Source organism: Triticum urartu, chromosome 7A (assembly GCF_056163025.1).
Source record: "Triticum urartu cultivar PI428250 chromosome 7A, HENAU_Tu73, whole genome shotgun sequence".
Classification (NCBI taxonomy): domain Eukaryota; kingdom Viridiplantae; phylum Streptophyta; class Magnoliopsida; order Poales; family Poaceae; genus Triticum; species Triticum urartu.
Genome location: NC_141879.1, coordinates 188,776,642 through 188,848,730, shown reverse-complemented (window position 1 = coordinate 188,848,730; position 72,089 = coordinate 188,776,642). Strand labels below are relative to the sequence as shown.

General features: G+C 49.6%; 2 protein-coding genes and 2 pseudogenes across 2 annotated transcripts; all 4 read left to right on the top strand.

Annotated features, from left to right (window-relative positions):
- The first annotated feature begins 33,058 nt into the window (after positions 1 to 33,058).
- On the top strand, positions 33,059 to 33,802 carry LOC147958920 (uncharacterized; annotated as a pseudogene).
- A 5,863-nt stretch (positions 33,803 to 39,665) lies between these two features.
- Positions 39,666 to 40,421, top strand: LOC147958919 (uncharacterized). Its single transcript, XM_087537801.1, has one exon. The coding sequence runs from the start codon at positions 39,721 to 39,723 to the stop codon at positions 40,381 to 40,383; it is 663 nt and encodes a 220-aa protein (XP_087393927.1). The 5' UTR covers positions 39,666 to 39,720; the 3' UTR covers positions 40,384 to 40,421.
- Positions 40,422 to 44,502: 4,081 nt separating this feature from the next.
- Positions 44,503 to 45,305, top strand: LOC125525024 (uncharacterized). Its single transcript, XM_048690050.2, has one exon. The coding sequence runs from the start codon at positions 44,597 to 44,599 to the stop codon at positions 45,122 to 45,124; it is 528 nt and encodes a 175-aa protein (XP_048546007.2). The 5' UTR covers positions 44,503 to 44,596; the 3' UTR covers positions 45,125 to 45,305.
- Positions 45,306 to 45,829: 524 nt separating this feature from the next.
- LOC147958918 (tyrosine-sulfated glycopeptide receptor 1-like) lies at positions 45,830 to 48,002 on the top strand (annotated as a pseudogene).
- Positions 48,003 to 72,089: the final 24,087 nt, after the last annotated feature.

Genomic DNA, 72,089 nt, shown 5'->3' with positions numbered 1-72,089 from the left:
CTATGATCTATGCACCTGCATCATCACATGAGTCGATGATATGCAACATATATAGTTGAGTAACAGAAAGAGACAGACTTGGCAAAAATAAAAACAACATATCATAAGCATAAATAACAAAGTTCATCGTACCCCAAAATGCCCTAACTAGAGTGATTTTTGCTAGTCGAGGAGGATGGTTTAATTACATCACAAATAAAGTTTCACCGTGCATAACTCAAAGTTTTTTCATACAGAAAGTATGAACTAAACGAACACATTGTCATATATCGACAATCACTCCAACATGTCGTTCCATCCATCCAAGTCAGGGAGATAGTCCCCGAGCGTAGTGAAAGGCTTCAGGTCAAGACGCTGAGAGGCTATCCATGTTCGGACGTCTTCCCGCGACATTTGTCCTTCTCCGTAGAACATCCCTGTTTTTCCGACGACCTCCTTCATGATGATTTGGGCAAGTTCGCGCTAGATGTTATAGAACTCAGCTCGAAGTCGATGATCCTCGATATCTCCTATGTCCTTTGCCCATTGCAGAATATGGGCATCGCCGGAAGAAGGTGCCATGCGAAGGTTCTGGTGATCCCGTCTGTACTCCAGCATGTGGTGTAGGAAATAGAATCCATCTGTCGGATTTCGGGTTCCGGCAGACCCTTGAGGTTCGAACACTGGGGTGCGCACGGAGATTTCGCCTCCTACCTTCCTGCACCCCTCCGCCACGCTAGGATCAAAGCTATGAAAAGAACAACATAAGGGACACAGGGTTTATACTGGTTCGGGCCACCGTTGTGGTGTAATACCCTACTCCAGTGTGTGGTGTGGTGGATTGCCTCTTGGGCTGATGATGATGGATAGTACAAGGAAGAACAGCCTCGCGAGGGTCTGTTCTTGGCTGGGGCGATGAACTGCTGGGGGAGTTCAGCCACCTTTCTCTCTCTCTCTCTACTTACCACCTCTCTACTTGTCAAGCCCTTGGAGGAGACTGAGGCGAACCCCTTGCTACGTGGGTGGCCGGTCCTATTTATAGTGGCCCTGGTCCTCTCCCCAAATATTGAGCGGGAAGGGAGCCAACAATGGCGGGCTAATTTGGAAGGGGACAGCAAGTATCAACTATCCTAACAAAAGTAGTCTTTGCCTGCGCAAAGCTCTGGTGATGACGCTGTCTTGGGCTCCACGGTGACCTCGTCTCGTAGTCCTCCTGGTCTTGGTCTCGTTGCACCGAAATGGCAACCTTTGCCTGATGCCTCGGTACTCCGCGGCTGCGCTTGCCCCCTTAGCACCAAAGAGGAAAGGAGGACGTTGCACGGGCTGGCACCCGCCTGGCACCCTGAGTCGTCATGGCTTGCGTCACGGGCACCTCACGAGGTACCCCGCCTTGATCTCTCCGCCTCCTCGTGAGCCAGCCGGATGAGGCCGTGCCTGAGGAAGCTCTCTGTCATCCGCCCCGCGAGGCTTGGCCCCTCGCGAGGGTCTTGAGTTTGTGTTTGTGAAGATGGGCCGTGCTAGGCCCCCCTTTGAGCCACGCCGTAGGCCGCAGGTAGGCAAGTCTGGGGACCCCCATTCCCAGAACGCCGACAGTAGCCCCCGGGACCAAGGAGCGCCCGGACTTGGCCGTGCAGGGAGGCGGAAGGGCAAGAGCGAAGCGCCGCGGGCCCTAACAGCTTGCGGCCTTGGGCGCCGCGTGGCGGTTGACTGGACGTGGGCGCCTTAGCAGCCGCGCGAGTTGATAAGGGAGTGGCATCCGCCTTGGCCCTTCTTCTTGCTTCCTCCAGTTGCTGTTCAGATCCCCTTTCCTGCGCTTCTCCTCCCTTCCTCCGAAATCTCCAGATCTGCTCTGACCGTGCGACCCAGGAAGCCATGGCGCCTCGCCAGCCCCTGGCCGCAGCTTGGTACTCGTCTGCCCTGGACCCGCCGAATGTGTCGGAGGCGGGCCTTGCCCGGTTGCGCCGGATAGCGACGGGGCGAGGCATCGACGGGGCGAAGGTGTTCAAGGCCGGCTCCGCCACCCCTGAGGGTCAGAGGAGCACCTTCTATCCACTCTTCGTAAGTGCCATTGTTGCTGGCCTGGTGCCTCCCTTCTTCGAGTTCTTCTTCTCTGTCCTCCGCCATTACAAGCTGCAGGCTCTGCATCTCCATCCCAACTCCGTCCTTCTCCTCGCAATCTTTTCTTATTATTGCGAGGCCCACGTTGGGGTGCAGCTCTCAGTGGCCTTGCTGTGCCACTACTTCTCCCTCCGGACCTCTCGTGGTCCTGCTTCCGCGTGCGCGAGCTTCGTTGCGTACGGTGGCGCCATTGCCATCTCGAACTCTGGGAAGAGGATTGAGGGCTTCAGGAGCAAGTGGGTCTTGGTGGACGCTGAGCGCATCCACCCTCGGCTGATCTTGCCCACCGAGCAGCCCACGAGCTCCAGCAACTGGGGTCGAGCGGAGCTCACGGATCCCCGCGTGAAGATGGTGTTGGAGAAGATGGACGCGGATCTGAGGCCGGCCGACATGGCGGTGGTGAAGCTGACCGGCGCCTCATTGCTGAGGGAGTTCCTGGAGCACCAGCTGGCTCCGCTTCGGCAGTACTCGCTTCCAATGTGGAGATCCCGTCCGAGCCCCGCGGCCTGGGCCGACGGAGACTTGGCTGCGGTTCTCCAATCTCTGGTCGGGGGCAATGTGGCGAGGTTGGAGGGCGCTCCTACGCCCTTGTTCCTCCGCGACGACTGGGAGCGGGTAGTGAAGTCCATGGCCGTCTTCAACGGGGAAGGGACCGTGCCCCTGGAGGCTCCCGAGGGACCAGTGGACGTGCCCTCCGGCGACTCCAGCGAAGAGGGAGAAGGAGGGGAGCGCGGAAAAGGGCCTCACTCCAAGGCGACTGACGGAGAGACGAGGGCTCCCCTCCCCTGGCGCAGGTCCTGCGTTCTCCGCCTCTCTCCGAACGATGACGACGAGGATGACGACGAAGACGACGACGAGCAGGACGGCGGGAGCTCGCCCCCGATCCCTAAGAAGGACAGGACCGGGCTGATCTCCCGCGGGTCTCCCCCGGCCCCGGGGCGAACCGCAGACGCACCTTCTGCCTCCAAGCTTCCCGAGGTTGACCCTTCCAGCCGGCTTTCAGTCTTTAAATTTGGCCGGAGGCCGCTTGAGCTCACTGGCAACGACCCGTAAGCGTTCGATTCTTGTCTTTATCTCTTGCTCTGCTTCTGAGGCTTGACGTCCGCGTCTTGGGATAGGTTGGCGCCCACAGCAAAGAAGTCAAAGGGGGCTCCTGAGGTTCCGTTCGTGACAGCGCCCCTGAAGGAAGGTGACCGCGACGCACAAGCTTCTTCTGCCCGGTCATCCTCGCGGGGCTTGACTGAGCCAGCTGGGGCGAGCTCATCCCCCACGGCCCAAGTGGCTCCCGAGGTGCTCCCGTCTGCCGCCACTGCTACAGGTGTCGGGGCGCGGCAGACTCCGCCTCAGGATGCTACGGCCGTGCCGCCGCCTTCTCCTCCTACTCCACCGGCTGCTATCTCCCCGACTCCTTCCGCCGTTCTGGACCGCGCTGTTGCTGAGCTAGACCGGCTGCGGCAGGATCTTCTTGGCGCCGACCCTCGCCTGGTGGCCGGGCGCTTGGAGCTGGTTTCTGGATGGGTTCGCTCCGACGCTTTGATTTGGGCGACGCTGGCCCAGGCCTCGACGGCATGCGACGAGGAGAAGCAGGCCGTCCTTGAGGCGAAGGCTGCTCGCGATGCAGCCCTGGGAGAGGTGGTCGACGTCCGTGGTCGCTGCAAGGTGCTGGAGGACGAGCTGCAGGGCCTGCGGGATCAGCTCGCGAAAGAGGTTCGCCTTCGCCAAGAGCAGGAAGAGGGCGTGAAGGCTCGCGAGGCGGTCGTCGAGGGCCTGGAGGCCAAGCTCAAGAAACGCCGCGACCGCCTAGGCGCGCTGGAGCAGGAATTGGGGGCGAGGAAGGCCGAGCTGGACGGCAAGGCCCTAGTCCTCGCCGAAGACCGCGCGGCCTTCACGGAGCTGGAGGCGAAGGCTCGCTGACGGTGTCCTGGACTAGGGGGTATTCAACACGTCATCTCCCGATCTGATAGATTGGGCCGAGGACCCCCATGGCCGTATACTCATGGGCCAGTTCGGACAGCTGCCGCATACAAGGAAGATTCCACAAGACTTCGCGATCAAGACAAGGACTTCTCCCCACCGGCATATTCGGCTAGGACTCTTGTTAACCTAGGCCTCTGGTGCATTATATAAACCAGGGCCAGGCTAGTCGATAGACAATATATACAACAACCATACCATAGGCTAGCTTCTAGGGTTTAGCCTCCTTGATCTCGTGGTAGATCTACTCTTGTACTACCCATATCATCAATATTAACCAAGCAGGACGTAGGGTTTTACCTCCATCAAGAGGGCCCGAACCTGGGTAAAACATCGTGTCCCCTGCCTCCTGTTACCATCCATCTTAGACGCACAGTTCGGGACCCCCTATCCGAGATCCGCCGGTTTTGACACCGACATTGGTGCTTTCATTGAGGGTTCCGCTGCGTGATCGACAAAAGGATCGATGGCTCGCCTGCAGATCAACTGCGACTTCGGCATCTTCGTCACCAGCTCGACTAGTCACCTTGGTTCGACCAAGAATTGCGCCCCGTGTTCGGATCACCATGTCCGGACGAGGGCCTTCATCAAACATCAACTCCGATCTCTATCAAGATCACGGAGGAATCATCTATGGAGCTGGGGGCTCAACGTCAACATTGCCCTCAAGCGACCGTGCTGTTTTTCTGGACAGCGAACTCGTATCTGCCACCACCACCTCCTCGAGTATCGCTTTGATGATCGCTTTGGTGGAATTGTGCGGAATTGAGTCTACAACAACCCTGGAAAATTTCTCGAGTTCCGATGGAGGAATCTCTGGCAATCCACGATATACCGGAGCCCTGTCAAATCTGGATGGGAATTTGGATGAGTTTAGGGCGTGGTGTCCAGCTTCTAGCTCGGACGTCCTTTGGAAGATCCAACCGTTGATCAGCTGAGGAATTCCTATATCTACCACCTCTCAAAATTTCGGCTCGATCCGACCGTCCAAACTCCGGGAACCTTCCGATTAGTGCATCACTTTTCGGATCTGTTTTCTGCGTGAAAACGAATCCGACCCGAGTTCATCTTTTTTATGAACAGGGTTTCGGACATCCCTTTTGAAGGAAGTTTTGTATGGGGTATTGTGTTTTGTTCCCGAATACATCCCACTAACTGTAAGATCTTTTGAACATGATCTTCAACATAATGCTGGTGTCAAACTAGTCCGGTAATATTACTCCACGGCTGCCGACCTGCGCTAGACACGGCGTCACTTTGTTGAGCCGAGCTCAACTTCTTCGGATCATCATCTCGGCAAGCCGAACAAGAGCCCGGCATCGCGAAGGATAAATCATCACCAACATCACCGCCCCACGGATTACACGGAGCGAGCATACCGGCATCACCGCACGGTCGCTTCATCAAGTCGGCGTCGACCACGTCACGACCTGCATCGACAGGGCCGCACTATTTCTTCTTCAAGCTGGTGTCCATCACGTCGACCTACTTCGACTCATCGGCTGACATCGAGGCTTCGACATCTCGGCTGGACCGGGGGCTTCGCCATCTCTTCATCAACCTACTCCGGACACTTCGGCGTCACTAGCCGACCAGCTCCGTCATGTTAGTTGGGCCGAGGGCTTTGCCTTGGCGAGTCAACCTTTACCAGCATTGCCATGCCGTCGTTTTATCGCCCATCAGGCAATGGGTGTGCGGAGCGGGTCCCAATTTTAGGAATCACCTTCCTTCGGATTGCTACAACAAATAAACCATGTGCTATTAATCCCAGTATTTTTTGCTTGTTTGGGTTCATTTTTCCCAAGGAATTATTACTCTGGTTTGTCCGTCATATGTACACAGGTCTATCAAATGGTGGCTGCATTAACGACAGTCGCATGGTGGTTCGGTCAGTTTCCGTACATAGTCCGGCGAACGCCGCACTCGGAGCTCGGACCGACCTGCGAATTCAGGCTTTGCCACGCCTTTACAGCATCACGCCGACGCCCTGCACCGACTTGACTTTGGTGCCAGGCCATATTTCTTTTATTACTCACTTTGCATAAATTATTTATTATGCAACGATTTTTTTTATTATCATTATTACTATTATCTCCGGTTTGCACTATTTTTTGTGCACGGGAAAATGATCCGGGGACTTCGGCGTCACTCTGCCGGTCTGCATTGACCGTGCTATGTCACCACTTCGGTGTGTTGAGCTCTCTGCTCCGCCACCTCAGGACCAGCTTGGGGGATGGAACCTTGCCCCGCATCAAGCTCGGACCGCGTCATCAATACCGAACACATTAACCAGCTAAGTCGCTTTCATGCTCAAAGCTTTAATTTCTAACTTGTGTTCGGTTCGACCAAGCATTATACTTTTTTGGAAAAAAGTTGCTTGTAAAAAATTTCCTTGTCCAAACTTTGTTTGGGACACACAAATTTAAGGACCCAATTCACTTGGGGGCTTCATTTATGAAGCTTTTCCTCTTGCATATGATTATACTTGTACGGCTTCGTTCCTTGTTCGTGTATTATGCCACAATATGCACCATATTGACTTAAGCGATTTGCAAGCTAGGTTGCCTCGCTCCTGTGTTTACCCCTACGTTCCCGATTGTTCGGCTAGGGAGTAAAGGGAGCACCTTTGCGATTGTCACGATCAGGTCAACCGAGCTGGACCTCAGACTGGGTGAAGCCGAAAGCTAGCGCTCTTATAGTTTTCAATGATGGTCGGCACACAATGGAACTCATGAGTACAAAAAATCTATTGCACAAGTCTCATAATAACAATGAGCACCGAAGAAAGGTATCGGTGGGGGTACTATTTTCTTCGAAGATGCTTCTTACACTTCACGGTAATATAGCATAAGTTCCCTGAGCGCGCTTTGTCTGTTACAGCCTTATGGCCTGATTGCCTGGTTATTGGAAACACCGTCGATATTCTCGACCGATGGAGTACATAACACTTTTCGGTCCTTGACCGAAGAGGGAGAAGCTGACGGTCGGTTAAGACGCGTTTAAAGTTCGGTTGAACAAAGATATGATATAAGTACTTCGGTACATGCAATCATTCTTCTACCCAAGTCACTTGGGGGCTCTTAAGTTTATTTGAGCCGTTTTATAATAAGTGTTCTTCTTCTTAGTCGTTGCAAAGTTTTATTATTATTTATCACTCCTTTTTCGACACGAGTGTGCGGTCACTAGCCGGGGAGCCTAATTTCTCTCTCAAAGCCGCTAGAGTTTAGTTTGCTAAACTGGCCTGATGAGAAGTTCTCCGCCCTCGAGATAGGAGGTTGAAGCCGTAGGCTGACCCGCTCGAAGTCTTGAGATAGGATGTATCATGTTAAAGCACGACAGAAGCACTTCTTTTTTCTCAGACCAACTTTCGGATTGGCACCGAACACTTGATATTGTTCGGACGTCATGTTTTTACTGGCGTTTCTTGGTTTTCCAAGCTTTTTGGCACTTTTAAAACTATTTGTGCTTCTCTAGCATTAGTCTCGCAGTGCAACGCCGGACACCTTTAGGGATTCGGCAAAAACATTCTCAGATATTGCTATATATGCATCGGTTTCGAATTGTGTCTTCGGTCAATAGTTGGGTTGCCCGGCTCCTGCACTTGCTTCCTACGTTCCGTTTTGTTCGGCTAGGCGTGCAAAGGGAGAACCACTGCGATTGTGCTTCCAGCTCACATGGTTAAGCACCTCAGTGGAGAAAGCCGAAAACTGACTTTCACAATAAGCGTAAACTGGTCAGTGATCCGATGACTATGTTAAATGATGGGCCGTTCATAACATTGGCCGAAGTGTTTACGACTTGACCCCGACTGTCGCCGAACACTACCGGGGGCTATTAACTGGCCTCCCAAACTAAATCCTCAATATTTTGCTCTTACATTAGAGCTGAGGTTTAATGATCATGCTTAGCATGACAACCCAAAGAAAGGAACCGATAGCGGGACTATTTTCTTTGGAAGACATTTCTTCTGTTAAACAGTGATATAACTCTCTGCGTACCTTTGTTTATAAAACCGTATGGCCAGATTGCCTTGTTTGTTGTAAATCTTTACCCTCATAAAGGCTTTATAAAGTAGGACAAACACTCCTCGGCTACTGGCCGAGGAGGTGGAAGCCGATGGTCGGTCAAACAAAGTTTTGTACAATGCGGATCCGAGCATTAATGACGTAAAGTACTTGGATACATAGAGTCATTACACATAATTTGTGATTTTACTATGGATATTGATCCTTAATTCGGCCACCCGTGCCCGCATTAAGGCTCGGGGGCTACTGGGCTTAGGGCTTATTATTTAAAAATATTAAAGGGGCACATCGATCCCCTGATCTGGTGTTGCCACCCGACCAGTGTCTCGGGGGCTACTGCATTGCTTGTCCAATGCAGAAAATTTTATGTGCAATATAGTTTCCGAGGAGATTTTGATCCTCAGGTTGGTCGGCCGCACCCAACCTGAGTCTTGAGGACTGAGCACGCCGCTTTTGTGTCCCGAAGTATTCTGCCGAGCTAGGACTTGATCCTCAGGCCGATTTTGCAAATCAACCTGAGTCTCAGCGGCTACTGGGATCAGCGGTCTTATGTCATCCTTCATGTGCATCTCGGGTTTTAGACCGATACACACCTTGAGGGCTACTGGCTATATATCTCGGCAGAGAATAAATTGCACCAATAAAAAATATTGACAAAAAATCGGCCCACATTCGGGGTGGTGCACCACCTCGGAAGCAGTCCGGCATAAAGCTCGGGCGCTAGTGGCTGGCTCCATAGAGGGCATTTCTGGCATTAAGCTCGGCTAAACTCCTTCAACTTTTTTGAACCAAGGTGATATGACACCTCGGATATAGTCCGGCGTTGGAGCTGGGACACTGTCCGGCGTTGAAGCTTGGACATAGTCCGGCATTGGAGCTCGGATACATTCCGGCGTTGGAGCTCAGAAGCGGTCCGGCATTGGTGCTCGGCCGCAAAAGATACCTCGAATGCAGTCCGGCGTTAGAGCTCGGACGCAAGAGGACACTGCCTCCCGGGAACAACTTCAAACCCGAGGTGTGGCATAAAAATAATAAGGCATTGGTAAAGGCCGGAAACTTAGAGGGGCTCCTCGGATACCCGATGTATAAACTTGTCGAATTCATTTCGGCGATCCTCAAGATCGAAGATGAGAAGATTTGTTGAACCAGTTTTCAAGACCGACGACCGAAGATGAAGAACAGTTCGGAAGAATCGAGGAGCGTCCCTAACTTGAAGACCGGTTCAGGGGGCTACTGATGGTGTCCTGGACTAGGGGGTACTCAACACGTCATCTCCCGATCTGATAGATTGGGCCGAGGACCCCCGTGGCTGTATACTCATGGGCCAGTTCGGACAGCTGCTGCATACAAGGAAGATTCCACAAGACTTGGCGATCAATACAAGGACTTCTCCCCACTGGCATATTCGGCTAGGACTCTTGTTAACCTAGGCCTCTGGTGCATTATATAAACCAGGGCCAGGCTAGTCGATAGACAATATATACAACAATCATACCATAGGCTAGCTTCTAGGGTTTAGCCTCCTTGATCTCGTGGTAGATCTACTCTTGTACTACCCATATCATCAATATTAACCAAGCAGGACGTAGGGTTTTACCTCCATCAAGAGGGCCCGAACCTGGGTAAAACATCGTGTCCCCTGCCTCCTGTTACCATCCACCTTAGACGCATAGTTTGGGACCCCCTACCCGAGATCCGCCGGTTTTGACACCGACACTCGCTCCTCGCTGAGGACGCTTTACGACAGCGGCCTGGAGAGCCCGCTGGCCGACGCCGAGGACGGCCCCGCCAAGCTGCTTCCCTTCTTGGTCCACGCTCTTGAAGATGTCGCCCTTGGCCTCGGCCCCACGGCCGAGGCCGAGGCGCGTGTTCTGTCTTCTGCAGCACTAACGCAGGTTCTCACCCACATCCACCTTCGCGATCCCGGGTTCGACCTTGATAGCCTGCTGGAGCCCGTGAGCGGCAAGCGTGTGGCGGCTGCCGCCGAGGCCGTGAAGGGTCGCGCGGAGGCTCTGCTGGGGAAGTTCCGGGCCTTCAGCACCAAGCCGGAGCAAGGCGCCGTCGACCCCGCTGCTCCGTGAGGCGAACCCACGCCACGCTGCTCCCCCGCCGCCAAGTGACTCCATCGTGGCTCATGTCCTGCTTTTGATTCCTGCACATGTATAATGCCTCGGGGAGGTGTTTAGACTTGCGCCTAATACTGGGATAACAGTGTGGACTGTAATATTTGCTTTTGAATTCCTTTGAAATTTATGCTTTTCCTTCCTACTTGCTTACGTTCTACGCCGGCAGAGCCCGGCCCCGCTCGTACCTCACCCAGCAGTAGCCCCGACCGGAAACGAGGACGGGACCAAGGAGTGAGGGGCTACGTGACAAGTTAGGCTCCTGAGTGGCGATGCTCAGGAGTCCCCCTTGGCGCACGAACAACAAGTAGGGAGGTGTGATGTGGGTGGATCCACCATTCTACGTCTGCAGAGCCCGGCCACACGCGTACCTCACCCAGCAATAGCCCCGACCGGAAACCAGGACGGGACCAAAGGAGTGAGGGGCTACGTGACCAGTTAGGCTCCTGAGTCGCGATGCTCAGGAGTCCCCCTTGACGCTCAAACGGCCTTCATACCTTGGCTCCGCTCGGGGAGAGGCGCGCGACGAACCAGGCCCATGGGGACCTGGCTGGGCGGCTTGCGTCTGGGCGTGACCCTGGCGCAGCCCCCGTGCCCAGCCCCCTCACGCGGCACTCCCGAGGGGAGGCTTTGCGATGAGGCTAGACACTGAGCACTGGGCTCCCTGAGGTTGATGCGGCCCGGAGGCCACCCTCAGTTGTTTATCACCAGCGCGGAGCACAGCGCTTCCGTATGAGTACGGGCATAGCCGCTCCTCGACAGCGTCGTCAGCCAGCGCGGAGCATGGTGCTTCCACTTGTGCGTGGGAGGGGGGCCCCCTCCGGGAGGAGCCCCCGGGGCGTGCACATCCCCGCCCTGACACGTGGCTGGCACGGTAGGGCCTGGTGAGGTGTACCTGGGCACCCGTGAGCCAGTGCGGGACTCACGGGGCCCTACCTCTAGGCGGGTTGCGCCTGGCACTGGGCCTTATCTTGTGTTGTGTCCTTGCAAGTTCGGTTAGATGCCTGCACTCTATGTCCTCGGGTCCCGGCCCTCGAGCTGGTCTCAGCCGTCGCTGGTATGCCAGGTCGTGATGCCGTGGTCAAGGCCAGAGGGTAAGTGCTGGAGAGCCAGTAAGAGCCCTGAGTCGCGATGCTCAGGTACCCCCCCTTTAACGTGCAAGTGGTCAACATGGAGAAGAGGAGGCGCCGCGGACCGGCATCAAATAATCAAGCATGGCAGTTCTAACGCATAACCGGAAATGAACGCAAATGGGGTACATGTCGCTGAGCCTGGCCCGAGCGGCTTGGGGATCATGCAGCCCGAGGGGCGCCCCCAACAAGGTAAGCTAACGACACGGAATAAAAGGGATACACGCCGCAGGGACGGACCCACGCGGCCTGGGAATAATGCAGCCCTGGGGGCGCTCCCAGCTGGAAGTGAAACTTGAAAGATGTCACCTGATGACGCTGAAGACTAAGGGGTGTTGGTGTAGCCGGCTCGGTGGGCTGCGGGAGTCGATCCTCAGGAGCCCCCAGGCCAGGGGCCTCGGGAGGCTCCGAAGGTGCTGGCGGTTCCTCGCGGGCCATCTCCATCTCCATCAGGGCTGCGGAGCACCTGGCCTCTTGCGCCTCCGTGATGCCCCTCATGAGGCGCTGGTACGCGTCAGCCGCGCTCGGCAAGCCGTAAGGCATGCGAACGCAGCTGTGGGGTGGACCTCCGCAGCGCCCCACTCGCGAGGGCCAGAGGCGCCCCAGGGAGGCAACTTGGTTGAGCCCTGGTACGTCGACGCAGACGCGCAGCCCACCATCCTCGCCTGGATGGGGAGCCACTGCTGGTAGGCGGCGGGCGCCTCTCATGACTCTGGACTCCTGTAGCTCCTGAATGGCCTTGCTGATGAACTCCTGTGGGTCTGGATCTCCTTGCCTTGCTCCTTCTTGAGGGAAACGTGCTTCGAAACACGCCTCCACGTGGTGCCCCAGCGCCTCCCTCGCGACCCTTGCTAGGTCGGTGGCCCTCCAGGGGAGAGCCCCCGAGCCCTGCCTGAGGAGGGCGTCGGGCGCGCTTTCCTATGCGATGGAAGGAGGTTCCCCCTGGGCAGGCACGGGCCCAGAGGGTCCTACCTCCTGAGGGGCCAGGCCGGACGATGTCTTCTTCTTCTTGGGGGCGGCCTCGGGAAGCCTCCTGCTTCCGCGATCCGGGTCCTCCAGTGATGCGGCCTGAAAGGCTCGCTCCAGGGAACACACTGCGTCCTTCTCTTCACAGGGCACCGTGATGACTCCGCCGCTTCCTGGCATCTTGAGGACGTTGTAGCCGTGGTGAGTCACGGCCATGAACTTGGCCAGCACCGGGTACCCGAGGATGGCGTTGTACGGCAGGCAGATGTGAGCGACGTCGAAGTCGATGAGCTCGGTGCAGTAGTTGTCGCGTGCCTCGAAGGTGACGGGGAGGCGGACCTGCCTGATCGGGATCGTGGAGCCGTCGGTGATACCGGAGAAGGGCTTGGTTGGCTGAAGCTGGCTGTAGGGCACTTGGAGGTTGTTGAACGTCTCTACGGACAGGACGTTGAGCCCTGCCCCGCCATTGATGAGGGTCTTGGTGACCACCACGTTGCTGATGATTGGGGAACAAAGCATCGGGAGGACTCCGGCTGTAGCCGCACACTTGAGTTGATCTACTGAGCTGAAGGTGATGGCACATGCCGACCACCTGAGAGGGCGCGTGGCTTCGAGCCTGGGGAGGGCTGCATTCACTTCGCGGGAGAACTGCTTGAAGATGCGCTGAGAGGCTGGGGCCTGAGCTCCACCCAGGATGCAGGTGATCGCGCAAGGCTCCTGGAAGCCCCCAGCCTCCTCGTCCTGGCGACGGTCCTCGTTCCTCCTTGGCTGCGGCGGCAGTGATGGGAGACCTGCGTTGCCTTGCGGGCAATCCTCGTGAGGCTGATCCCTCTAGCCTCCCTCGCGAGGTGGGTCTTGCCAGCGATCCTCGCGAGGTTGGTCGCGCCACCCCTGGCGCGGGCCACAGTCTTCCTAGCACCCTGCGTTCCTTCCTCCTCCTCGGCCGTATCCCCGGTCACCACGGTCAGGGCGACGGCCGATCCTTCCTTCACGCACGGCTCGGAGTTCTTGGCATTCGCTGGTGTTGTGGGTGTGGAGGTCGTGGTACACGTAGTACCGGCTGCCCTTGGGAGGTTCGGGTTGATCTCTGCCCCGCTTGGTGTCTGGTTCTGCCGCGAGCACGGCAGCCCCCTTGCGCTTCACTTCCTTGGCCTTGAGCTTCTTCTCTTCTGGGTCTGTGGCAGGCAGCTCAAGGAGGGAGAGACGCCCTTCCTCAGCCCTGGCGCACTTGTTCGCCAAGTTGAATAGCTCCAAAGAAGTGCACAGGTCTTCATGCATCGCCAGCTCCTCCTTCATCTTGACGCCGCGCACGCCGTCGGAGAAGGCTGAGATGATGGCCTCTTTAGTCACCTTGGGAATCTTGAGGCATGCGTTGTTGAAGCGTTGGATGTACTTCTGCAGGGTCTCCCCGGGTTGTTGCTTGATGCGGCGCATGTCGCTCACAGCGGGTGGCCGGTCGCGAGTACCTTGGAAGTTGGCGATGAAGCGGGTGCGCATCTCTTCCCAGGAGGAGATTGTGCCTGGAGCCAGGTTCAGGAGCCAGGTGCGGGCTCCATCCTTGAGCATCATGGGAAACCAGTTCGCCATGACCTTCTCGTCTCCGTTGGCAGCTTTGATGCCCAGCTCGTAGAGCTGGAGGAACTTCGCAGGGTCGGCCGTGCCGTCGTAGCGAGGAGGCAGGTCCGGCTTGAACTTGCCCGGCCACGCGACGCTGCGCAGTTCGGTGGTGTAGGCGCGGCAGCCTGCTGTGGCCACGGGAGGCCTTGAGTGATGTAGAGCCTGGTCCTGCATGTCCCCGCGCGCCGGAGCAGGAGGATGGTCGCGACGTGCTGGAGCAGGGAGTGCCCGGGCAGCTTCTGGCGGGCGAGGGACTTCTTGGCAGCTCTGCTCTTGCCGCGCTGGCACCTGACGGAGCGGGTTCTGCCCAGGGGCCACGCGTCTTGGAGCCATGGCGTCTTCTTGAGGGGGAGGCGGCCGGGGTGCCGCCGGAGCCTCGTCGCCCGCGCGGGGCCAGGTGCGATGCAGTGGAGCGGACGGCGCGGAGGAGCCCCCTGCGGCGCGGACGAGTTCGGCGACGCGGTCGAGCCATTGTTCGTAGACGTCGTCGAAGGGGCGGTAGCGCAGGAGCTCGTTTGCCGCAATGAGCGCAGCCCGAGCCTCCATGGGCGCGCGAAGCGCGCGGGACGAAGATCCAGCCGGGGCGAGTGAGGGAGTCACGGTGCGGCCGTCTTGGCGCACGGATGGATGCTGAGACGACGCTTGTTGCTCGTCCCCCGCCGGGCCGGTGGCAGCGTTGACGGCGGGCGACGGGGAACGGCGAGGACGCCTGCCGACAGGGGCTGTCTGGGCGACGCGTGAAGCGAGGGCGGCCCGGCGCTCCGCGCGGGCCCGACGTGCATCAGACATGAGTGTGATGGTCGGAGGAGAGCGGAGCGGTGGAAGACGAATTCTGGCGCACCCCTACCTGGCGCGCCAAATGTTGGATTTCGGGTTCCGGCAGACCCTTGAGGTTCGAACACTGGGGTGCACGCGGAGGTTTCGCCTCCTACCTTCCTGCACCCCTCCGCCATGCTAGGATCAAAGCTATGAAAAGAACAACACAAGGGACACAGGGTTTATACTGGTTCGGGCCACCGTTGTGGTGTAATACCCTACTCCAGTGTGTGGTGTGGTGGATTGCCTCTTGGGCTGATGATGATGGACAGTACAAGGAAGAACAGCCTCGCGAGGGTCTGTTCTTGGCTGGGGCGATGAACTGCTGGGGGGAGTTCAGCCACCTTTCTCTATCTCTCTCTCTCTCTGCTTACCACCTCTCTACTTGTCGAGCCCTTGGAGGAGACTGAGCCGAACCCCTTGCTACGTGGGTGGCCGGTCCTATTTATAGTGGCCCTGGTCCTCTCCCCAAATATTGAGCAGGAAGGGAGCCAACAATGGTGGGCTAATTTGAAAGGGGATAGCAAGTATCAACTATCCTGACAAAAGTAGTCTTCGCCTGCGCAAAGCTCTCGTGATGATGCTGTCTTGGGCTCCACGGTGACCTCTGTATCGTAGTCCTCCTGGTCTTGGTCTCGTTGCACCGAAATGGCAACCTTTGCCTGATGCCTCGGTACTCCGCGGCTGCGCTTGCCCCCTTTGCACCAAAGAGGAAAGGAGGACGCTGCGCGGGCTGGCGCCCGCCTGGCACCCTGAGTCGTCATGGCTTGCGTCACGGGCACCTCGCGAGGTACCCCGCCTTGATCTCTCCGCCTCCTCGTGAGCCAGCCTGACGAGGCCGTGCCTGAGGAAGCTCCGTGTCGTCCGCCCCGCAAGGCTTGGCCCCTCGCGAGGGTCTTGAGTTTGTGTTGGTGAAGATGGGTCGTGCTGGGCCCCCCTTTGAGCCACGCCGCAGGCCGCAGGCAGGCAAGTCTGGGGACCCCCGTTCTCAGAATGCCGACACCATCATTAAGAGAATCGTCCGGTTGCTGGATGCAGTAGACGTTGGTCTTATGGCCGAGGGCGACCCTGCCGCCCCTCATCTTCTTGTCCCTGACCTCTCCACCCAGTGATTGGTAATGATACATAGCACTGTCGAGAACATCCTTGATGTGGGTGTAATCCTTTTTGTGAATGTTCTTCGACGTGTCCAAGTAAAGAGCGTGGGAGAATCGGGGGTAGAGGTTGATGAGGATGGCGCGCCCGCCGCTGCGCAAAATAAATCCTCAAATTAATTAGCCTCCACCGTGCAAATGAATGATTGAAATCGAAGGAAGGATAGCAGCGCAGATGACTTACACGGGATGATAAGGCACGAGAATCGCCCCCTTGTCCTTATTGGTGAGCATGAAACTGACGATGTAATCCCTCGCGTATTCACGGTGATTTGCGCAGACTCCCAAGAAGCCCTCGTGCATGTAGTACGGGTCAGCGACACAGATATGAGATATCTGCTCAACCCCGATGATTTAGTTCATGTGCAAGGCGTAAAGCCGGACAAACGTAAAATCCAGCTTCTTCACGTGAAACATGTCGAATATGTAATCAAATCGGAGGAAGAACTTATCCGCGGGGAAGCTGTCGACGTACGACATTTGCCGCGGAACGTTAACCACGTAGAGTGGGTATCCTGGATCTTTCGAGGCGATGAGGTCTTTCTCTACCCGCAGCACATTGTCATGAAGTCTCTTTAGATCGCCAAATCTGGCCCGTAGCGCTGTTGCAGGTAGGATTGGTTGACCGGGGATATGCCATTTATCCGCACCGGGGATATCTATACGGTCCTGAAGCCGAGGCTGCCGAGGCGGCTGGATCATAGAAACATCTTTTTTGCCTTTCCTCGCTCTCTTCCTAAACTTCTTTACTACCAGAAGGTCGTCCATAATATGTTGAGACGGCAATTCAGGCACCGACTCATGACGCTCAAACCCTGAGGAGGCGCCAGTATAGACATACTGTTCAGTAGCGCCATCGTCGTCCTCATCCTCATCCATGGCGACGTCATCAGCGACTAATGGAGCCTCCTCCTTACCCCGTCCGCTATCACCCAACCCGACACCCGACGATAATTGGGTAGGTGGGGTGTTGATGTTCATACCTTGCTGAGGCTGCGTGCTCGTGGGTGTGCTCACGGCCACCTCCAGACGAAGCAGACTCTTTGGCCACAACAGGACCCACCCAGCATTGCAACAATCACCAAGCCGCCGCAGTGTCTCGTCGTCATCCCCCAGTAGTACTGGAGGAGGCAAATTCTCGTGGCCCGGTTTGACACTGGCCACGGAAACCTTGAAGATGTTCGGGGGGATCGGCCGGCTGTGGAACAATGGTTCCTTCGGCTCCATTATCGCCGCCTTCCCCACGTCCACCTTCTGGTCGCCGATGGTGTACAATATGGTGCACGGGGTTTCGTCGGCCTGCAAAGAAAAGTCTGTGATGTGAGACATCCGAAAGGCAACGAAAACGAGAGATTATACATTTATATTGAAGGGGGCCGGTGTGACAGATACTGTGAGGGCGTCGAGCTCAGCCAAAGACGAAGCACCGCCTAGCACGTCCGGTGCGGGAGCCGGTGCGGGAGCAGGTGCAGCTGCAGGTGCTGGTGCAACGCTAGTCGAGCTGCTCCCCGCCAAGAAGTCAGCAAGGGGAAAGTCCGCTGCATCTTTTTTTGGATTTTTCCTGGTCCAATTGAAAATGGCCGGAACCAAGGTAGTAGAAATATCTAAAGCCACCTGTTTTGCGGCAGCTACCACTGTTGCGACTATCTTAGTTGATTTCTTCTCAACCGCAATCTCAACCCTCTTGTCGATGTTTTCTTGATTTAACATCCGTCTTTCCTTTCTCTCCTCCGTGGTCTCACGGTAGTACTTCTTCCACGTGGCACCGTCTCCGACACCGTGCACGCGTACATACGACGGTCGAGTATCCATCAGTTGTTGTTTCAGTATGGTCAACGCCCCCGGTTGAATGGAGTGTCCCACTTGGGCCTCGCCAATGCCTCAGACGGCGAGTCCCTTTTGGCCGCAATCCTGTGCTGCTCTCTCTGCAAAAGGCACAACGATCGTTTACAAATATGACTAACGTGTGCAGTCGAATTGATCAGAAACTAAAATTACCAGCAGTCTCATGAACTCCGTAATGACCGGTGTTGTCTCGTAAAACTTTTTCACTGGGTCCCAACGGTGCCGGGCCCTGAGGACGTCACGCTCCTGCGGGACGGTGAACTCTGCCAAGGGGTCTGGGATGCCCAGACTCGCGGCTTCCGCGTCCTCCTTGGCCCATTTGGACCTCTTTCCGCCGTAACCACGGCTTCCGAGGTGGTGGCTCCCAATGTTCCTCTCTTGAAGCCCCTTCATGTACTTAGACTTTTTTTGGCATCTTCGGCCTCGCAAGCCTCCTTGAATATTTGAAACTGCTCTTCCGTGATTGTCGGATTATCCTTTACAATCTCGGAGTAGGGTTCCTTCTTGTCGACGATCCTTGCTTTCACTCGATTTTTCTAGGCGGCCAACGCGTCGCTAAACTTGGTCATGGCGTGTTTGTTTATCTTCTTCATTGCCGGGTCCTCATCTGGATCTTTATAATCCTTCTCATTCTGGCCCGGGAACAAGAAATATCTGGTGAAACTTCTTTAGGAGGGAGCTCCTCATATTTTCTATCTTCTGTAGTTTCTCATCGTTGATGGTGGCAGTTGTCCGTACGATGCAGCCTATTTGATTGCCGTAGCATCGACGCGCTTCCTCGGGCGCCGTTGGCTCAAAATTGCCGTCGTCCACCTCCGTGACCACCACTCTAGTAGTCCTGAGTTTGTTAGGAACCCGTTGCCTCTTTGCTTTCGGTTCTACACCGGCTCCGCTCCCCGAGGCAGCGCCGGTCTCAGTCTCAGCGCCTGTCTCGATGCCGGTCTGAGTCTGAGCACCGGTCTCAGTCTCAGCACCGGTCTGCGTGTCGGTCTCAGTCCCCGATGCCACCGGTGGGCCCAGCAATAACATCGGTTTATCATCGGTAAGGCTAAAAAATTCGTCTGCCGCCCGGTAGGCGTCGTCGCAATCACCAGAACCCTGTCCTTCATCGTTGCTAGCCATGTTTCCTATGATTAAATCTAGTCAATTAATTCTAGACCTAATAAAATGAATAATGACATAAAAAAGGCCTATTGTTTTGCACGAATGTTGACTCCTTCCTGGTGCGGCAAATCACGGGCACTCGATATGTCCTAGTTTGTAGCATAAGTCATGCCGAAATTCACGGAAAATTTCGGCATGAGCTTTGCGAAAAAGTGGACAAATCGAGAACCTGAAATTTGCCAGAAAAGAAATGAATCAACATTCTGGCAAAACATAGGCCACTAAGCATCATTCCCTGCAAACAGTGTCCAAATATACACGAGCAACCACATGTGCAAACAGTGTAGAAGAAAATTCATTTAACTACTAATAGAACAAAACTTAGTTAACTTTAGTGCTCTATAATGATGAAAGGAAAAAAAATTCAGTTAACTACTAATTTCATTCATTTAGGTTATTCATTTAACATCACCTAATTAACCTACTGTACCAATACTACTAGCAGCAGTACTAACCTAATTAACCTAGCAAAACTCTAGTGCCCTAACTGAAAAACATCTAATTAACATCTAATTTTTTCTCTAAAATACAGAGAGAGATGAGTGAGAGGGAGGGGTGGGGGACTTACAAAGAGGGGAGAGACGCTGGCGGGGAGGTGCTCGGTGACTGAGGCAGGGGCAGAGAGGGCGGGCTCGGGCACGGGCAAGGGCGGTCCTGGGCGGGCTCGGGTAGCGGTGAGGTGGAGGGCGCCGACGGTGACGTGGAGGGCGGCCTTGGGCGGCGGCTGTGAGGCTGAGGGCGGCCTCGGGCGGCGGCGGTGAGGCTGAGGGCGGCCTCGGGCGGCGGCGGTGAGGCTGAGGGCGGCCTCGGGCGGCGGCGGTGAGGGCGAGGGACGATTTGGGGAAGAATTGGTGGCCGGGGGGCGGGGTGGGGGGAAACCGCTGTTTAAGTGAAACGTAATGGTAGCGCATTTCCGGAAACGCGCTATAGCTAAGTTAGCTATAGCGCATTTACTAAAACCCGCTACTGCTATTCCTTTCTCCTTTTTTCCCTTTTTTCTTTTATTTTTCTTTACATTTTATTTTTTCCCTTTCTCCTTTTTCTATTTCTTTCATTTTCATTTACTTTTCTACTTGTTTTTCACTTTATTTTATTTCCGTTAGCAGCAGCGCTTTACACGTAAGCGCGCTGCAGCTAAGGAGATTAGCAGTAGCGCTGGGCCATTATACGCGCTACTGCTAGGTTGGGCTAGCCATGTGCGCCCAGTTCAAACGTAGCAGCAGCGCTTTTCGCTAGTACGCGCTACTGCTAAAGTCATAGCAGTAGCGCGGTTTATTTACGCGCGCTGCTACTAAGTAGCAGCAGCGCTTAATTTTGTACAGCGCTACTGGTAAAATTCTGTGTATAGGCTTTTCCCTAGTAGTGGTTCTTCCTCATCACAGTACGACCCCAACAACTATTATTATGGATGCCAGGCCAGCCATGGCCATAAACCAACTTAGGCCAAAAGCCTAAGCTTGGAGGAGTACATATTTCTCACCGACATTACATTTATGTTCACACACACTCATTGCTAGATGTCGGTGTTCATACTTTTTCATTGTATCATCCATGCTAGTTTATTTCCTTTTATGTTTTCTTCTTGTGTGTTTGATAAACCTTAAGAAAAACCAAAAAAAATTAGTTGTAGTTTTTAATTAATTTACTTTCCATGCTTGTAGTAGTAATTAAAAAGAAAACCCAAAAATATTTCATGTTCTTCTTTTGCTTGTTGGGAGCTTTCCCGTGTAAATAGTTTTATTTCTTTTCTTTTCTTTGGGGGTCAGTAGGAGAAGACCATGATTAAATTGTTGAAGTGGCTCTTATATGCTTTATTGTTGATTTAACCAAGAGCCCATATGCTTTGTCTTTTCCTGTTTATTGAATGCTCGCAGATTCCAGCTTAGTCCAATGCACGTGCACTCTTATTATTATACACATCGTTCGATCGTGCAAGTGAAAGGCAATTATGATGATATATGATGGATTGGTTGAGATGAGAAAAGCTGGTACGAACTCGACCTCTTTTGTTTTTGTAAATATGATGAGTTCATCGTTCTTGATTCAGCTTGTTATGAATAAACATGTTTGCAATGACAATTAGAGATCATAGTTGCTTATGCCATGCTTGATTAGCTATGATTTATAATGGTTTACCTTGCGTGCCAACATGCTATTAAAATGGTTATGATGTGGTATGATAGGGTGGTATCCTCCTCTGAATGATTTAAGTGACTTGACTTGGCACATGTTCACGCATGTAGTTGAAACAAATCAACATAGCCTTCACGATATTTATGTTCATGGTAGATTATATCATACTCATGCTTGCATCCAATGTTTATTAATTTTAATGCATGTACATGGCTGTTGTCGCTCTCTAGTTGGTCGCTTCCCAGTCTTTTGCTAGCCTTCACCTGTACTAAGCGGGAATACTGCTTATGCATCCAATCCCTTAAACCCCAAAGTTATTCCACATGAGTCCACTATACCTACCTATATACGGTATCTACCTGCCGTTCCAAGTAAATTTGTATGTGCCAAACTCTAAACCTTCAAATAATCATCCTGTTTTGTATGCTCGAATAGCTCATGTACCAACTAGGGATGTCTGTATCTTCCATGTTAGGCGGGTTATTCTCAAGAGGAGTGGACTCCGCTCCTCACTCACGAGATAAATGGTTGGTCACCGGGATGCCCAGTCCCATGCTTTATGCAAACTAAATCAAAATAATTGCAAACAAAACTCCCCATGGGACCTGATGTATGTTGGAGGCACTCGTTGTTTCGAGCAAGCCATGGATTGATGTTTGTTGGTGGAGGGGGGGTATAAACTTTACCATTCTGTTTGGGAACCGCCTATAATGTGTGTAGCATGGAAGATATCGCCATCTCTTGGTTGTTATGTTGACAATGAAAGTATACCGCTCAAAATGTTATTCACCTCTATTTCAAAACCGAGCTCTGGCACCTCTACAAATCCCTGCTTCCCTATGCAAAGGGCCTATCTATTTACTTTTATGTTGAGTCATCACCCTCTTATTAAAAAGCACTAGCTGGAGAGCACCGCTGTCATTTGCATTCATTATTGTTAGTTTACATTGGGTGTGACTATGATTGGATCTCTTTTACCATGAATTACAATGTCTAGTCAGTCCTTGATCTTTAAAGGTGCTCTGCATTTATGTTTTGCGGTCTCAGAAAGGGCTAGCGAGATACCATCTTGTTATATCATATTATGATTGTTTTGAGAAAGTGTTTTCATCCGAGATTTATTATTATGGCTTGCTAGTTGATTACGCTATTGATATGGGTAATCATGAGACCTGAGAATTATTGAAAATGTGGTTAGTTATAATCTTTGCTGAAAACTTGAATGCTAGCTTGACATATTTATAACAACAAGAGAAAACGGAGTTTGTAGAAGTTTTTCTTTATTTCTTTCAGTTTGTCAACTGAATTGATTGAGGACAAGCAAGGTTTTAAGCTTGGGGGAGTTGATACGTCTTCGTCGTATCTACTTTTCCAAACACTTTTGCCCTTGTTTTGGACTCTAACTTGTATGATTTGAATGGAACTAACCCGGACTGACGTTGTTTTCAGCAGAATTGCCATGATGTTGTTTTATGTGCAGAAAACAAAAGTTCTCGGAATGACCTGAAACTCCACGAAATGTCTTACAATAAATAATAAAAAATCCTCGCCAAAGATGAAGACCAGGGGGCCCACACCCTTGCCACGAGGGTGGGGCGCCCTCCTAGGGCGCGCCCCCTACCTCATGGGCCCCCTGGAGACCCTCCGACTCCAACTCCAACTCTATATAACTGCTTTCGGGGAGAAAAAAATAGGGGAGAATAAATCATCGCGTTTTACAATACAGAGCCGCCGCCAAGCCCTAAAACCTCTTGGGAGGGCTGATCTGCAGTCCGTTCCGGGCTCTGGAGAGGGGGATTCGTCGCCATCATCATCATCAACCATCCTCCATCACCAATTTCATGATGCTCACCGCCGTGTGTGAGTAATTCCATCGTAGGCTTGCTGGACGATGATGGGTTGGATGAGATTTACCATGTAATCGAGTTAGTTTTGTTAGGGTTTGATCCCTAGTATCCACTATGTTCTGAGATTGATGTTGCTATGACTTCGCTATGCTTAATGCTTGTCACTAAGGCCCGAGTGCCATGATTTCAGATTTGAACCTATTATGTTTTCATCAATATATGAGAGTTCTTGATCCTATCTTGCAAGTCTATAGTCACCTATTATGTGTTATGATCCGTTAATCCCGAAGTGACAATAATCGGGATACTTACCGGTGATGACCGTAGTTTGAGGAGTTCATGTATTCACTATGTGATAATGCTTTGTTCCGGTTCTCTATTAAAAGGAGGCCTTAATATCCCTTAGTTTCCATTAGGACCCCGCTGCCACGGGAGGGTAGGACAAAAGATGTCATGCAAGTTCTTTTCCATAAGCACGTATGACTATATTCGGAATACATGCCTACATTACATTGACAAATTGGAGCTAGTTCTGTGTCACCCTATGTTATGACTGTTACATGATGAACCACATCCGGCATAATTATCCATCATTGATCCGATGCCTACGAGCTTTCCATATACTTGTTTACGCTTATTTACTTTCCCGTTGCTATTGTTACAATCACTACAAAATACCAAAAACATTACTTTGCTTTCGTTACACTTTTGTTACCGTTACCATCACTATCATATTACTTTGCTACAAAACACTTTGCTGCAGATACTAAGTTTCCAGGTGTGGTTGAATTGACAACTCAGCTGCTAATACTTGAGAATATTCTTTGGCTCCCCTTGTGTCGAATCAATAAATTTGGGTTGAATACTCTACCCTCGAAAGCTGTTGCGTTCCCCTATACTCGTGGGTCATCAAAAGCTTCCTTATTATTTTTTTCTCGGACGAAAGACCTCATATAGAAGAAGATGGGCATCAGAGGGCCACCAGGGAGCCCACAACGCAGGGGCGCGCCCAGGGGGGTAGGGCGCGCCCCCCACCCTCGTGGCTAGGGTGTGGGCCCCCTCTGGAACTTTCTTCGCTCAGTGTTTTTTATATATTCTGGAAATAACTTCCGTGAAGTTTCAAGACTTTTGGAGCTGTGTAGATTAGGTCTCTAATATTTGCTCCTTTTCCAGCCCAGAATCCTAGCTGCCGGCGTTCTCCCTCTTCATGTAAACCTTGTAAAATAAGAGAGAATAGGCATAAGTATTGTGACATAATGTGTAATAACAGCCCATAATGCAATAAATATTGATATAAAAGCATAATGCAAATTGGACGTATCAGTGCCAGCGTTGAGCATGAACATTATATCTGGATCTTGTTTAATGCGAGACGGTTATTCATTTAAATCAGAGAATAATGGTTGTTCTATTTATATGAGTAATATCTTTTATGGTCATGCACCCTTGATGAGTGGTCTATACTTACTAAATCTTGATAGTAGTGATACACATGTTCATAGTATTGAAGCCAAAAGATGCAGAGTTGATAATGATAGTGCAACTTATTTGTGGCACTGCCGTTTAGGTCATATTGGTGTAAAGCGCATGAAGAAACTCCATTTTGATGGACTTCTAGAATCACTTGATTATTAATCACTTGGTACATGCGAATCATGCCTCATGGGCAAGATGACTAAAACTTCGTTCTCCGGAACAATGGAGCGAGCAACAGAGTTATTGGAAATCATACATATTGATGTGTGTGGTCCAATGAACATTGAAGCTCGCGGCGGATATCATTATTTTCTCACCTTCACAGATGATTTGAGCAGATATGGGTATATCTACTTAATGAAACATAGGTCTGAAACATTTGAAAAGTTCAAAGAATTTTAGAGTGAAGTGGAAAATCATCGTAACAAGAAAATCAAGTTTCTACGATCTGATCGCGGAGGCGAATATTTGAGTTATGAGTTTGAACTTCATTTGAAACAAAGCGAAATAGTTTCGCAACTCACGCCACCTGGAACACCACAACGTAATGGTGTGTCCGAACGTCGTAATCGTACTTTACTAGATATGGTGCGATCTATGATGTCTCTCACTGATTTACCGCTATTGTTTTGGGGTTACGCTTTAGAGACAATTGCATTCACGTTAAATAGGGCACCATCTAAATCCGTTGAGACGACACCTTATGAACTATGGTTTGGCAAGAAACCCAAGTTGTCGTTTCTTAAAGTTTGGGGCTGCGATGCTTATGTGAAAAAGCTTCAACCTGATAAGCTTGAACCCAAATTGGAGAAATTTGTCTTCATAGGATACCCAAAGGAGACTGTTGGGTACACCTTCTATCACAGATCCGAAGGCAAGATATTCGTTGCTAAGAATGGATCCTTTCTAGAGAAGGAGTTTCTCTTGAAAGAAGTGAGTGGGAGGAAAGTAGAATTTGACGAGGTAATTGTACCTTCTCCTTTATTGGAAAGTAGTACATCACTGAAATCAGCCCCAGTGATTCCTACACCAGTAAGTGAGGAAGCTAATGATGATGATCATGAAGCTTCTGATCAAGTTACTATCGAACCTCCTAGGTCAACCAGAGTAAGATCCGCACCAGAGTGGTACGGTAATCCTGTTCTGGAAGTCATGTTACTTGACCATGATGAACCTACGAACTATGAGGAAGCGATGATGAGCCCAGATTTCGCAAAATGGCTTGAGGCCATGAAATCTGAGATGGGATCCATGTATGAGAACAAAGTATGGACTTTGGTTGACTTGCCTGATGATCGGCAGGCCATAGAGAATAAATGGATCTTCAAGAAGAAGACTGACGCTGACGGTAATGTTACTGTCTACAAAGCTCGACTTGCTGCAAAAGGTTTTCGACAAGTTCAAGGAGTTGACTACGATGAGACCTTCTCACCCGTAGCGATGCTTAAGTCCGTCTGAATCATGTTAGCAATTGCCGCATTTTATAATTATGAAATTTGGCAAATGGATGTCAAAACTGCATTCCTTAATGGATACCTTAAAGAAGAGTTGTATATGATGCAACTAGAAGGTTTTGTCGATCCAAAAGGTGCTAACAAAGTGTGCAAGCTCCAGCGATCCATTTATGGACTGGTGCAAGCCTCTCGGAGTTGGAATATATGCTTTGATAGTGTGATCAAAGCATATGGTTTTGTACAGACTTTCGGAGAAGCCTATATTTACAAGAAAGTGAGTTGGAGCTCCGTAGCATTTCTGATATTATATGTAGATGACATATTGTTGATCGGAAATGATACTGAATTTCTGAATAGCATAAAAGGATACTTGAATAAGAATTTTTCAATGAAAGACCTCGGTGAAGCTGCTTATATATTGGGCATCAAGATCTATAGAGATAGATCAAGACGCATGATTGTACTTTCACAAAGCACATACCTTGATAAAGTTTTGAAGAAGTTTAAAATGGATCAGGCAATGAAAGGGTTCTTGCCTATATTACAAGGTGTGAAGTTGAGTCAGACTCAATGCCCGACCACTGCAGAAGATAGAGAGAAAATGAAAGGTGTTCCCTATGCTTCAGCCATAGGCTCTATCATGTATGCAATGCTATGTACCAGACCTGATGTGTGCCTTGCTATAAGTTTAGCAGGGAGGTATCAAAGTAATCCAGGAGTGGATCACTGGACAGTGGTCAAGAACATCCTAAAATACCTGAAAAGGACTAAGGATATGTTTCTCGTATATGGAGGTGACAAAGAGCTCATCATAAATGGTTACGTCGATGCAAGCTTTGACACTGATCTGGATGACTCTAAGTCACAAACCGGATACGTGTTTTTATTAAATGGTGGAGCTGTCAGTTGGTGCAGTTCCAAGCAGAGCGTCGTGAAGGGATCTACGTGTGAAGCGGAATACATAGCTGCTTTGGAGACAGCAAATGAATGAGTCTGTATGAAGGAGTTCATATCCGATCTAGGTGTCATACCTAGTGCATCGGGTCCAATGAAAATCTTTTGTGACAATGCTGGTGTAATTGCCTTGGCAAAGGAATCCAGATTTCACAAGAGAACCAAGCACATCAAGAGATGCTTCAATTCCATCCGCGATCAAGTCAAGGAGGAAGACATAGAGATTTGCAAGATACATACGGATCTAAATGTTGCAGACCCGTTGACTAAGCCTCTCTCACGAGCAAAACATGATCAGCACCAAGACTCCATGGGTGTTAAAATCATTACACAGTAATCTAGATTATTGACTCTAGTGCAAGTGGGAGACTGAAGGAAATATGCCCTAGAGGCAATAATAAAGTTGTTATTCATTTTTCCTTATATCATGATAAATGTTTATTATTCATGCTAGAATTGTATTAACCGAAAACTTAGTACATGTGTGAATACATAGATAAACAGAGTGTCACTAGTTTGCCTCTACTTGACTAGCTCATTGAATCAATGATGGTTATGTTTCCTAACCATAGACATGAGTTGTCATTTGATTAACGGGATCACATCATTAGAGAATGATGTGATTGACTTGACCCATCCGTTAGCTTAGCACGATGATCGTTTAGTTTGTTGCTATTGCTTTCTCCATAACTATACATGTTCCTATGACTATGAGATCATGCAACTCCCAAATACCGGAGGAACACTTTGTGTGCTACCAAACGTCACAATGTAACTGGGTGATTATAAAGGTGCTCTACAGGTGTCTCCGATGGTGTTTGTTGAGTTGTCATGAATCAAGATTAGGATTTGTCACTCCGATTGTCAGAGAGGTATCTCTGGGCCCTCTCGGTAATGTACATCACTATAAGCCTTGCAAGCAATGTAGGTAATGAGTTAGTTACGGGATGTAGCATTATGGAACGAGTAAAGAGACTTGCCGGTAACGAGATTGAACTAGGTATTGAGATACCGACGATCGAATCTCGGGCAAGTAACATACCGATGACAAAGGGAACAACGTATATCGTTATGCGGTTTGACCGATAAAGATCTTCGTAGAATATGTAGGAACCAATATGAGCATCCAGGTTCTGCTATTGGTTATTGACCGGAGACATGTCTCGGTCATGTCTACATAGTTCTCGAACCCGTAGGGTCCGCACGCTTAACGTTCGGTGACGATCGGTATTATGTGTTTATGTGTTTTGATGTACCGAAGGTAGTTCGGAGTCCCGGATTTGATCACGGACATGACGAGGAGTCTCGAAATGGTCTAGACGTAACGATCGATATATTGGAAGCTTATGTTTGGACATCGGAATGGTTCCAGGTGAAATCGGGAGTATACCGGAGCACCGGGAGGTTACCGGAACCTCCCGGGAGGTATATGGGCCTTATTGGGCCTTAGTGGAAGAGAGGGAAAAGAAGCAAAGGAGGGTCCCCCCAAGCCCAATCCGAATTGGGAGGGGGCCCGGCCCCCCTTTCCTTCCTTCTTCCTCCTCCTTCCTTCTCTCCTAGAACCAACAAAAGGAAGGGGGGGGAATCCTACTCCCGGTGGGAGTAGGACTCCTTTGGGGCGCGCCTAGAGAGGCCGGCCCCCTCCTCCTCCTCCACTCCTTTATATACAGGGAGGGGCACCCCATAGACACACAAGTTGATCATTGATCTTTAGCCGTGTGTGGTGCCCCCCTCCACCATAATCCACCTCGGTAATATCGTAGCGGTGCTTAGGCGAAACCCTGTTCCGGTAGCAACATCATCACCGTCATCACGCCGTCGTGCTGACGAAGCTCTCCCTCGAAGCTCTACTGGATCATGAGTTCGCGGGACGTCACCGAGCCGAACGTGTGCAGATCGCGGAGGTGCTGTATCTTCGGTACTAGATCAGTCGATCGTGAAGACGTACGACTACATCAACCGCGTTGTCATAACGCTTCCGCTTACGGTCTACAAGGGTACGTAGACGATACTCTCCCCTCTCGTTGTTGTGCATCACCATGATCTTGCGTGTGTGTAGGATTTTTTTTTTAAATTACTGCGTTCCCAACAGTGGCTGCATCCGCGGCCTCCAGTGGCATGCCCATCTACGGCGGCGGCGGTCACATCCCGGCAGCAACGCTCCTCCCTCCAGAGGAGCACCATGGTGTGGCACGCTGCCCTCTCTCCAGCGTGGCTCGCAGCCTTGCGGGTTAACGGCCGACGTGCACCTCTAAGAAGCGGCACTATATGGAGCGGTTGTACCGCTCACCTACCGCTCCAGGGCTTTTTTGCCTAATGGTTAGATTTGGAGGAGGGACTATAAAAGAAAAGGGTTCTTCCTCCTACCACCTACCTCTTGCCTTCCTCTCCCCTTCATTAAATGCTTTGTAAATTCTTACATGGAGAAGGGCAAAGCTATCTGATCCCTGTATCCTGACAAGCCATGCCATTTGCCAACCGCCGGGAACGTATCTAGTGCACCGGGGCAATTGGTGCTACCGGTGCACCGGACCCCGTTGCACATTAAAAATTGTTCGAAAAAATGCGGAAAAATTTTAGTGCATCGACACAACATCAATGTATGTTGACACAAAAATTCAAATCAAAATTTCGAAACAATGCTCAAGATATGAAAATGGCAAATTTGACGTCAATGTGTTAATGGGCCAAAACTGAAGTCCAACTTGTGTTATGTACTATTCAGTGTCAAATTTGTCATTTTTGTATCTCAAGCAATGTTTTGAATTTTGATTTAAATTTTTGTGACACCGTACATTGATGTTGTGTCAATGCACTAAATTTTTTCTGAAGTTTTTCGAACATTTTTGAATATGCAACGGGCGGCCGGTACACCGGTAGCACCAATTGCCTTATGCACCAGATACATCCCCACCAACCACCATAGCCTCCTCCAAATCATTGGACCGCTCCACCCCTAGTTGTTAAGCTTAAGAGGTAATATCACTGGGAGTCTTAGAACTTGCGTCGCATGTTCAATTTGTTGTTAGAACTTTAAAAATATAGTTTTGTGGTCATCTAATTTGACCCAAGCGTGCAGATACGGGCACACTACGGGTACGCGGGTGTATTCATGTGTATCCACCACTTGCCAGTGATGTGTTTTTACACAAAACACCAAATCTTCTTATTTGTGGAAAAAGTCAACCATAGAGATGCATTTTTGAACAAAACACCCTCACATTTTTCTATTTATAGGAAAACAGAACCACAAATACTATACATATATGCAAAAATTAACCAACAAAAAGCGTGTGCCAGGACTCGAACCAGCCAAAAATTTATTCAACACGAATCGTGTAGCCACTAGGACATTCATGTCAATATGGATAACGAGCAAATATGTACACTTGACGAGGATTCATGTGGATCTTAATTGGTATGCGGATAATACAGCCCATTGTGCGGGCGCTATTTTTTAAAAGATTTTTATAGAACATAAGTAATAAAATTATTTTCAAATATTTGTGTGTCAAAACATACAGATAATGATTATTACATAAAACATTGGAATATAAACATGTGTATTATATATATAATATTTAGTAAAACATAAGTAATAAAACATTTAAGATATTTGTATAACATAAGTAATAAAATTATGTTCATATATTTATGTGGTAAAAATACTATACATGCAAACGATGATTAGTAAATAAAAACATTTAAATAAAAACATATGTATTATATAAAAATATTTAGTAAATACATACATTGATTTTTTATTAAATAAATATGTTTAATGAATCCAAAAATATATGGGCAGTGATACGCGCCGGCGCACCGGCCCAAATTTGGGCCGGTCGGCCTGTAGCCATGCGATCTGGCAGGCAGGAGCCGTCCGATCCCCCGTCCCCCCACGTCATATCATCTTCTTCCTCCCTCCCCACGCTTCAGATCCATTCACGCGCGATGTGTCCCTGCCCCAACCACCTCGTGCGTGTGCTCCGGCAAGAATAGGAAGCATCCACGTCCTCTCCCTCACCGTCGCAGCACCCCCGTCCTCTCCCTCTCTGTCGCCGCTTGTCGCTGTCGCCGCTCATGCGCCCACAGACTCGTCCCCGGTTGAAGCTGTTTTAGCCTCTGATTGAAGCTTTTGTTACGCCGGTTGAAGCATTTTTCCACGGGTGAAGCTTTTTCCACTATGCCTGTTGAAGCTTTTTCCGCCACCGGTTGTAACTTCTCCTTAGTGAGTTGAAGCTTTTTTCCATGTCAGGTTGAAGCATTGGCGCCCGTTGTCTGCCACACATGTAACAAAAAAGTCGCCGATGGTAGCAAAAACAGGATGTGGTTGTAGCAAAAAAAAAGGATGTGGTTGTAACATTCCCTGTCTGCTGCTTGTAGTTTGTCGCGCTGCCAGTTCTAGCATCGCCGACCGCCGGTTGTAGCAAAAAGAAACTCCGGTTGTAACAAAACAGCGACACGGTGGTAGCAAAACTGTGACGCCGGTGGTGCATTCTAGCAAAGCAAGACTTTTCTGTTGCCGGTAGTAGCTTATTTTGCAGGCGGTTGTAGCTTTTTTTGCTTCTAGTTCCAGCAAATTTTGTCGTTGGTTGCAACTCCTGGACTGGCGACGATCACCGCGCCTATCATCTACTGTTCCTCTGTTCCATTGTTTGGTTGAAGCTTTTTTATCTACTGGATGTAGCTTTTTGCGTCCACGGTTGTAGCATGGGAAAACATTGTTCGCAACTCTCCCCGATGCCGCGGTTGCAGCTCCCCTCGGTCGCCATGGTCGTATCACGGGGCACCTCGGTCCCCTCCACGATGTTTGGCTTGCCGCCGGTTGCAGCAAAAAAAGGGGGGCGGGGGAGAGGAGGAGGAGAAAGGAAGTGAGGGACAAGGAAGAAGGGGGAGGTGGGAACACGAGCGGGGCTACAACCATGGCCAGCGGAGACTTCAATCTTCCAAGCTACATCCATGCCCGACGGCGAGCTGCTCACGTGCTGCAACGGGGGAGGCGAGATATGCATGCGTTGTGGGGCAAGATCCGCGCGAGGTTGAAGAAAACAGAGAGGATAGCGTTTGGTGGCCCCGTGTCTATGTGTCGCCTGGTGGATGGCTGGGGCGAAGCGCGCGTGAACGCGACCGGCCCAAAGTTCGGCCGGCGCATCGCGCCCAATCGTTTCCCAAAAAATATACACTTGCAGCTTATATTTAAGTTTTATACATGACTTATATTCAAAAAAGTTATATAGCTTAAATATTAGCAAATATTCATTTATGAGCTCGAGCTCATCTGCACCCTATAAACTATAAAATAAAAAAAATTCAAAATATTCCCCTTTTTTGCGTGGTAGATGTTTCGCTGTGTCGAATTTTAGATCGTTTGGACATACGTGTAGTTCTCATAAAAAACAAAATCGGTCCAAACAGGACACTTTTTCACATACCTTAAAATTTGTCTTTTTTGCTGAGTCCTTAGATGTCGAAATGAGCTGAAATTTTGCAGGATCCCCACGCTCTGAAACATCTTCCATGCAAACAAAAATTCAGATTTTGCTTTTTGATTTTTTCAGTATTTTTTTACTGTTCATGGCGAGTGTAGATGAGCTCGGGAGCTAAATTGCCCCTCTTAAATATTAGCCATGATTGAATATTCATAATAACGTTTTAAATTTTAAATATGAATATTTTTTAAGTATACAAACATTGAACTATACAAATGTGCGTATAATTATTGAAATGATTGTATAATTAAAATAATATTTTTGTATTGTAATTTTCAAAACCAAATATGTAATACACACATTTATATAATACACATGTTAATATCTCGGGCAAAAGTGTGGCGTGTTCGGGGTGTTGCCTCGGTCTGATTCGTTTAATGGCAAGAGCTTCATTTTTGGTAAGCCACTTTGAAGGTTCGCAAAGCTGCTTATCAGTGATGGAGTCGCGTCGAGCTCGGATGAGGAGGTGAATCTTCATTCTTTTCTTCGGTGGTTACTGTGGTGGTGCCGAAGGCAGGTGACGGGCGTTGGTGTCAAGCTCGGAGGTGTTCTGCTATCTTTTCAGTTTTGTCATGTCGATTTTTACGTGACTTGTACTTTGTTCTTTATAATATGAATGAGACACGTATTATCATGAAAAAAAGGTTATTCTCCAATTTTTTTGCTTCAGGACCTAGAAGTGCTGTTGTCGTTGTTTTCTTCCATCTGACTTTGCCCTCTGCTCGGCCTCCACCGCAATCTCTTCATCCCTCCCGCCGCCAGATCTTTGCTCTCGCGACTCAGTGGCCGCAAACATGGGCGGCACCACGGTGGTTCTCCCGTCTCTGCTCACGCGCCGTAGCGCCGCCGCCGCTGCTGACCTGCACTCCAGTTGCTCCAGCGTGCGCCTAAACCCTGCCTCGATGGCCAACCCCGCTGCTGCCAAGACGCCGAAGCAGCCCGTGTCCGTGCGCGACGGGTAGCCGCTGGCGCCGAAGCGCGTACACGGTGGAAGCTCCGGGGACGAGCTCCATGTGACAGCCCCCGCCAACATGAAGAACAGCAGCACGATTCCGTGTCCCAGCAGCGGCAACGATCCAAGGAGTCCGACGTGCCTCCACGCCTCCGTGATCAACAACCAGGTCGCCGAATCTCCGGCGAGTGCGACGCAATCAAAGCCGCCGAACAGCATGCGCCAACTGATCGAGAACGCTCGCCTTGCCATGACTCGCGCTGCCGCCGAAGAGCGGATGGTGGACATGGATTGGGCTCACCCTGCCGCCGAAGAAGAGGCCAGCCGTCGGCGGGACATTGAGCGCAGCAGAGCGGAGGCCCGGCGGAAGGTGGAGCAAATGACGGACACCGTGCAGTTCAACGACCCATACATTGATCCCTCCGACGTGACCAAGTCCCCTGAGGAGCTGCTCCTGCAGTTCCATCGAATCAGAAGAGTGTTGTTGCTCAAGTCATGTAATTCCACGAACATTTTTTTTTGTATTTTCACGCGGGGGGGGGGGGGGGGGGTCCCCCACCTGAATATATTGATCACGGCGGGCTAGGCCCACAGAATTTTAGAGAGAGAGAGTTTTACAAACGGGTCAAAACATGGGCATAATCCCAAGTGAGAAAGACAAGCCTAGTAGGCGAGAGCCCTAAGCCAGGAGTCAACGTGAGCCCTGTGGTCTTGTTGCAAGCGAACACACCACAGATCAGCGTCCTCCCGACAGCACTGCAGGGCCCTGGCCAAGGACGGCGCCAGCCGCTGGAAGACCACGGCGTTGTGATGCTTCCATAGTTGCCAGCAACAGAGCATCACAAACTCCACCCCAGAATCGACAACGTTGTTTGCCACCCTAGCCAGGGAGTTCAAGTTGCTGACCGATGCCCCGTCCGCACTCATCCCGACCTTGTGCCAGAAACCGCCCGCGAACGGGCAGGCAAACAGCAGGTGGTCCGCGGTCTCGAGAGAGGCGGGGCACAGAGGGCAGCCGGCCTCATCGGCAGCAAGAATGCACTTCCGTAGCAGGACATCCCGCGTGTGGATGCGTCTCTGAACCAACAGCCAGCAGAAGAATTTGACTCGGGAAGGCACTCGCGCGCCCCAGATCATGGCGGCATAGGTTGCGGTCACCCCACCGAACCGCAAGAGGGCGTAGACCGAGCTGGAGGACAGGCCCCCCGCGTGCGCCCTCGCATGTATCAGCCGACGCTCGTCGGGGCCCTCTCGGCGCGGCGCCTCGTCCATCAACCTCTGAACACCCCGCAGCTCGCGCGCGCCCACGGCCGTGAGTCTGGGGACCAGAAAGCTGTTGAGGCCGTACCGCCGCACCTGCCATACCGTGACCTCGGCCTCGACTATGTGCGAGAGGAGAGCGGGGAAGACCGAGGCGATCGCTCCACAGGGGAGCCAGCAGTCCCACCAGAAGGAGCAGCACCTCCCATCCCCCATGTCCACCCTTGTGAGGGATCGGTAGAGTGGCAGCAGCTTGACGATGGAGGCCCGGTGCTCGCCCAGCACCAACTCGCCGCGCGAGAGGAGAGAGTGGCCGGTCGCGCCAGCCCAGACCCACGATGCCCATCTCGATCGTGGCGAGGCATGCAGCCGGTGTATCATCTTTAGAAGAAGGCACTCATTTTGGGTGACTAGGTCGCGCACACCCAAGCCACCTTCGGCTTTGGCGCGACAGACCTGACACCACGCGACCAGGCATTGAGCGCCTGACGCCCGTTCAGCGATGTTCCAGAGGAACGAGCGACAGAGTCCATCTAGAGCACGGATGACGGCAGGCGGCAGGAGCAGCGCCGCCATGGAATAGGTAGGCAGGGCGTTGAGGACGGCGTTTATGAGGACGAGCCGCCCGGGCGGGCGAGAGAAGGCGAGCAGCCCATCTGGCAAGGTACACGTCCACCTTCGCGATCATGGGCAAGAAGTCGGCGAAGCACAGTTTTTCCCATGAAAGAGGGAGCCCCAGGCATGACTGCGGGAACACGCCGGCGGCACATCCCAGGGCAGCCACCACCTGCTCCACAATGTCGGCGTCGGCGTGCATCAGGACGAGGGTGCTTTTGGCAAAGTTAATCACTAGCCCGGTGGCCTCTGCGAACTGGTCCAGAAGTAGCTTGAGGCGCGCCGCCCCCCGCCCGCACACCCGCATGATAATCAGGGTGTCGTCGACGTACTGAAGCACCACCGCCGGGGCGTCCGGTAGTAGGGGGTGGCGAAGCACATCGTCATGGCGGATGAGGCATTGGAGGACGTCGGCGACGATGATGAAGAGGTAGGGGGAGACGGGATCCCCCTGCCGCAGGCCGCAGCCGACCTGGAACCACCTCCCCGGCACGCCGTTGAGGAGGACGGCCGAGCGCGATGAGTGGAAGAGGGAGTCCATCCATGCGCACTAGAGCGGCGGGAACCCCCGCACCTCCATGATAGTCCTCAAACTTGCCCAGTTGATGGAGTCAAAAGCTTTGGCGAAGTCGAGCTTCAGCACCACCGCCGGGGCGCGCCGCCTGTGGCAGCACTGCACCAGCTCCATGGCATACACAAAATTCTCCGAGATGCTGCGCCCTCTCACGAAGCCAGATTGATCCTCGTCGATCAGGAGGGCGATTTGTCATTGAAGCCTCGTCGTGAGCCCCTGCAGAGGATCTTGATGTCATTGTTTGGAAGCGAGACGGGCCGGAAATCAGCCGGGGTCGGAACACCCGGTTTCTTGGGCAGGAGGGCGATGTAGGCTCTGTTGATCCCATCGAGGCGGGCAGTCCCGGCATGGAACTCTGCAAAGAGGCGGTGGATGTCCGGCGCCACCTCCACCCACGCCGCCTGGTAGAAGGCAGGACCAAGGCCGTCCGGGCCCGGGGCGCTGGTGCGATCCAGGGCGTGGACCACGGCTTTGATCTCGGCGTGGTCGAACGGAGCCACCAGCGCCGCCCCATCAACCACAGGTGCGTCGACGTAGATCGAAGCGCCAGGTGGGGGGCCTGGGCCGGCCCAGTAGAGCCGAGTAGAAGCCCAGCAAGGTGGCGGCCTTGCCAGCATGGTCCACCACCTGCACCCCTTCAACTTCCAGCGTGCCTATGGTGTTGCGTCGTTGTCGGGTGGAGGCGGAGGCGTGGAAGAACTTGGTGTTTTCGTCGCCTTCGCGGACCGCCCGGCGCTTCCCTCGCTGCCGCCAGTGGGCGCACTGCCGGCGAACCGAAGTAGGAAGGGCAAACCGTGCGTCGAGACAGAGGGATGCCTCAGCTGCAGAGAGAGCACGTGTTTCCTCCCAAAAATCGAATAGATCAATCAAGAAATGACAGTCATTGTCGAAGGTGGGGATGAACCGGTGTTGCTTTTTCCATACCTTGGCGGCGTACCTGAATGCCTTTTTCCGGGCTGCAAGGACACCCGCGGCGCCTGAGCCACGGACCGTACCCGACCAGGAGGGGAGAGTGGTAGGGAGGAAGGATTGGTCCAGGAGCCAGGCATTTTCGAAGAAGAACCGCGACGGTTTTGGAATTGTAGTAGAGGCAGTGACTAGGAGCAGCACGTGGTCAGAGGTGGTGCGGGGGCGAGACGGAAGGGTAGTGTCCGGGAAAGCGGCGTCCCAAGAGTTGTCAAAAAACGCCCGGTGAGCCTGGCTAGGATCGGGGGGTTTTGACGGTTGGACCAGGTGAAAAGCCGGTCGGAGAGGTGCAACTCATGGAGTGCAAGCGAGTTGATGAGCGAGTTGAAAGCGGCCGCTCGCCCTGCGTGGAAACACCCCCCACTCTTCTCGTCACGTTGGCGAATGAGGTTGAAATCCCCCACAACGAGCCAAGCCCCGGAGACGCTTGGGGGGAGGGTGAGCATGTCCTCGACAAAATCCGTCGTGAGAGAATGGTCCGAGGGCGCATAGACGTTAGTCAACGTTAGACACCCCCCTGTGGAAGTGCAAGCGAGGGTGACCGTTAGCGAGAAGGTGGACTCCAAGGAGGAGACAAGAGAGAAGGAGGAGGGTCCCAGGCCGTAACCACCCCTCCACGGCTGCCGTCGGCGAGCTTGGTAACGAACTGCGAAAGACGCCTGGGGAGGAACGAGATAGCTTTGCGAGAGTCGAGTTAAGCGAGTTTTGTTTTCTGAAGACAACAAAGCTGGGATCCACGGAGCAAACGGAGTTTTTAACAACATCACATTTATCCTTGTCCCTCAGGTCTTGGACATTCCAGGATAACAGGCGGAGAGACATAACAGACGTACTACCCATTACAACAGCTAGCACCCGAACAGGAGGGTTGAGCACTACGACACTCGGAACAGAAGAAAAGGATACAACCATCCATGCAAAAGCAAACTACAAGAGCGGCATGCACGGAGGCAACGGGGCCAGTGAGTAAAGCAGAGTAAAGCAGAGGAAGCAAAGTCTGCAAACTGCAGTAGCTGAGAAAAGCAGAATCTGCATTTTTTTTCAGTAGTTAGTGTGCATTATGATCACAATTGATCAATTAATGTAAGGGATTTGTTTTAGTATGTAAAAGCATTGGATCTGATGAATGCAGCAGTATTAGATCTGTTCCCTCCTAATAATTATTTTTTTCATGAATAATGACAGGCACACACGATCCCACCAAGAAGATTACTTCTGTTCTTGAACTACTATTCTAGATGACTGCTATTTTCCTGGAGAAGAACAGATATGTGGCTTGGTCTAGAAAACTTTACACCACAACAATGCAGAATTTACTTGTCGCATCAAGAAGGCGCCAAAAGCATGTCTACTGAACTCCTGAATCCTGATGCATACATGCATCATTGTTGCCAAATAGCTCATGTGTACTTGTTGTCTGAATTTTGCAACTGCTGCAAATTTCGTTCGATACAATTGGTGCCAGTATCAAATCAAACTTCATGTCACTGCCAAAAATAAATACTTGGCAACAATGGTGCTTACTTCATTGAATATCTGAATCCACATATTCATTGACATAAATCTGCTGAATAACGAGGGAACTACAAGGCCTGGTACATCATCTGAATTCACACTACATAACTTCATTCAAATTCAACTCAATTACAATGGGAAAAGTTCGCAACATTCACAGGTGTTGCTGTTCCTCCTCTTCCTCTGCACCTTCAGCATCATCCGCAGCTTCTTGGTTTCCTCCTGAAGATAAATCCTGAGTGCACATTTTGATACACTGGGAAATGGAAAGATTAGCTCCGCTCTGTAATATGCTTTGTAGATCCTGGAGCGACCGATTCTTTTTCATCTTTATATGCAAGTTCTTGACCTCCTTTTAGCATAGCTTGCAACGTCAAGATGATGTAGACACAAAGCAGTTCTGTTTCTGGTTGTCTGACTTGTAGCAGCTCTGAACTTCAGGGTTAATATTGATGTTTCTTACCCTAAATAGCACTTGCCATCGGCAGTAAAACGAACAATACCAGTTAAAAAGATAGTATTATCATCTTGAATGGTCAGAACTTGGCCAGCGACACCATCCATCTTTTGCCTCCATTTGACCATCACCAGTCATTGGTCTCCAATTCTCAAGGCAAAACTTCCAGCAAGACATTCAGAATACTAGCCATCACGGTCAGTGTGATGCTACTGACCGCGAATGGGAGGTGATGAACAACACGGTCAAGGTTCAGAGCCTAGCACAATGCTCTATAGGAGAATTTTAGTTTGTGGCAAGATCGCCTAGTATGCAGGTCAGCTCAGGAGAAGATCCATTTGGAGTTTTGGGCCATAACAGCCATGCAAATATTCACTTTGGGCTTATAAAGCCAGCCAGGTGCCTACTTAGAGACCACCAACAGCCATGGTGATAATACCGGATCAAGGTATACAAATCTGCACCCTCAAACTGTATGTAGCTCGAATATATACAGTGAAGTCACAGCAGTTACTTGGTACACTACACTGAGAATATGATCTATCACGTTGATTCTTAGATTAGTTGAACACAAATCCGTGCCCCATAGAATGCAGCAGGACGATGATAATTATGTTTAAACAGAAGTTTCAAGTTCCTTTCGTATAAATTAGTACTCCTTTTGTTCCCTTTTATAAGACGTTTTAAACATTTCAGACACGCCCAAAACAGTTCAAAGCGGACTGGCTAAAACGCATTAAAAAAGAACGGAGGGAGTAGGATGCATGCATATTGATTGATTACAAAAAACTACAGATATAAATTTTTTTGAAGGAAATGACAAAACCATAGATGCATATTTCTGAATCATAGGTATTAGAAGGGGAAGAATGACATGGGGACTACTGAAATTCATATACCAAGATTAACACACAACGCGTTTTAGCTATGCCTGGGCCGACTACGACTCGGATTCGAATTGCTTCCCGCCACTTTTCTCTCTCCCGCGTCTCTTCTTTCTTGCCTGCCCCGTTTCCCCAATTCCCGATCTAGCTCACCTCGCCCTCCCATCAGCATCCCTCGATCCATCTGACCTCGCCCTCCCTCGATCGTTGCTCTGGCGATTCCACGGCCAACCATGGGCGGCACCACGGTGCTCCCGCCGTCTCTGCTCCCGCGCCGTAGCGCCGCCGCTGGCGACCTCCACTCCTGCTCCTCCCGCGTGCGCGTGAATCCCGCCTTGATGGCGAATCCCGCCGCTGCCAAGAGGCCGAAGCGGCCCATGTCCGTGTGCGACGGGCAGCCGCCGGCGAAGCGCGTACGCGGTGCCTGCTCCGGAGGCGAGCTCCATGTCGCGGTGGCCGCCAACATCAAGAACAGCAAGCTTCCATGTCCCAGCAACGGCAAGGATCCGAAGAATCTCCACTCCTCTGTGATCAAGAACCAGGTCGCCCAATCTCCGGCGAGCTCGACGCAATCGAAGCCGCCGATCAGCATGCGCCAAGTGATCGAGAACGCTCGCCTCGCCATGGATTGGGCGCACCCTGCCTCCGAAGAAGAGGCCAGCCGTCGGCGGGACATCGAGCATAGCAGAGCGGAGGCCCGGCGAAAGGTGGAGCAGATGGTGGACACGGTGCAGTTCAACGACCCCTGGATCCATCACTCCGACGTGACCAAGTCCCCTGAGGAGCTGCTCCAAGCAAGACAGCAAGCTTGGCGTTATCAAGCTCACCGCATCGAGATGGCTCGTCGACGGGACTTTGCTCAAGCGATGCAAATCCACAGATGTGTGGTCAAGTGATCGAAGCAGAGGAAGCAGAGTCAGCAAAGGTTGCAAGTGTGTAGGAGTATTTCACTGGCATGCTTTTCAGTAGTGCGAGTGAATTTGGCCATCAATTAGTGTGCATTATGATCACAATTGATCAATTAATGCAAGGGATTTGTTCCATGTAAAAGCATTGGATCAGTCTGTTGTAGTATGTTTTATGTAAAAGCATTGGATGTGATGATCCCACCAAGAAGATCACTTCTGTGCTTGAACTACTACTCCAGATAACTTCTGTTGTAGTATGTCTGCTTGCTGAACTTCTGAGCCTGATGCAGAATTTACTTGTCGCATCAGGAAGACGCCAAAAAGCCTGTTTCATTCAGACAATTGGTGTATATGCTATTTTCCTGGAGAAGAACAGATATGTTGTCTGAATTTCATATTCATTGGCATGGATCCAGTGAGGTAAGGGAATTATATCATCTGAATTTAGCTTCATTCAAAATCAAGTCAATCACAATGAGAAACGTTGGCAACATACACATGTATTGCAATTCTTCCTCCTCTGTAGGAATCTTGTGGTCAGGCCTACTTTTAGCATAGCTTGCAACGTCAAGATGATGTAGACACAGAACAACACGGTCGAGGTTCAGAGCCTAGCACAATGCTCTAGGAGAATTTTAGCTTGTGGCAAGATCGTCTAGTATGCAGGTCAGCTCGGGAGATCCATTTGGAGTTTTGGACCATAACAGCCATGCAAATATTCACTTTGGGCTTATAAAGCCAGCCAGGTGCCTACTTAGAGACCACCAAGAGCCATGGTCATAATACCGGATCAAGGTATACAAATCTGCACCCTCGAATACATACAGTGAAGTCACATCAGTTACTTGGTAGACTACAAACTGAGAATATGATCTATCCTGTTAATTCTTAGATTAGTTGAACACAAATCTGTGCCCCAAAGAATGCAGCAGGACGATGATAATTATGTTTAAACAGAAGTTTCAGGTTCCTTGCATATAAATTAGTACTTCTTTGTTCCCTTTTGTAAGACGTTTTACACATTTCAGACACGCCCAAAGCGGCTAAAATGTCTTATAAAAAAGAACGGAGGGAGTAGAATGCATGCATATTGATCACAACACACTACAGATAGAATTTTTTGAAGGAAATGTCAAAACCATATATGCATATTTCTGAATCATAATGAATATAAGGGGAAGAAGGACATGTGGACTACTGAAATTCATACCAAGATTAACAACAACAAAAAACACACCACAATTTCCACGTTTTGGTCAAACATATAGGTGCTCAGATCAAAATGTCAAAAAGGGATCAACCGACGAAGAAAACCACCATTTTTTAAAAGGATACAATTATTTCCTGTAAACAGTACTACAAAAACAAACACCAAACGAGTTTCAAACTTACTTATGAACAGCGGCAATGAGCCCGTTATCCAAAATAAAACCAACCATGACGTCAACACTGTTCCTTTGTCACCAGGAACCCGATATCTCCACTCTCTCCAACTATGGTGTAAATCTAAATGTAAGTTGGATGCACTTCTCTTTTATTCTCTTAAGTTTCAGGTGTAGCTAGGAACAAAATTCATCACCTCAGACCTCAGTGCTGGGGGAGAATCATTAATCCAAACTGAAGCAGTCCAATCCCACAAATACCTTGCACCATCTGCTATGGATCATGTACATAAGTTGTATAAATTGGATAAAGTATAAATATCAATTCTCCACAGATATTGAACTGTCCAATTTATGGTCACTGCAATGAAATTAACTTGCTAAGACTAAGAAAATGCCTTGCTAAGAAATTATTCAATGTGATGACCCACCCAAGACATTCTTTTCAGCGGTCTTCTTTCAAGGTCATGCGTTGAGAAATCACTGAATGTGCTCCAACCTCCAAGGAAAAGAATCACTGAATGTGCTAATGAAACATTTCTAATACCTAATATGAAGAGGAAGGTAGTCTATTAGAGCTATTCGAAAAATTAATACAATATCTCCTAGCAATGTTGGTAACTTGTATAAATCACAATAACACTTTTCCAACTGCAGTTCGTTCACTCTCCCAGCTGAATATTTCTTTTGTGAACTATTCCAAGTGACTGAATTTCAGGAGAGGAACAGATATGTGTGCTCTACTCCCTCGAGAAAAATTTACACCTCAACAATGCAGAATTTATTTGTCGCATCAAGAAGGCGCCAAAAAGCACGTTTCCTGAATCCTGATGCATACATGGATCATTGTTACCAACAGCTCATGTGTACAGGCAATTACACTGATCCAAACATCTGAATTTTGCAACTGCTGCAAATTTTGTTCAGTACAATTGCTGTAGATGCAGACCACTTTCATTTAATTAACATGGATGCACTGAGTTAACATATTCAGTACAATTGCCGCAACTCATGTGTACTTGCCAAATTTGGCAACTGCTGCAAATTTAGTTCCATACAAATGGTGCCGGTATCAAATCAAACCACATGTCACGTCGCAGAGAAAAAATACATACTTGATGACGATGGTGTTTACTTCACTGAATATCTGAATGTACATATTCACTGGATTAGAAGGGAATTTACAATGCCTGATACATAATCTGAATTCACAGTAACAACTTCAATCAATTACAACGGGAAATGTTGGCAACATTCACAGGTGTTGCAGTTCTTCCTCTTCCTCTGCACCTTCAAGTGTCATCCGCAGCTTCTCAGCTCCCTTCCTCATGCAGAGAAATCAGGAGTGCCCATTTTGACACTCTCGGAAATGACATGACCAAGGAGGAGAATAATCAATACTTCAAAGTGGCAGAGAGGAGAAGAATCAATACTTGAACAAAAGAGAAAGGGCTTACCCATGATTTTTATCCATTGCATTTTGCCATGATCAATACTTCAAAACTTCCAGCAAGACATTCAGAATACGAGCCATCGCGGTCAGTGTGTCACCGTGGACGCGCAACACATCCTGGCCCTGGCCGGACGGATTCACGCGTCTGCCGGTGTGTCCATGTGGAACTCGGATTCCTGACGCGTTTCCTTGATCCGAATTGGAGTGGAGCTCGCCTTGCACATCATCAGAACTTATATAAGCGTACTACATCCACTACAGAATTCATCGCTTTCCTTGATCGCCAAACCTTCTGCCTACCCCGCGAGACAAGAGCACCACCGAGCTCGCGTTCGCCGCCACGCCATGGCCGCGCCCACGCAGAGCAGCCCGCTCCGCTGATGGAAGCGTTTCTTCCGCGCCTTCGACTCTGTGGATGCCGCCATCAAGCCCTCCGACCCAGGGCCGTCTCCAGAAATTCGGGGCCCCGGTGCGAAATGCAAAATGAGGCCCTAAAATTTCTAGAATAGACAATTTCTTTATAGAAAAAATATGAATGAATTCCAACATTGCATAAATGATAGGCTTATCAAGGTAATAATGGAAAAAAACAACCCTGAAGCAACTATCTTGGAAATCTTTGTGTGTGACAACTTGATAATGATCTACTAGCCTACTATATATCTTCCTTCAAAAATGTGATCGATGAACTGACGCATATGCTTATAATATGCTCACTAATATAATTATTCAGCAAAACAAAATAGTCTAGATTAAATAAGGATTCAGTTTCAGCGCACATGTTGGACAGATCAGTGTTGCTCTCACCTTGGTCTCGGCCACGGGCTGCTTCTACTCGTGCGGTGGGATTTGCGACTAGCTAAGCGCCCAGCGGTCAATAGAACCAATGAATCAATTCTACATGCGGGTGGGCTGCGGCTGTATCTCCGGAAAGGATATGAAGCGATCAATCAAACAACGCTGCTAGTCTCCGTCTCCGTGTGGCGGCGCTTTATTTTTTTCTCGTGAGGGCTGGATCGATAGATCGATCGTTCAGCAGATTGTGTCGATCGGGGGGGGGGGGGACTCAGGAAAGCATCGTTTGGGGGAGATTGAGGAGCAGGCCCGGCCGGTAGTGCCAAAGGAAGCCCAGTTACGTGCTAGGTCTGAAGAAAGGGCCCAAAACGAAAAACAATATACTAAGGTATTGGCCCAAATCGGGGGCCCCTGAAATTTGGGGGCCCTGTGCGGGTGCACAGCCTGCACAGGCCCCTGGACGGCCCTGCTCGGCGAGCTCCGGCGCGCCAGGGTCGACATCGTGGAGCAGCTCTGCGACGCCGCGGACGACGATCAGGCGGAGCGCCTCTGCAAGATTCTCGACGACCACATGGCGGAGTCCCTTGAGACGCTGCGACTAGTTCCGGTGATGCCCGACCTGTTGGTTTCCACGGACCTCGGCAAGTCCGTCTGCGCGCTGCGCAGGCACGAGTCGGAGCGCGTCCGCGTCCTGGCCAGAGGCCTCGTGAGCGGGTGGAGGGCGTCGATGCAGGACGAGCTCACCAAGGTCAGAGACGCCCTGCACAAGCTTGACAACATCAACATGCCGCAGACAAAGGAGATCGCCGTCGATCAGCAGCAGCAACATGTCTCCGTCGATTCTGGCATCGTCGTGAAGACCGTGGGAATCAGCAAGAAGGCGTCCCCCGCCGGTGACCGTGCTGGGCTCTGCTCCGAGGAGAAGATGGAAGCCGCGAAACGCAAGCTCTGCCAAGGTTACCAAGAAGCAGAGGACGCCAAACGGCTGCGCAGGACACAGTTGGTGCAGGCGCCTAAGATGATGCAGCCAATCAGGAGGTGCAGCAGCTCCATGGTGAAGAAAACCTTCTCGATCAGGACGCAGCTTCACATGGCTTAGGGCTCTAGCTCAAACAGTTGGAACATTCAGTACTGCAGTTGTAACTAGCATGACTGTAATGCAGTTGCTTGCCTGTCTGTTATGTACATGATCGAAGGAAGTTGATGAATTGAAAGTGAGTTTCGGTGTTACAAATCTACCGACATGTTCAAAGAACTTGGGAAGAAATTGCTCGTCGTGTTGGGAAAGATGTGTTAGCCTTAAAGGTGAAACAACTGCTGGCCATGCTGGGTTGTTTTACAGAGGGAGTAGTATAATACTGTAACACAGTTGGAGTATGACTGAAGAATTTAGCATGCAATGGAATTAGCCAAACCCTTTCTGACAGAGCTTCTTCTGTAGTGGTATCCTCCTGCTCTTCTTTGCCTCTCCTACCAGTTCCTGTTACACCAACAAGATTGCTTCTGTGCTCGAACTGTTCCAAGTGACTGTTTTTGTTCAGGAGAAAAATAAGATATGTGCGCTCCCTCTAGAAAAAGTTTACATCAAATTTATTTGTCGCATCAGGAGGGCACCAAAAAGCTCATGTGCACTTGCTCTCTGAATTTTGCAACTGCTGCAAATTTCGTTCAATACAATTGGTGCCAATATCAGGCCAATTTCATGTCACATTGCAGAGAGAATAAATACTTACAACAATGGTGTTTACTCCATGGAATTCACATATTTATTGACATAGATCCACTGGATTACAAGGGGAGTACAATGCCTGATGCATCATCTGAATTCACAGTACTATACAACCTCATTCAAAATCAACTCAATTACAGAAAAACTTTGACAGCATTCACAGGTGTTGCAGTTTCTTCTCTGCCTCTGTAATTCTGAGGAAACCGAGAGCAACAGAAACACTAACAAAGCCAACTAGAGGCGTGCTGAGCAGAGAACCTAAACAGCATCAATCAACCCAACCGAGCATCAACGTGGCGCAACCCGGTGGTGCGGAGTAGAGCAAGAGAGCAGCAGTAGCAGCACAGGGGAGCAAGTTAAACGTACAAGTGTTGCTGCTGCTGCTGTTGTTTTCTTCCCGAAATGGCACTTACCGATGGTGACTTGTTCTGCAAAGTGTGATGTGCTCTATTTCTGGGCTTGTAACTGGCGAGTCGTCTCAACATGAGTAATCAATGAACCAAGGTTCCCTAAACTAATCCCGTTCTATGACAGGCACGTTGACCTGGAGCTACTCTCTAACGAATTTACCTGCTCCCCGACACCTCACGGTCTGTTGTTACCGACACGCGTAACGAAATGGTCAGAGTTGTTTGTTTTTCTACATTACTTGTGTTTTAGTGCAAGCCACAACAGCTTTGAAGGACCCATATCGTTTCTATCTGCATCAATGGCCCATCATTTGCCATGCTTGACCTCTCACATAACAAATTCAGTGGCAATATTTCTCCAGGGTTTGGCAGTTGCTCCATGCTGAGAGTGCTAAAGGTTGGCCACAACAACCTTACCGGGCCTCTCCCTGATGGACTATTCAATGCTACCTCACTGGAGCACCTCTCTTTGGCCAACAATGGTTTGCAAGGTGTTCTTGATGGTTCCAGCATAGTCAAATTAAGCCGTCTGACTGTCCTTGATCTTGGATCAACTGGTCTCAGTGGCAAGATTCCAGAATCTGTCGGTCAGCTAAGAAGATTGGAGGAACTCTATTTGGGCAACAACAATATGTCTGGTGAGCTGCCATCGGCACTAGATAACTGCTCAAATCTCAGATACATTACCATCAGAAACAACAGCTTTATCGGGGATCTTAGCACAGTCAATTTCACCATGCTGGATCTGAGGATAGCTGATTTTTCGATGAACCTCTTCACCGGTCCAATTCCTGAAAGTATCTACTCATGCAGCAATCTAGTTGCGCTGCGGCTGGCTTACAACAACTTTCATGGCCACTTCTCACCAATAATAGGCAATCTCAGGTCCCTCTCCTTCTTTTCAATTACCAACAACTCTTTTAAAAATATCACAAACGCACTTCAAATGCTCAAGAGCTGCAAGAACCTCACCTCCCTGCTTATCGGAACCAACTTCAAGGGTGAAACCATACCACAGGATGAAACAATTGATGGTTTTGAGAATCTTCAGGTACTGACCATAGATGCTTGCCCATTGGTTGGGAAAATTCCTCTTTGGATATCAAAGCTTGCAAAATTGAAGATGATAGATTTATCAGTAAACCAACTCAGTGGAGCAATACCATCCTGGATTGATGAACTGGCCTTCCTATTCTACCTAGACATATCAAGCAACAACTTTACAGGGAATATAGAAGTTGCATTGACAAAGTTGCCGATGCTACTATCAGAGGAAAATGTTGCCAAGTTGGACCCGAAGTTCCTTGAGTTGCCTGTATTTTGGACACCATCACGTCAATACCGGATGGTCAGTGCTTTTCCTAGAATATTGCGTCTAGACAACAATAATTTCACTGGTATAATTCCCCCGGAGATTGGTCAGCTAAAATTGCTCGACGGCCTCAATTTCAGCTCCAATAGCTTAACTGGTGAAATACCACAAGAAATCTGCAACCTCACAAACCTGCAAATGCTTGATCTGTCGGATAACCAGCCTACAGGTGCAATACCATCTGCACTGAATGATTTGCACTTCCTTTCTACATTTGATGTTTCCAACAACAGGCTAGAAGGACCAGTTCCAACTGGAGGACAGTTTCATACATTCTCAAATTCCAGCTACAGTGGGAATCCAAAGCTATGTGGACCCATGCTCAACCTCGATTGCACCTCCACGGCAACAGATCAAACCTCCGCCTCACAGCGGCATAGCTTGCGCTTTGCACTGGTCACTGGAATCACCTCGGGAGGACTCATTGCTCTTGCATTGCTTGCGTGTTTCCTTATTGCACGGTTAGTATACTATGACCACACTGAAAATGTAGTTCCCCTTCGAAGCAGGCGGCGATGAAGACGTTTAAGTTACTCAACGGACACGGTGCTGAAGATCTGATACGTTGAACAGTGTGCTTTTCTTCCCTCTTGTACTGGATGTGGCTTAGCTCTGTATTGCTTCACGTCGTTCCCAATTCTGCTCTGCGATGCAAAAATCGCATGAGGTTAGATGTGTAGACCTCGATCGATGTAGGGTGTAATGTACTTTCTAGCACTGTCAGTATGTTTATAAAAATTTAACCAATTTCCTTACCCATATCACTGCCAGTATATGAAGTAGTAGTATTTACTACGTAAATGTGACTCTACGCATTTCATCATTGTTCTGAAGTAGCCGGTCCTCAACGCTTTCCACAGAAATCGACCAAAGAACAGTATAGGAGGATCACGTACACGATGTCAGAAGGTTGAGCTCGAACTTACGATTCGGACGGAAGCGGGTCGTTCTGAATTCCCACCACAGAGCCGCTCGCCGGTGTTGCCCGCTTCGGTCGCCGGAGATGCGAAAGCCCCGCTCATGCGCGAGGGGGAGCTCGTGGGGGAAACCGCCGCTACGCTTTGCTGCGCACGGTACCGAGGCGGCGGCGCGAAGCCGGCCGGATAGAAGGAGTGGCGAGGGCTCGACGGGTAGACGGAGCACGCACGCCGTACCCGAGCGGTGGCATCTCTGTCGGCCGCCGCGGACGGGGAATCTCGCCGTATGTCGCCTGTGAGCGACCTGGCGCGCACAGCGCACCCCCGTCGCGCTGGGCGTTCGTATGGGCAGGCCCATTTTTCTTTTTTCCTTTCGTTTTTTCTTTCTTTTTCTTTTTTCGTCTTTTCGTTTTTCTTATTTTATTTATAAAAAATCGAAATTTCTTTTCAAATCTGCGCAAATTTTTTTATTCATAAAATTCAAAAAAAATATTCATCAATGTAAAAAAATGTTCATCGAATTCAATTTTTTGTTCATCGGATTTAAAAAATGTTCATCAAAATTCAAAGTTTGTTCATCAAATTTTAAAAAAAAATCATCAAATTTTAAATTTCCTCATCAGTTTCAGAAAATTTCATTAAATTCAAAAACAATTCACTGGATGCAAAATCTGTTCATCTTTTTTTTTCAAAAAAATGTTCTTGAATACCAATTTTGTTCATCAAGTTAAAAAATGTTCATCGAGTTCATTTTTTTCATTAAAAAAAATTCATTATTAAAAATTCTCATAAAAAATTTTGTTCATCAAAATAAAAAGGATCATTAAAATTAAAAAATATTCATTCTTTTGAAATCACGAACATTTTTTAATTCAGGAACTACTTTTGATAATTCGATTTTTTTAAAATTTTAGAATCTTTAATAATCCCGAATTATTTTAACATCGAAAAAACAGGGGGCGTCCTGCCCTGCAAATGGGCCGGCCCAAACTCCCCGGCATGCACCGCGCCATATAGGAGACCCCACCGCGGACGTGCGGCTGGGAGAGGGAAATGGGCCATGAGGGATTGTCATGTTGTTGGACAAAGGAGACCGAGACATGCGATTTTCTGTAACCGATTCGATGCTGGAGGCCCAGAAGGGGCAGGACTTTCTAAACCTGGAACGGCGAAACCACTGGCAGCATTATTTCTGCTTATGAGCTTTTGCATGTTATGAAGAAAAAAAGGCACAAAAACACAGATCTTTGCACTCTAAAGTTAAATATATGATGAAAGCTTACATGATTGAATATGTCTATTTCAGGCAATCATGAAAAAATGGGCTTTTCACAGTAGTGGATATTTGTGGTTATGGGCATGCTAAGCTCAATTTCCTTTTCATTCATGTTCAATGAAAAAGAGACTAGAAAATTTTAAACCATCTAGAGGAATCCGGCAGGGAGATGCTCTCTCACCCTATATTTTCTTGTTCGAAGCAAATGTTTGGTGTTATGAACTTGGCTCAGTCGGTGACACCAGTGAATCACCTACTTTTTTTGCAGATGATAACATGTTGTTTCTTTAAAGCAAGCAGGGGGAAGGGGCGCACCTTTTGGATGCCTATTGTAATGCTTCCCGTCAGAGGATAAGTCGTGATAAATTATCCTTCCGAGCACTCTCTTGATCTTGTGCAAATCTCCTCCTCTTCTCTCCTACAGGGTTGGATATTGTCTTCATAATAGTGGTCCACTAAGGATTGATACCATTAGCTAGGTAGTATCCTTTGTTGTAGTTGTGGCCGTTGATGTTAACATTCACCGGCGGGAAGTTGCCTTCAGCAAGCCTTGCACACACCGGTGAGCGTTGAGGCACTTTGTTATCATTATGCAATCCGGCCATGCCATAGAAAGAGTTCCAGATCCAGATATCTTGTCAGGCCACGGCCTCAAGTATGACACTGCAAGCCTTGACATGGCCCCTATACTTCCCTTGCCAAGCAGAAAAGCAGTTCTTCCACTCCCAGTGCATACAGTTTATGCTGCCAAGCATCCCCGGTAAGCCCCTGCTGGCATTCATCGCCAACAAGCGGGTTATATCTTCAACATTTGGCTCTCTCAAGTACTCAGGGCCAAACACTGCAATCACAACCTTGCATAACTTGTACATGGAGTCTCGGCACGTAGACTCGCTCATACGGACGTACTCATCAATGAGATCACCGGGCACTCCGTATGCAAGCATCCGGATAGCCGCAATGCATTTCTGCTAAGAGCAGTGAAGGAAATATGCCCTAGAGGCAATAATAAAGTTGTTATTTGTATTTCCTTATATCATGATAAATGTTTATTATTTATGCTAGAATTATATTAACCGGAAACTTAGTACATGTGTGAATACATAGACAAACAGAATGTCACTAGTATGCCTCTACTTGACTAGCTCGTTAATCAAAGATGGTTAAGTTTCCTAGCCATGGACAAAGAGTTGTCATTTGATAAACGGGATCACATCATTAGAGAATGATGTGATTGACTTGGCCCATCCGTTAGCTTAGCACGACGATCGTTTAGTTTGTTGCTATTGCTTTCTCCATAACTTATACATGTTCCTATGACTATGAGATCATGCAACTCCCGAATACCGGAGGAACACTTTTTGTGCTACCAAACATCACAACGTAACTAGGTGATTATAAAGGTGCTCTACAGGTGTCTCCGATGGTATTTGTTGAGTTGGCATAGATCGAGATTAGGATTTGTCACTCCGTCTATCGGAGAGGTATCTCTGGGCCCTCTCGGTAATGTACATCACTATGAGCCTTGCAAGCAATGTGACTAATGAGTTAGTTGCGGGATGATGCATTACGGAACGAGTAAAGAGACTTGCCGGTAACGAGATTGAACTAGGTATTGAGATACCGATGATCGAATCTCGGGCAAGTAACACACCGATGACAAAGGGAACAACATATGTTGTTATGTGGTTCGACCGATAAAGATCTCCGTAGAATATGTAGGAGCCAATATGGGCATCCAGGTTCTGCTATTGGTTATTGACCAGAGAGGTGTCTCGGTCATGTCTACATAGTTCTCGAACCCGTAGGGTCCGCACGCTTAACGTTCGTTGACGATATAGTACTATATGAGTTATGTATGTTGGTGACCGAATGTTGTTCGGAGTCCCGGATAAGATCACGGACATGACGAGGAACTCCAGAATGGTCTAGAGATAAAGATTAATATATGGGATAATAGTGTTTGGTCTCCGGAAGGGTTCCGGAATTCACCGGAAGGGGTTCCGGATGTTTCCTGAAATGTTTGGGTACGAGAACACTTTATTTGGGCAAAAGGGGAAAGCCCACAAGGTTTTTGCAAAGAGCAAAAGGAAGTTTTGCGGAGTCCAGGGGTCAGACGCCAGGGTCCCTGGCGTCTGGGTCCAGACGCCGGGATCCCTGGCGTCTGGTCCTGGAGTCCGAGAAGGACTCTTGCCTTTCGAATGAAACTGACTTTGTGTAGGCTTTTACTCCAAGTTTCGACCCCAAGGCTCAACATATAAATAGAGGTGTTGGGCTAGCACCCAAGACACATCAAGAAACACCAATCCATGTGTCGGCAACCCCGTCCCCTCTACTTTATCCTCCGTCATAGTTTTCGTAGTGCTTAGGCGAAGCCCTGCGAAGATTGTTCTTCACCAACACTGTCACCACGCCGTCGTGCTGCCGAAACTCACCTACTACTCCGCCCGTCTTGCTGGACCAAGAAGGCGAGGACGTCATCGAGCTGAACGTGTGCTGAACGCGTGTGACGCCCGGATAATTAGGCTACAGTAATCCCACGTTAACGATGCCACGTCACTTTGATTACTGTTAGTAATCTCGCGTTAGTTCGAAACCGATTCAAATTCAAAATCAAAATCAAGCAAACAATAAATTTTTTTCAAATATTAGAACTAAAATGTTCAATAAATAGTAGATAAATCAGAGGCTATGATAAAATTGTAAGCAACATTATTGAAATTTGATAAGTGACTTAAACAACCTCAAACAGTGGCTGAAAACAATATTTACTAACCTTTTTATTAATAAAAAAATAAATATGAAATGATAGTTACACCAAACTAGTTTTTGGTGGTAGGATATATTGTGTTGTGAATTTTGGGCCAACTCTCATGTTTTACAAAACTCATTTAGTGCCCAAACAATTAGCCAAAACAGAAAAGGAAATAAATAAAAGAAAGAAAATACATAAAAAAAAGAAAGAGAAAACCCCCTGCCCCCTGGGCTTCGGCCCAGCAAGACAAGGCCCAACCGGCCAGCCCACCTCACTCTCCTTATCCACTCCCCTCACCCCCCGCAACCCTAGCCGCCACCCACTCGTCCCCCACACGTCGTTCCCACCCCCTCCCGATCCAGATTGGATCGGGGACGAAACCCCCACGCCCCCCTCATCTCCTCCCTCTCACCCGATCCAGACCGGATCGGGCCGACCCCATCGCCGCCACCCGAAGACGCCACCCCGTCGCCGCCCCGGCGCACGTCCCCATCGCCAACCCCCGCCGCCTCGCCGGACTGCGCCCGCCTCCCCGACGCCGCGACGACGCCTCGTCCCCGTCCTCCTCCTCGACGAGTCGTCGCCCCGTGCCCCCTGCAACGCTGGTGAGGCCATCGGCCTCCGCCCCCCTCTTCTCCCCTGTCTAATCTCGCATCCGCGCCGCCGTGCCCGTCTGCCCTTGCTCGCGCGCGTGCTCGCGCTCCCCACGCCTGGTGCCGCGTCCCCCTTCCCCGTGCCTCGGCCCCCGCATGCCTGTGCTTGCCGGCGTGCGCCCGCTGCTCCCTGCGACGCCCGCCTCCCTCCCGCTCGCAGCCATGCCCGCAGCCCCCCCCACTGCCGCGCCGCCTGGCCTTGCCGTTCCGCCTCGCCGGGCCTCGCCGCTCACCGTTCTCGCCCGCGCCGGCCGGCTGCACCGGCCGCGCCGAGCAGACCCCGCTCCGGCCTCACCTTGGTACCAGGCGGGCTGCGGCTTCGCCCGCACCCGCATGCCCGCACGTCCCGACCACCGAGGCCCCCTGCCCGCCATCGCTCCGGCCACCGCTGCCCTTGTGCCCGCTCGCCGCCGGTCGGTTTTGCCCGCCCCTGGGCGTGCGCCCGTTCGGTCTATGCTCGCAACCAGCGCCCAAAACCGCTAGGCCTCTGGGCCATTGACACGGGGGCCCCAGCCCCAGAACGTTTTGTTAAAAAAAAGGAATTAAAAATAATATGTAAAATAGAAAAGAATAAAAAAATATATAATAATAATAAAAACAATTAATTAATTAAGGAATTAATTAAGTTAATTAATTATAATTAGATTAACCTAATCACTAATTAACCTAATTAACTGTTAGTTAATTAAAACAGAGTATGACGAACGGGACCCACCTGTCAGGTTGACCAAGTCAACTACTGACATCATGCTGACGTCATGATGACGTCAGCAGACACTATTCTGGATAATGTTGATTAATTAAATAAATAAATCCTAAAAATGATTTAAATCTTTTAAAATTAATATAAAATAAACCGTAGCTCGGATGGAAAAACTTTGTACATGAAAGTTGCTCAGAACGACGAGACGAATTCGGATACGTAGCCCGTTCGTCCGCCACGCATCCCTAGCATAGAAAACACGCAACTTCCCCCCTCTGGTTCATCTGTCCGAAAACGCGAAACACCGAGGATACTTTCCCGGATGTTTCCCCCCTTCACCGGTATCTCCTCATACCGCGATAGGGCACCTCTAGCACCGCTACTTGTCTTGTCATGCATCGTTATGCATCTGTTTGCATTATATTTATTGTTTCTTCCCCCCTCTTCTTCCGCTAGACACCGAGACCGACGCCGCTGCTACCCAGTACGACTACGGAGTTGACGACCCCTCTCTCTTGCCAGAGCAACCAGGCAAGCCCCCCCTTTGATCACCAAATATCGCCTACTCTTCTCTATACTTCTTGCATTAGAGTAGTGTAGCATGTTACTGCTTCCCGTTAATCCTATACTGATGCATAGCCTGTCCTTGCTACTACTGTTGTTACCTTTACCTGCAATCCTAATGCTTAGTATAGGATGCTAGTTTATCATCAGTGGCCCTACATCCTTGTCCGTCTGCCATGCTGTACTATCGGGCCGTGATCACTCGGGAGTTGATCACGGGTATATACTATATACTTTATACATGATACATGTGGTGACTAAAGACGGGTCGGCTTGAGGAGCACCCGCGAGTGGATCTTTGAGGCGGAGCGACAGGGCAGGTTCCGACCACCTAGGAGAGAGGTGGGCCTGGCCCTGGTCGGCGTTCGCAGATACTTAACACGTTTAACGAGATCTTGGTATTTGATCTGAGTCTGGCTACTGGCCTATACGCACTAACCATCTACGCGGGGACAGTTATGGGCACTCGACGTCGTGGTATCAGCCGAAGCCTTCGTGACATCAGCGACGGAGCGGCGCGCGCCGGATTGGACTGGAACGCCACTAGGCTAGGTCTGCTTCCGGCCGCCCACGCAACGTGCAGGTGTGCTAAAGGCGATGGGCCCAGACCCCTGGGCGCTTAGGTTTAGACCGGCGTGCTGACCTCTCTGTTGGTCTAGGTGGGGCTGCGACGTGTTGATCTTCCGAGGCCGGGCATGACCCAGGAAAGTGTGTCCAGCCAAATGGGATTGAGCGTGTTGGGTTATGTGGTGCACCCCTGCAGGGAAGTTAATCTATTCGAATAGCCGTGATCTTCGGTAACAGGACGATTTGGAGTTGTACCTTGACCTTATGACAACTAGAACCGGATACTTAATAAAAAACACCCTTCCAAGTGCCAGATACAACCGGTGGTCGCTCTCTCATAGGGCGACGAGGGGAGGATCATCGGTTAGGATTATGCTATACGATGCTGCTTGGAGGACTTCAGTCTACTCTCTTCTACATGCTGCAAGACGGAGGCTGCCAGAAGCGTAGTCTTCGAAAGGACTAGCTATCCCCCTCTTATTCCGGCTTTCTGCAGTCCAGCCCACATATAATAGCCTTATTCCAGTTGATACCAATGCATACATATGTAGTGTAGCTCCTTGCTTGCGAGTACTTTGGATGAGTACTCACGGTTGCTTTCTCCCCCTTTTCCCCCCTTTCCTTTCTTCCTGGTTGTCGCAACCAGATGTTGGAGCCCAGGAGCCAGACGCCACCGTCGACGACGACTCCTACTACACCGGAGGTGCTTACTACTACGTGATGCCCGCTGACGACGACCAAGAGTAGTTAGGAGGATCCCAGGCAGGAGGCCTGCGCCTCTTTCGATCTGTATCCCAGTTTGTGCTAGCCTTCTTAAGGCAAACTTGTTTAACTTATGTCTGTACTCAGATATTGATGCTTTCGCTGACTCATCTATGATCGAGCTCTTGTATTCGATCCCTCGAGGCCCCTGGCTTGTAATATGATGCTTGTATGACTTATTTTATTTGTAGAGTTGTGTTGTGATATCTTCCCGTGAGTCCTTGATCTTGATCGTACACATTTGCGTGCATGATTAGTGTATGGTCAAATCGGGGGCGTCACAAGTTGGTATCAGAGCCAACTGCCTGTAGGAATCCCCTTTCCAACTCCTTGGCCGAAGTTGAGTCTAGTCGATGAAAACTGTTTTTCTAACATGGCTGTGCGGCCCATGGGCCCACGTCGCCATCTGGGTGGTATTAGGATCTTTTACTCCTCGAACCTTACTCTGGGACTCTGATCTCTCTTCTATTAGGGTTTAATAAATTTACTAAAAATCTAACTTAGGTTCTCGAAAATACTTTCTCCCGGAGAACCCCCTTCAGTCCAGACGATCGTCGGCTGCACTAGAGGATTTCGAAGATACTCTCCGATATTCTGTTGAAACCTTATGCCGTTGCTTTTGCAGTCCCTACCACCGAAATATCCCTATGGATAAGTATTTAGACCTGACGTGCTTACTTTTATTCCCAGTCGATCTTGTTATTATAAGATACCCTGAGAATACTTTGTGCCTACTGCCTTGCAGTTCTTTGCCACATGCATACCACTACGGATAATTACTCGCATTTATCGAGTATCCGCTCATCCCCAGATATTCATGCAGTTCACAAAATTCTTCGAAATACCATTCGGTCTTCCGAAAATCCTGAGCAACCTATTGCTCCTGAAATTCTTGCTTGCTTGCATTATGATTAATCCCATAAGTATAGTAATCTTATTGGCTACCTTTGTCAATATCATTTTGAGTCCATTGACTCAATATGTTGCGAATTCTCGCAATCCTCACTCAGATCATAGAATTCATCCTTCCAGCTCAGATGTCATTTAAAACGTGAGCTGGTCCTCGGCCAATTAGATTGCCATCGATTGTACCCCTAAGTCTATTCAACTTGTCCGTCCTTGATCAGAGCGTTTGCTCCTGATCCCTTGATTTGAAAATCATAATTCCTTTGTTATTTAAACGTTGAATTATTCAGATGTTCTGTAAAACGATGCATTTGCATTCTTTCTTCCTCTGATTGGGTATCGATACTCACATGAGCTCCATTGTGGGTCACCATATCCACTGTTGGATTATTATCCGACAATGCCCTTCATAATTAATCACCTTGTGAGTTCTTTCTCCGATACATAATGCCTTTGGTAATTTGTATCCTCTCCTTTTGCCAACCATGCTCTGCTTTCGAGCTGGTAATATTTACTCATGAAACTTGTGGTATATGTTTCTAAGAAGCCCCTATGGGTTGAACATATGCCTTCTCTAAAACTGTGTGAACTCGAAAGTTTTCACGGGTCATACTCCTCTGATAATTCATCGGGTAGGTTTTGACACTGAAATCAGTTTTATCTAGAGCAGTGAATGAAAGGTTATGCATTGAAGAAGTGGGAGTCAACCTTGAACTTGTGTTCATGCCCATGGACACGATGTATATCCTATCATGGAAGCTTCTTGCAATAATAACTATCCTCCTTGATATAATATCATTTGGTATCTGTGAATTGATCCTTGCAATCGTGGTTCTGACCATATGTTCTTCTTTGACCCCATTTCTCGGGCAAGTTTAAGCACTTGTCTTGTGTGGACCAATACACCAGTCCAACCTTTACTTTGATCTACCGTCGAGTATTACACCCTGGTATCTCGGGAATATCATGGGACATCATAACTTCTTATGGGTTCTTCATAAACCATTATCACTCGCCGGATCCAATTGTTCCTAGGTTCTGGGTTGTCGTCAACCGAGAACATCGAATAGTGAATCGAGTCCGCACTCTGATTCAATAACTCTTAAGTAAATGTTGTTGCTTACGAGTTAATATTCATTTAAGTCATTCCTAGCCTGATCGGCTATATCATCATTGTGCTAAATTTTAACTGTGTTACCTGGTCCTTCACGGAGCACAATTCTCGACGATGAGCTAAGCTTACGTCGATTTTCCTCATCATATCATTTCTCCCTGAACAGCAAACTTGATTTCGAGTTTGTGTCATACCCATGGTTCCAATAACCATTCGCTTCATCATTCCTTTCACTTGATGTCATCGCCGATCGATTACATCTTCGTGGAGCCTCTTGACTAAATTTGTCGTGGTCATCAAACAACATTTTGATTCCTTCTAGAATATCAACCAAATGTATGATGACATGTAACCATCCTTGTCCCTCGATGATTTGTGTTATCACCGACAACATTATTGCTTTCCCTCCAACACAAACTTGTTCATGTTTTGTGTTATACCTGGAGACCCGTGCTATCCAGCAATTATTCTTCGATAACTTGGAGTATTACCATCTTTTATGTCCAGAATGTCGTGAGAATTTCACCACCTCCTAAGAATTCTTGATACAGGTAATACTTATCACCATCACCATTCTTTCTTGGTCCCCGTGTTGGATCTAACCGGGATACCAACAGGTGAACGGTGCTGTTTGGATTCTGCCCTTCTAGCAACCCTATTGCTTTGAAGTTAATGGTCGACCGTTCGTTCTTAGACTATTGATTATTGAATCACCATTCTGACATTGGTCGTGCAACCCAACCCATATTTTGGGCGCACCTTCAACCAATGTTTAATTGTGTATGTTTTCCGTGAGCATACTTCCTTATATCATTTGATCTGACAAATGTTATCTCCTTGTTCACTTAATTGTGGAAATCCATCTTTTGTTAATCTTGATGAATTGTTGCTGATTCCATCAGCCACCTCCTCATTCTATCCTTGATTTAATAATGACCTCATGATTCGGAACTTGCTTCCACAGTTCAATTCCCGAGAATCTTACAATGTCGTCTCGTCAATTTGTCTTGCACCTTTTCTTCTCAGGCATCTTGAGTCTGAGGTTTCCTAACACCGATCAGATCGGAATCTCGATCAGATATGATGGTTGGAACATACTTTCAAGAGTTATAACATTGATCCTCATATGACCTGGTAAGGTGATGTCATGCCAGCACCCCTGGCCAGAGGACCTACTGTTATAGTTTTCTTATTAGCAAGGTTATCCATTCTTCCATGAGGAAATTGCAAGACTTATTCTATAAGTTGTTCCTGATGAATCCTTGGTGTATCCAAAGTACGACCTTTGCTTGAAGACTATGTCAATGCTATCTCGAAGCATGTCTATGGTACTCCGATTTTCAACAAGAACATTTAAAGCCCAATGCTAAATGTTTCCTGCTCAATTCTCCAAACACCGTTGTATGGGTAATGTCATGAAATTTCTCTCCCCTACCTAAAGAGTTTTCTACATTATATGCTGTCATGGATATCATACTCTGCTTGTCCTTGGGAAGGGTATACCCCTGGTATATGTGTCAAACACGTTATCCTTTACACCGTTCGGTTTGATCTGATGATCACATTTTCCTTCCATTGGTTTGTTTAAACCTCCTTGTGATCTATAATATATAAGCAGTAATATTTCCCTGCTTGTGTAAACACCTCGTTGTACCACTCTGTCCGCAAGACCCTGTTGCGATTGTTGATGACATTCGGTAACCACCGATGGACGAGAACTTTGCCTATTGGTCCGCCTCATTTCAACGAGCAGGAGAATGGTTCTCTTCGTCCCTTTGGTACCGATGTTGTTGCCGACTTAACCGACGGACTATCCTCTGACATGCCTTGCTCACATGATCGTGCAAGATGTCAACGCCCTTCCTAGTTTTAACCCACATGGTGGGCCCATAACCCACAGTTCCCAGGATCGAAACCTGACTCTCCTATACACCCTGTTTCCAAGGTTGTTCCTCGCGCTTGACTTCGTATGTAATTCACGGACCACCTGTCTAGTGATCTATTCTGGTATGAGACGCAATACCTATTCTCGTTGCCCTGAAACCCTTTCACCTTCTGGTTAGGCATCGAACGATTGCCTATCCGTTTGAAGCTTCTCATGGTACCTTCTTACTTCACTCTCGATATCTTCTTAAGTTTCAAATCGAGAGATACTTATGCTTCTTCCCTGAGTTAACTGTCTGATGCTCGATCTTGTTAGAATCCATCCATATCGAGTTTTCCCTTCTTACCCTTTCGTATGTATGGTGAAGATACTGAAGGAAGGACGACAACTTCATTATGATGACCTGAAGCAGAGAAATGAAGACATCAGCGCTATGGATCGACCACTTCGAGAAGAGCAACCAAGACCGAGAACACTCGTTAGAATTTCATAACCAAACCCCTTTCCCTTACTCCCGCTCCTAAATCTCGGGACGAGATTTCTTGTAGTGGAGGAGAATTGTGACGCCCGGATAATTAGGCTACAGTAATCCCACGTTAACGATGCCACGTCACTTTGATTACTGTTAGTAATCTCGCGTTAGTTCGAAACCGATTCAAATTCAAAATCAAAATCAAGCAAACAATAAAAGTTTTTCAAATATTAGAACTAAAATGTTCAATAAATAGTAGATAAATCAGAGGCTATGATAAAATTGTAAGCAACATTATTGAAATTTGATAAGTGACTTAAACAACCTCAAACAGTGGCTGAAAACAATATTTACTAACCTTTTTATTAATAAAAAAATAAATATGAAATGATAGTTACACCAAACTAGTTTTTGGTGGTAGGATATATTGTGTTGTGAATTTTGGGCCAACTCTCATGTTTTACAAAACTCATTTAGTGCCCAAACAATTAGCCAAAACAGAAAAGGAAATAAATAAAAGAAAGAAAATACATAAAAAAAAGAAAGAGAAAACCCCCTGCCCCCTGGGCTTCGGCCTAGCAAGACAAGGCCCAACCGGCCAGCCCACCTCACTCTCCTTATCCACTCCCCTCACCCCCCGCAACCCTAGCCGCCACCCACTCGTCCCCCACACGTCGTTCCCACCCCCTCCCGATCCAGATTGGATAGGGGACGAAACCCCCACGCCCCCTCATCTCCTCCCTCTCACCCGATCCAGACCGGATCGGGCCGACCCCATCGCCGCCACCCGAAGACGCCACCCCGTCGCCGCCCCGGCGCACGTCCCCATCGCCAACCCCCGCCGCCTCGCCGGACTGCGCCCGCCTCCCCGACGCCGCGACGACGCCTCGTCCCCGTCCTCCTCCTCGACGAGCTCCATCGAGCCTTGTCGCCCCGTGCCCCCTGCAACGCTGGTGAGGCCATCGGCCTCCGCCCCCCTCTTCTCCCCTGTCTAATCTCACATCCGCGCCACCGTGCCCGTCTGCCCTTGCTCGCGCGCGTGCTCGCGCTCCCCACGCCTGGTGCCGCGTCCCCCTTCCCCGTGCCTCGGCCCCCGCATGCCTGTGCTTGCCGGCGTGCGCCCGCTGCTCCCTGCGACGCCCGCCTCCCTCCCGCTCGCAGCCATGCCCGCAGCCCCCCCACTGCCGCGCCGCCTGGCCTTGCCGTTCCGCCTCGCCGGGCCTCGCCGCTCACCGTTCTCGCCCGCGCCGGCCGGCTGCACCGGCCGCGCCGAGCAGACCCCGCTCCGGCCTCACCTTGGTACCAGGCGGGCTGCGGCTTCGCCCGCACCCGCATGCCCGCACGTCCCGACCACCGAGGCCCCCTGCCCGCCATCGCTCCGGCCACCGCTGCCCTTGCGCCCGCTCGCCGCCGGTCGGTTTTGCCCGCCCCTGGGCGTGCGCCCGTTCGGGCTATGCCCGCAACCAGCGCCCAAAACCGCTAGGCCTCTGGGCCATTGACACGGGGGCCCCAGCCCCAGAACGTTTTGTTAAAAAAAAGGAATTAAAAATAATATGTAAAATAGAAAAGAATAAAAATATATATAATAATAATAAAAATAATTAATTAATTAATTAATTAAGGAATTAATTAAGTTAATTAATTATAATTAGATTAACCTAATCACTAATTAACCTAATTAACTGTTAGTTAATTAAAACAGAGTATGACGAACGGGACCCACCTGTCAGGTTGACCAAGTCAACTACTGACATCATGCTGACGTCATGATGACGTCAGCAGACACTATTCTGGATAATGTTGATTAATTAAATAAATAAATCCTAAAAATGATTTAAATCTTTTAAAATTAATATAAAATAAACCGTAGCTCGGATGGAAAAACTTTGTACATGAAAGTTGCTCAGAACGACGAGACGAATTCGGATACGCAGCCCGTTCGTCCGCCACGCATCCCTAGCATAGCAAACACGCAACTTCCCCCCTCTTCTTCCGAAACATCGAGGATACTTTCCCGGATGTTTCCCCCCTTCACCGGTATCTCCTCATACCGCGATAGGGCACCTCTAGCACCGCTACTTGTCTTGTCATTCATCGTTATGCATCTGTTTGCATTATATTTATTGTTTCTTCCCCCCTCTTCTTCTGCTAGACACCGAGACCGACGCCGCTGCTACCCAGTACGACTACGGAGTTGACGACCCCTCTCTCTTGCCATAGCAACCAGGCAAGCCCCCCCTTTGATCACCAGATATCGCCTACTCTTCTCTATACTGCTTGCATTAGAGTAGTGTAGCATGTTACTGCTTCCCGTTAATCCTATACTGATGCATAGCCTGTCCTTGCTACTACTGTTGTTACCTTTACCTGCAATCCTAATGCTTAGTATAGGATGCTAGTTTATCATCAGTGGCCCTACATCCTTGTCCGTCTGCCATGCTGTACTATCGGGCCGTGATCACTCGGGAGTTGATCACGGGTATATACTATATACTTTATACATGATACATGTGGTGACTAAAGACGGGTCGGCTTGAGGAGCACCCGCGAGTGGATCTTTGAGGCGGAGCGACAGGGCAGGTTCCGACCACCTAGGAGAGAGGTGGGCCTGGCCCTGGTCGGCGTTCGCAGATACTTAACACGTTTAACGAGATCTTGGTATTTGATCTGAGTCTGGCTACTGGCCTATACGCACTAACCATCTACGCGGGGACAGTTATGGGCACTCGACGTCGTGGTATCAGCCGAAGCCTTCGTGACGTCAGCAACGGAGCGGCGCGCGCCGGATTGGACTGGAACGCCACTAGGCTAGGTCTGCTTCCGGCCGCCCACGCAACGTGCAGGTGTGCTAAAGGTGATGGGCCCAGACCCCTGGGCTCTTAGGTTTAGACCGGCGTGCTGACCTCTCTGTTGGTCTAGGTGGGGCTGCGACGTGTTGATCTTCCGAGGCCGGGCATGACCCAGGAAAGTGTGTCTGGCCAAATGGGATCGAGCGTGTTGGGTTATGTGGTGCACCCCTGCAGGGAAGTTAATCTATTCGAATAGCCGTGATCTTCGGTAACAGGACGATTTGGAGTTGTACCTTGACCTTATGACAACTAGAACTGGATACTTAATAAAACACACCCTTCCAAGTGCCAGATACAACCGGTGGTCGCTCTCTCACAGGGCGACGAGGGGAGGATCATCGGTTAGGATTATGCTATACGATGCTGCTTGGAGGACTTCAGTCTACTCTCTTCTACATGCTGCAAGACGGAGGCTGCCAGAAGCGTAGTCTTCGAAAGGACTAGCTATCCCCCTCTTATTCCGGCTTTCTGCAGTCCAGCCCACATATAATAGCCTTATTCCAGTTGATACCAATGCATACATATGTAGTGTAGCTCCTTGCTTGCGAGTACTTTGGATGAGTACTCACGGTTGCTTTCTCCCCCTTTTCCCCCCTTTCCTTTCTTCCTGGTTGTCGCAACCAGATGTTGGAGCCCAGGAGCCAGACGCCACCGTCGACGACGACTCCTACTACACCGGAGGTGCCTACTACTACGTGATGCCCGCTGACGACGACCAGGAGTAGTTAGGAGGATCCCAGGCAGGAGGCCTGCGCCTCTTTCGATCTGTATCCCAGTTTGTGCTAGCCTTCTTAAGGCAAACTTGTTTAACTTATGTCTGTACTCAGATATTGATGCTTCCGCTGACTCGTCTATGATCGAGCTCTTGTATTCGAGCCCTCGAGGCCCCTGGCTTGTAATATGATGATTGTATGACTTATTTTATTTGTAGAGTTGTGTTGTGATATCTTCCCATGAGTCCTTGATCTTGATCGTACACATTTGCGTGCATGATTAGTGTACGGTCAAATCGGGGGCGTCACAACACGGAGGTGCCGTACGTTCGGTACTTGATCAGGACGGATCGTGAAGGTGTACGACTACATCAACCGCGTTGATAAAACGGTTCCGCTTTCGGTCTACGAGGGTACGTAGACACACTCTCCCCTCTCGTTGCTATGCATCACCATGATAGATCTTGTGTGTGCGTAGGAAAATTTTGAAATTACTGCGTTCCCCAACAGTGGCATCCGAGCCAGGTCTATGCGTAGATGTTATATGCACAAGTAGAACGCAAAGGAGTTGTGGGCGTGGGTATATACATATTGCTTGCCGTCACTAGTTGATTCTTGATTCAGCGGCATTGTTGGATGAAGCGGCCCAGACCGACATTACCCGTACGCTTACGCGAGACTGGTTCTACCGACGTGCTTCGTACACAGGTGGCTAGTGGGTGTCTGTTTCTCCAGCTTTAGTTGAATCGGATTCATTGAACATGGTTCTTTCTGAAGATCAAAAAGCAATCACTATACCGCGTTGTGGTTTTTGATGCGTAGGTAAGAATGATTCTTGCTCAGCCCATAGCAGCCACGTAAAACTTGCAACAACAAAGTAGAGGACTGATAACCCACAAGTATAGGGGATCACAACAGTTTTCGAGGGTAGAGTATTCAACCCAAATTTATTGATTCGACACAAGGGAGCCAAAGAATATTCTCAAGTATTAGCAGCTAAGTTGTCAATTCAACCGCACCTGGAAACCTAATATCTGCAGCAAAGTATTTAGTAGAAAAGTAATATGATAGTAGTGGTAACGATAGCAAAAGTAACGGTAGCAAAAGTAATGTTTTTGGTATTTTGTAGTGATGGTAACAATAGCAACGGAAAAGTAAATAAGCGAAGAACAATATATGGAAAGCTCGTAGGCAATGGATCGGCGATAGAGAATTATGCCGGATGCGGTTCATCATGTAACAGTCATAACCTAGGGTGACACAGAACCAGCTCCAATTCATCAATGTAATGTAGGCATGTATTCCGAATATAGTCATACATGCTTATGGAAAAGAACTTGCATGACATCTTTGGTCCTACTCTCCCGTGGCAGCGGGGTCCTAGCGGAAACTAAGGGATATTAAGGCCTCCTTTTAATAGAGTACCGGACCAAAGCATTAACACATAGTGAATACATGAACTCCTCAAACTATGGTCATCACCGGGAGTGGTCCCGATTATTGTCACTTCGGGGTTGCCGGATCATAACACATAGTAGGTGACTATAGACTTGCAAGATAGGATCAAGAACTCACATATATTCATGAAAACATAATAGGTTCAGATCTGAAATCATGGCACTCGGGCCCCAGTGACAAGCATTAAGCATAGCAAAGTCATAGCAACATCAATCTCAGAACATAGTGGATACTAGGGATCAAACCCTAACAAAACTAACTCAATTACATGATAAATCTCATCCAACCCATCACCGTCCAGCAAGCCTACGATGGGATTACTAACGCACGGCGGTGAGCATCATGAAATTGGTGATGGAGGATGGTTGATGATGACGATGGCGACGGATTCCCTTCTCCGGAGCCCCGAACGGACTCTACATCAGCCCTCCCGAGAGGTTTTAGGGCTTGGCGGCGGCTCCGTATCGTGAAACGTGATGAATCCTTCTTCTCTATTTTTTTCTCCCCGAAAGCAAATATATAGAGTTGGAGTTGAATTCGGAGGAGCTCTAGTGGGCCCACGAGGTAGGGGGGCGCGCCCCACCCTCGTGGCTAGGGTGTGGGCCCCCTGGTCTTCATCTTTTGCAAGGATTTTTTATTATTTCCAAAAAGACGTCCCGTGAAGTTTCAGGTCATTCCGAGAACTTTTGTTTCTGCACATAAATAACACCATGGAAATTTTGCTGAAGACAGCATCAGTCCGGGTTAGTTTCATTCAAATCATGCAAGTTAGAGTCCAAAACAAGGGCAAAAGTGTTTGGAAAAGTAGATATGACGGAGATGTATCAACTCCCCCAAGCTTAAACCTTTGCTTGTCCTCAAGCAATTCAGTTGACAAACTGAAAGTGATAAAGAAAAACTTTTACAAACTCGGTTTGCTCTTGTTGTTGTAAATATGTAAAGCCAGCATTCAAGTTTTCAGCAAAATTTATAAACTAACCATATTCACAATAACGCTTAGGTCTAATGTTTACTCATATCAATGGCATAATCAACTAGAAAGCAATAATAATAAAACTCGGAGGACAACACTTTCTCAAAACAATCATAATATGATATAACAAGATGCACTACAAAAAAAGACACATCCGTGACATTTTGGGCCGAACAAATTTTTTTTCTGTCATACATATGACACTTCTCTGACGATAATTGTGACAAAACCCGGTATCATCATAGATTTGGTGGGCTACTACTTCTATGACAAAAAATCATGACAGAAAATGGGCTTTTCGTCCTGGGCGGGCCAGAGACGCAGCTGTATGACATTCTTTGGGCCGTCCATGACGGAAAAAACCATGGTAGAAGCGAGGGCGAGGAAAATTTCGGGGAGTTCCCGGTTATGGTGGGAGGTCGGGGGCCGAGCGATGCGCGTTTCTCTCGTACACGTACGCGCGTGTGTGCGAGGTGTTGGCTCTAACTGAACCCGAGCGATTGCACTGCAGGCTACGCGTTACTGAACCCGAGCGATCGGTCGATGGCTGTTAACTGAACCCGATCGAGCGATTCCTTCGCTACTGCTGCTAACTGAAGCCGATCGATTGGATGAATAGTGAGCGTTGCGGGAGGGGGGGGGGTTGGATGAACAGTGAGCGGTGGCGTTGCCTCTGGATGAACAGGACCCCGTGGTGTGGAGGGCTGGATGAATAGTAGATGGTGGAGGGGTGCCTATGGAGGGGTGGTTGAACAGGACCACGTGGTGTGGAGGGCTGGATGAACAGTAGACGGTGGAGGGGTGGTTGAACAGTAGCCGGTGGAGTAGCGCGCGGGGGAGGCTGGATGAACAGGAGCCCGTGGAGGCTGGAGGAGGTCGACGGTAGCCCGTGGAGGCTAGAGGAGGTTGATGGTGGAGATTAACAGTATCCCATGGAGTCCCATTTTGCGGTACGCCACACCCCTCCCGATGAACAGGACACCCGTTTCGACCGTAGGAGGTCCGTTTCATCCGTTTTGCGGTACGCCACACCCCTCCCGATCAACAGGACCCCTGTTTCGACCGTAGGAGGTCCGTTTCCTCCGTTTTGCGGTACGCCACACCCCTCCCGATCAACAGGACCCCCGTTTCGACTGTAGGAGGTCCGTTTCCTCCGTTCTACGGTACGCCAGGCCTCATTTCCATCGCCTGTTCCGTACAAGCCCTCCCGATGAACACGACCACGCATTCTGTTTCGACCCAGCCGGTTGGCTCCCACGCGTTCCGTTGCCTCCTGATGAACACGACGCATTCCGTTGTCTCCCGATGAACACGACGCATTCCGTTGCCTCCCCATGAACACGACGACGACGCTGTTTCTCCGTTCCGACCCATCCATGTACACGAGCCCTGGCCGTACGTATGCGCGAGTAGGCGTTCGAGACCCTGCCCGTATGTACACATACTTGGCCGTATTTTCTTTCTTGCACCCTGGCCGCTGTACGTACGTGTACATGCTACGTGCGCGCCTCTACTACGACATGTGCGCGCCTCTACTACGACACGTGCACGCCTCTACATCGACCAGTATGTACGTACACGTTCGCGACCAGAATGACAACGCTACATACGCTTCGACCAGGTGGGTCCCGACTGCCAGGCACTTCCTTGCCTGCGAAGATGTAGTTGGCGGGTCCCAGCAGTCAGGGGGGCGAATCATTTTATTGCCCGGACGCACTTCCTTGTGTGCAAAGGTGTAGCTGCTGGGTCCCAGCAGTCAGGGGGACGAATCGTTTTTTTGCCCGGACGCACTTCCTTGCGTGCGAAGGTGTAGCTGGTGGGTCCCAGCAGTCGGGGGGTGAATCGTTTTTTTTTGGACGCACTTCCTTGCGTGCGAAGATGTAGCTGGTGGGTCCCAGCAGTCAGGGGGCGAATCGTTTTTTCCCCGGACGCACTTCCTTGCATGCGAAGATGTAGCTCATGGGTCCCAACAGTCAGGGGGCGAATCATTTTTTTTGTGAAATACGGTGGCCTGTCCGGTGGGTCCCCGCTGTCAGGTGGAGGAATAATTATTTTGCGCGTAATAAGGAGGCACTTCCTTGCGGCTGTCGTGGACCGAGCTGTCAGCCTCTTCATGTACAGTCCACGTCCGATGGAAGTCGTTCCTTGACCACGCCGTGCCGAGACACCAGGGCGGTGGACGATGGCGAGGCGTAGGAAGGGGACGACGTGGAGCCGGGGAAGATGTGGCAGTGGATGCACACGCGGAGAGGAGTACGAGGATTCACTGGTTCGGCTGCGCTGCCGTCGCCGCAGAATAACAGGGGGTGTGGGTGAGTGGAGGGATGGCCTGGCCAGCGGTGGGAGTAGTAGGGGGCAGTGAGGCCTCCGCGGCAGCATAGCCGGCCACGGGAGGCAGGAGAAGGCGGCACGACTGGCGCTGCTTTGGGCGGCTGGAGCAAGAAGACCAGAGGTTGAAGAAGCATGATGGCCGTTGGATGGACATCGTACGGTCACTGCAGCTAGAATCGTTTATATTGACTAAGTTGACAAAGCCCTTGGTACTCAACTTAGTAGGCCCATAGGCCAGCTTCCGAAACGATGCGCCCCAGATGTCAGGGGGAGGAATCATTTTTTGGGTGGGTGAAGCTAGAATATCCGAGATTGAAGAAGAAGCACGGCATCCGTTGGATGGACATCCAACGGCCACTGCTACTAGAACCGTGTGTTGACTATAAGTTGACAAAGCCTTGCATACGCGTCAACTCTGTTTTTTTAGGGGACGCATCAACTTAGTAAGGCCAGAAGTGTGTGGCAGAGAACTTATAGCCCATTTGAGATTTGTAAGAATGTGTAGCCCATTTTTGAATTCTAATGGAATTTACTACAACCCATTTATAGTTTGTTAAAAGTATAGCCCATTTCAACCAACCGTTCAAAACAGAATTCAATAAAATTTCCCACATTTTGATGGGATCCGAAATATTTTTATCCCGAAATTTCTAGTCAGATTAAATACAATTTCAATACAAATTTATATTACGTAAAAATCCAACGAAACATTGCGCTCGCAAAAATTAATGAAATTAAAAATTTCAATATCCAAAAATAATATTTTATAAAGTAATCATGTGTTTGGTGCATTTTTATAGTTACTGCCCAGTTTTTATAATTACATCTCATTTATTATTTCTTAAAGCCCATTTTCTTGTTAAGCCTAATGCATCCCTCCTAGGAAAGATTTGCAGCCCAGCGGGGCAGAGAATAACAACTTGACCTTGCCTGGGTATTCCTAAAAAAAAGTATAGCCAGGCTAGCCATTTTCAGCTTGAGAAAAATTAGTATCTGAGCTGGATATCTGGCCTGCGCTAGACGGGCCACAGCCCACAGCGATATTTTCGTTGTTGTTCAGAGGAGAAAAATTAATATCTGGGCTAAACATCGAAAAACTCTGTAGTGCTCACATCTCAAAAACACAAATACTGCTCGAGCTGCTTGGTCCCAGCTGTCGGCCGCTTCTTGTGCAATTCTCTCGTTTATTGACTACTACTACATAGGTTGACAATGGTGTGGGACCGTGATGTCAGGAAACCAGGAGGAAGCAAAATAAATTATAGTTATATATATAATAAGGAGGCACTTCCATACGTGAGGCTATGGACCTGGTGGGTCCCCATTGTCATCCTCTCCAAGTAAAATCATCTCCTCGCCCGCGCGCGCTTTCCGCCCGAAACAGTTAGCGCCGCCCTCCCCGCTTCCCGGTGCAGGCGATTGCTCCGCCATCAAACAACACAAGTGCCGTCCGTCCGTCCATCTGCCGCCCACATTAATGATACGCGGTTGCCAAGGCAGCTACTCCGGTGCCACACGTCCGTCCCTCCGCCCGCCCACCATTGCTATATAAACTGCTGCGCCGGCCATAGCCGCAGTCATTCGCATCCGTTTCCTTTCTCCTATCCACACCACTACTGCCCACCATGGCTTCCTCGTGCTCCAGCGCTCTTCGGGACGAGCGGACGACGGACCACAAGGAGATGGCAGCCATTGCTGCCGACCGGCTGGCCGGCAGGCAGCCGGAGGATGACAACGTCCCAATGGAGAACATGGTAGTCGATGATCCGGTGGCAACCCCCTCCTCCGCGCCATCATCGCCGGTGCATTGCACCATGACCATCGACGAGGACCATGCCCAATATATGGACAGGGTGAGGCAGATGCGTGAGGAGCAGTTCCGGGAGGCGCAGGCCGACGCCGCCTACAACCACCATCTCCTCGAGGAGCACCTGCAGGTGGAGGAGCAGATCGCCGCGGAGCGGGCGGAGCAGGAGGCGCTGATCGACTCGTACTGCTCCGCCCGCAAGGGCCGTCTCGAGCGTTGGTGGTACCGCATGCAGGTGGCAGAGGCTGCGGCCGCCTACAAAGAGGCTAGCAAAGAGGGCGATGAAGCGGGCGAGGCGCTGTTTGGCGAGACCGAGGACGAGGCAGAGGACAATGCTGGCTCCGACGAGTCCCCACTCCGCTGGCGTCGACGAGGCCCCGCGGTGCCAACAACGAGGCAGAGGACACCACCGGCTCCGCCAAGGCCCCGCCCCGCCAACAGCGAGGCAGAGGACACCGCCGGCTCCGCCGAGGCCCCGCCCCGCCAACAACGAGGCAAAGGACATCGCCGGCTCCACCGAGGCACCGCCCCGCTGCCAACAAGGCCGCGCCACATAGAAAACGAGGAAGAGTAGAACACGGTAGGTCGCCGCCGCTCGGGTCCAAGTAAGGCCACCGTTGCTACCCTTCGGTTGAAGCCAACCTAGGAGGGTTGACCATTGACGGCCGGTTAGCTTCTTGGCGGCGACGTGGAGTCGGAGAGCTGAGCTGGAGAAGAACACTGCTTCTACTTAACTGCTGGTGCAGTAGGCTGACTGACATGTGGGCCCAACAGGCCACATGTCAGTTACGCAACTGCACCTGCAGTTAAGTCACCGAAGCTTCTGTTCGGCTCAGCAGGACACAGGTGGGTAGCTTCAGTTAATTAATTATACCTCCAACGCACCCCTTTTTAGTTGAAGAATGTATGAAATGTAATGAAATCCGGCATGTTTATATGAAATCCGACCGTGTATGAATGAATTTATTTCGATTAGTTCGAATTCCTGTATCACTGGCATTGCGTGAACATGCAAAACAATACGTACAAGCATTATTCCCAGGGTGATCACCTCGTTTGCAGCAGTTTCACATGTACTCCCTCCGGTCCTTTCTAGTCTGCATACAAGTTTTGTCTGCAGTCAAAGTATCTCTACTTTGACCAATCTTATACAAAAAAGCATGCACTTTCACAATGTGCAAAGTAAAAAGGAACAGAAGGAGTACAAAGAGTTTGAGCAGCTTTTTAGCATTTCTGTACATTGCAATCAAACACACAGGCCTGACAATTCATAGAGAACATTCAAAACAATCGATGATTATGCATCTCAGCGACTCACATGTCAGAGGCAATATTTACTTCACAACTAAAGAATAAAGAAAAAAATGATCGACACTGCTGACAGCAAAGGGCGTCCCATTCGAAAATATCAAACGCATGTCTTGCTAAAATCAATGAGAAAAATTTGACAAGGTTGTCCCATTCCAAAATATCAAATGCCTATGATTGTGGAATGGGAAGGGTTTGCCATCAGTTCGGACACTGACATGGCACCTCGTGCTAAATAAACCAGTTGTTCTTTTTGTGCAGTTCCACCAAAATCAACCAAATTCACGCGTAGCTTGTATGATTTCGCCCTTATATGTTGCAACGCCTTGAACTTATCGACACCTCCTTTCTTGTGGTGGAAATGAATGATTCGATGTATTCATGAACATTTTGTGCAGTTCCCATTGAAATCAAGCTGAGCACCCCTGTTTGCACAAATTCAAAAAAGTGATTAGTATAAAGCAAACTGTACTATGAATTGACAGTTTCAACAGGCACATACATGGTCCATGTAGAGCACAATTTTAGAAAAATGGAACT

Bases quoted from the DNA above. Each gene is read 5' to 3' on its own strand.
- LOC147958919 (XM_087537801.1), top strand. From the start codon at position 39,721: ATGGGCGGCACCACGGTGCTCCCGCCGTCTCTGCTCCCGCGCCGTAGC.
- LOC125525024 (XM_048690050.2), top strand. From the start codon at position 44,597: ATGGCGGAGTCCCTTGAGACGCTGCGACTAGTTCCGGTGATGCCCGAC.